The 72,089-nt window shown below is 46.4% G+C and overlaps 1 protein-coding gene across 4 annotated transcripts; it reads left to right on the top strand.

The window, feature by feature from the left end:
- The first annotated feature begins 11,974 nt into the window (after positions 1-11,974).
- LOC146822385 (uncharacterized) lies at positions 11,975-40,791 on the top strand. Of its 4 annotated transcripts, XM_085613470.1 has the most exons (4): positions 11,975-12,107; positions 21,115-21,269; positions 21,410-21,476; positions 38,284-40,791. In XM_085613470.1, the coding sequence occupies exon 4, from the start codon at positions 38,712-38,714 to the stop codon at positions 39,939-39,941; it is 1,230 nt and encodes a 409-aa protein (XP_085469596.1). In that variant the 5' UTR covers positions 11,975-12,107; positions 21,115-21,269; positions 21,410-21,476; positions 38,284-38,711; the 3' UTR covers positions 39,942-40,791. The 4 variants fall into 4 exon arrangements, with proteins under 4 accessions (XP_085469596.1, XP_085469597.1, XP_085469598.1 ...); XM_085613471.1 differs by lacking the exon at positions 21,410-21,476; XM_085613469.1 differs by lacking the exons at positions 21,115-21,269; positions 21,410-21,476 and having other exon boundaries at positions 11,994-12,107; positions 38,181-39,937; positions 40,019-40,791.
- The last annotated feature ends 31,298 nt before the right edge of the window (positions 40,792-72,089 follow it).

Here is a 72,089-nt window from a genome sequence, read left to right as displayed (position 1 = left end):
TATCTAGGCTTTCTGTAGTTACATGTATAATCACTAATGTACATCGGGGCCTACCCTTGTAAATTGACCACCATGTGTCCCCCGTTTACTTTTAAGATAACGTTGTTACTTACGCACCTCAATATTGACCAGGCTGGGGCCTCTAGTACATTGTGGGGTATGCACCATTTAAACACACAGGCATTTACATGGTCATGTTTCTGCAGTTACATCTATAATGACTGATGTCCCATTAAGTTTTAAATAACACGTTTTTCATTTTTTGCAATTATGACATTGATGTGTTCCCCTCTTTACATTTATGATCACGATGTGCCCTACGCACCTCAATATTGCCTAGCCTGGCGCCTCATGTATATTGTGGGATATGTATCTTAATAATCACAGGCATTTAATTTCTGTAGTTAGTACCATAATTACTGATTTCCGATGCCTTGTCGGCTTCATTATACTTTTTAATAACACGTTTTTCGTTTTACAATTTATGATAACGATGTTACTTGATGCTTTGGAACATTTATGTATTGACATGTGCCTGTGATATATGTAAATGTGGACGATCGAGCTAATTATTGTAATCTGCCTCGTCATACTAAAACAAATGTTCAATTTCCAAAAAGGAGCTTCATGTGAATTTTGATATGTAATTAATTGAATGCCCACGCTATCTTTACAATTATGGATATTCCTTCTAGACTTTGGGTAACGAGCTGCCAATATTCCTTCTTCTCCCGTAGACGCACACCGCGTACCTAACGTGGAACACACGCAAGCGGGACTTCTTATAGAACGTCCTCGCGGTGCACCGGTGCAGTCTCCAGCCGACACGAGGGGAGGACGGTTGCAGAGCACGCACTACATAAAGGTAAACTCTCAATCAGGGGCTCGCTTGGCCCTTTACAGATGAGTCCACTGCGTTTTAATTCCCAGCCCTAAATACTCCCCCCTATTTTAATTTCTCTTCAGCATTTACTGGCCTGGCTCTGCCCCAATGGGACTCACGGACGGAGTCACATTTTCGAGCTGAATAAATAATCAAGTTACTCCTACATGTTTTGGATGTCTTATCGCCACCAGGTAATTTTAATCTTGTAATAGCTGGTCCCTTGTCCATGTTCTTAAGTAGCTCAACCATATGTTTGGAGGACCTACCACTAATAATCTTCTCCTCCTTCACAGCACAGTGGAATTAATACCACTCCATGACCTCCAACCTTGGAAGGACATGCCCACTTGTGATTTACTCCACTTGATGACCGCGCGTCCCGCACATACACTGTTGGTAAGCGTGATTATGCATTTAATCAGACAAATCCATTCCATTAGTGCAACTTTCTGACCCCGGTCCCCTCTCCCCTACAGGTGTAGGACTCAACCATCACACCTATCTAGGTTGCTCATCTAGTCCTGAAGAAGACCCGCAAGGCTGAGGCCACAAATTTCCCTCATAGCCCCAAGTCGGGTCGAAACGTCGACGCACCCCCTTAAGTGGCCTGGATCATTAGCTCTACTTTAAGACGTGCCATTCAATTCAAACATTTTTGTGTTTATGAACTGTATTGAAAAAGTGTTGATTACTCTTTGATGTGACCAGGTCTTTCAGAAGACTGGGATTTATAACCAGTCCAGGAGTAAATGGTTTTTAATACTCTCTCCCGCATTCTTCTGTGATTCTAATTTCACTTCTTAATTACACCTGAGCACCCCTCACCTCTTTTCCTTGCACATTCCCACTGGAGCAACCTTAATTTCCCTCTCTCGCCTCTAACTAAATACAGTGAATATTTAACTGTTCACCTAGTGATATAAATTAATAAATACCGGGTGTATGATAAAGCATTATGGTTGTTGCACTTTTCTTCTCCTTCAAAGTAATTACTGTGAAGTATTGACTTCTGCGAGTTTACTCATTCAGGCTCTTCAATCGGTTTTTACTTACTACTGTGATTTTTGATTTATATCAATTTGTAAATAGAGGTCCAGGACCATTGTATTTTGTATCACACTGAACCCAGGTCCCTGACCATGATTGGGTAACCCCATTTTTGTAATGGCTATTTCCTATAGTCAGCACATTCGCCATGCTCTAGACGGCGTTCCTCTACACCGGCATGTATTTTGATAACACAGGTTTTCATCTTACAGGTACGCTACCTCTGCAAGTTGTTCCTCCTCACTTTTTTTTACTAATTCAGGTCATTCTACTATATGCTCACATCGGCACCGTTGGTTCTACATTGTTTTTCGATTCCGTCGTTATTTTCGCTTTTTCACCCATTTCCTTGGCACTGCATGTACCTTCTTGCACGCAATAGACAATGCACTTTCACTTGTTTACGATGCTCACGACGCTCAGTATATTGATTCGTCACCAGCACTGTTTCCTACTTTGTTTGTTAGTTCCGGTACGTACTCACCACATTCATTCTTTTAACCACCAGCACGTGTACAAACTAACTGGGTTTTCTCACTAATTCTAGGTCACACCTTTTTTCTGTCTGGTACTTATTTAGAACCTCCATAGCCTTTCCCTCTCGCACACCGGTCTTGTTTCTTCATTTGCTTTTTATGTATTCCGCTGCGTTCCTGGATCCCAATATACATCTCCCTTTTTCATTCTTTATTTCATAGAATAATTCCCCCTGAGGAAGAGCTCTGCTCGAAATGCATCAGGGATACTCTTACTAATGACTTGCGGGCTGACCGACAAAGTCACCGCAGGGGACCCTCCTAAGAGGGCGGCCCCTTTAGTGTCACAAGATGGCACACTGGGCAGCCTAGTGTAGAGAGACCCCTTTGGGGTCCCGCTCGTCACTTCCGGTCGGGGTGGGGTCGGGAAGAAGTATAAATTCCTCCCCCGCCCACCTGGCGGCCTCTTTGTCCCCTCGACCTGTCTCCGATTGGACATGTCCTGGGAGCTGCGGATCTTTGGTTGCACGGTGAGTGCATTCCCCCCCTTCACCCACCCGGTTCCTCACCTTGTGGGGGGTGTATCAGGGCTGGGTAGCCTGCATGGATGCGGGTAGCCTGGGGGGTGGTTCGGCAGCTCTCTTTTTGGACACGGGCATCTCCGCCAGGCTGCCCTGGCCCTGAGTGGGCTCTGTGGGTGCCGGGGAAGGAGGTAGACTGTGCGCTGTCACCTCGCTTTCTTTCGCCCGTCTCGGGTTGAGGATTTAGAGGTGCTCCCCCTGCGAGCCAGTCGTAGCCTGTCGGGCCTCAACCCACGTGGGCAGTGGACAGGGCCGCAGTGGGACGGTCGTGGGGGAGGGAGGTATTGGGTGCCTGGAGGCATCCTCCTCCGCCAGGGGTCGAGCGGCCACGCGGGGAGTCAACACTACCCCTCCTCCCACCCAGCCTCCCCATCGGGGTTAGTGTCCAGGGCAGGGCAGCCTGGGAGGGGGATGTTGGGCACTTATGGCGTGCACGGGCCAGCACTGCCGATGCTGCCAGCTCCTGTCCATGGTGGGTGCTGGGGGTGGGACTTAGAGCGTGCACCCCCGCCTCTGTTCACCCGTTCAGGGTACTGGCATTAGAGGCGCTTCCCCCCCTCGCTCCTGGGGATGGGGGGGTAGGTCAGCTGGCATGGCTGTGGGGGGCCTCGGCCAGCGTGGGTATTCAGGGTTTAGGCAGGAGTGGGCTGTTTGATGGGGCTGGGAGGGGCAGTACAAGTCATGCTCCCCCTCCTCCGGTGTGTTCTGTCCCACCTTGTGCCCTGCCCTCCTCCCAGTGGTGCAGTCAGTATTGGGCCCATGCGGGCTCGAGGCTGCGTGGGGGGTGGGGGTAGTGAAGTACAGCAAGGGCAGCAACGCTCCACCTCCGCCTTGGTCCGTTTGGGGAAGCCGGCGGTCTGGGCTCTGGTAACTGATGACTGTGGGGGCAGTAGGCATCGTGAGGTGCCCCAGGGGGGAAGGGCAACCAACTCCAGCAGCCTAGTGTCTGTCCCCATCTAACGCCGGCCTGCGGGAGTAGATATCCGGGGGGGCAGTAGCGGACACCGCGTTGCCTGCTCCCTGCTGCCTGAGGTCGCGTGGCGGAGTCCCGCTTCTGGTGTTACACAGCGCCATGGGGGAGTGTATTGTATGGCAGGCGCACCCCTGACGCCATTTGGGTGCCCCTCAGGAACGGCTGACTTCAATTGCACAGTGAGTGCATACCCTCTACCTCCCCGCGCCCGGTCCCCCTTTCCGGGGGTTGTACAGGGCAGGGCAGCCTGGCTGTGGGCCGCCTGGGAGGGGGGGTTGGTCATCTCTCATTTGGACACAGACTTCTCAAACCGGGCTGCCCCCGGCCCCACGCGGGCCCTGGGGGTGCCAGGGTTGGAGGAAGGGGGGCCAGCGCAGTAATGAGCACCCCGCTTTCCCTTCGCCCGTCCGGGTTGTGGGTTTAGAGGCGCTCCCCCCTCCATAGAGGAGGGTGGGCCAGCCAGAGCCTACGGGGGCCTCTGCCTACGTGGGCGTTAAGCCTGGGAACCTGTGATGCCGTATGGCACAGATTGTGCAGGCACCGTGAGGCTCCCACCCCGCCAGGCCACGAGGCATATTGTTTTTGTCTCGGGTCAAGCCCCAAGACTGGATTTCACTATGTCTGTGGCACGCCAAGTATGGTTACTGGGTCCAAAGGCTGGTTATCCTGCGGTTGGGGCAGTGGGTGCCGCGTGTCCCCCCTCCGGGGGTCCTAGCTGTCTGGAGCAGGTAAGGGTGCCAGTGCACCGCGTGGGGCACCAAGGTTCCCGGCATTGGTGGTTGTGCCAGGGGGAGGGCAGAGTGCAGCGCAGGCTCCCCCCGGGGCGCAGCAGCGTGTTCCACCCAGGCAGCAAGCCCCGGTGGGCAAAAGCCACCAGGCCCGGGGTGGGCAGTCTGCTGCGGACCTGGCAATGGCGCCTCAGCCCATGGGGGGCTAGTTGTTGAGTCCTCCGTTACAAGCCCCAAACCGGGGGGTGGTGCAGCGACCTTAAGGAGGACCCCACAAAACGAGGGGCAATAGGTTTCAGGGTCCCGGCCCGCGGCAGTAAGATGACCGTGTTAGTAGTGTGCGCCGCATTGCCCGCTGCTCAATATTTGGCAGTGCTGGAGCTTGGTGGCACAGGTCGTATGGGCACGGGTTCGGGATCCCGAGCCCCTTTGGCCTGGTGGTGCGTGTGTTGCGAGGGATGCAGCTCCGGCCAAGGGCCCCGGCATGGGTTGCGGAGCGAGCGTGGCTTTGGGCATCATGGGGGTACCCCCTCCACCCTACATTGTTATGGGGTTACTCTCTCGGGCAATAGCGTCTCGCGAATTCCAATATCGTGCTAATGTGACAAGTTGAGACAATGAATGGAAGAATGAGCCGATCTCACCGTACTCGGTGGCATTTAGGATAGATGGTTTAAACGGGTAACAGTTATCTCCCCAGGTAATCACTTGCAGAGGCCAAGTCGCGGGTCGCGTGCTCGCGCTTTGGCTGGCTTTTGTTCTGTTGTGTGTGGTATGGGCTTTGTCCCCTGGCAAAGCCTCGCAAGGGGTGGGATGTGACGTTCGGAGCATTTTAGGGCCGCATCGGTGTTCGGAGCTATATGGGGCTGGGGCCTAACGGCTAGGGCGCTCGACCTCGGACCTGGGGAACTGGGTTCGAGTCTCAGTAATGTGGCTGAACATCCTGTGATTCTGTCCAAATCACTTAATCTCCCCGTGCCTAACAAAGAATGAATGTGTGTCCTAATGTAACGTACCTAGTGCTATGTAAAGCGCTCTGATACCTGATTGGATTCGGGTCTAGTTCGCGCTATATAAAACTCTGTAGCCTGTTTAGCGGGCGGGGTTCGGTCTCTTTGCGGCTTTCGCGCTGTCTGCACATTGTGGAGGCAAAGGGGCCATTAGAGCTCCCCGTGTTTTTACACGTCACTGTTCGGGAATGGTTGGATGCATGTTTTGCCCCTCAGGGAGGCCTCGTGCATTTCGATTCACAGTGCATGCATGGTTGTACCAGTGCAACATATTCTATGGGGAACATAGAGTGGTAGAATTAATTGTTCGGTTCCAAAGAGCAAGCGCCTTTTCAAATCTGCCGGGGATGGATTTATTAATGAGGTCGGGCCTCGAGGCATTTGTCCCTCCTGTTATCAGCACAGAGGGGAAGGTGCTGCGTGCCGGACCTAAATTGGCTTCTCTTGTGATGGCGCCTGGGGGTGTTTTGTGACCAGGAATTGGTGGCGCCAGCCCGGTGCGTGCGGAACAGACCGGATTTGTGGAGTTGCACTTGGCAAGGGTGGGCTTTTCCGTGGGCGTTTCTCCTAGAAACCATGATATTTAATTTGGTGGAGGAATTTAAAGGTTTCTAGAAATGTGAGACAGACAGCAAGGTATTTTAACTATTGCAGAGGTCTTTGATTAAGGCTACCAGTAATTGAGGTGACAGTTCTACAAGTTGCTGTTCACTGAAGGTTGCATTGCAATGAGGATGGATGCAGTTGGGTGAATAAATTCAATACGCAGCATGCACGTTCAAGTGATCCGTCGCAGTTTCGGTGGTGGCATAGGTTTGTCCTGGTTTTGCGCCCTGGAAGGTACCCCTATGCCTGGAAGCGGTGGAGGCACTCCCCCTCCCCCATTCCATATTTTTTATCCTGAGCATCGCTAGGGGGAGGGGTCCCGTGGGGGTCGCCTTGCGGGCCAGGCATCGGTGTCATGTTTTGATCCTCACCCCGCCCTAGCTTACCCTTGTTGGAGGGCAGGACAGCAGATACCTTCTTGCCCTTTGTTTTCCTGTGTGTTCAAATCCACGCTGCTGGTTGCAGGATACATCATTATAGTCACGTAGCGTGATTGAAGGATGGTCTCTTCTCGGCGAAGGTGACGCTGGTTTTACCCTCAATTGAACAGTGGAAATATCTTGCCCTTTGGAGTCTGCCCGATGGCGTGGGGAGGTATCATCTGTCCGTTCGATGGCGAATGGAGCATTCCAGTTAACGCTCAGTTCATCGTAATTTTAAGCCTAATGGGGTAGTCCATCAGTGGAATACACGCTTTCCGGGCCCGGCACTTAAATGCGGGCACCGGCACTTTATAATCCAACACATTTCAAAACAACTAACACCTGCCAGCCAACAACCAGTCTGAATTGTCACACTTATCAGTGTGATGGTTAGTAGTTGGGAAAGGTCAGGCACTGGCAGCGGCAAAAGTGTGGCGCAATTTGCGGTGGCCTCATCACTAGGACAATGCCCCAGTCCAGTCTTCCATCGCCAGTACTGCATATTTTACATTATGCAACTAGCGACCATTGACATTGTCCATTGTTTGCCAGGTGGCCCTTTAGGGTGAAGGTCGTTATTCCGTTTAGATGACGGTAGATTGTTGGAGGGGTCTCCAGGCCCGGGGGTATCATACCACACCCGTATCACAAACGGATGGAAAGCAAGCATTCCTTTAGGATCCCTCGCTTAATTTGTACTCTGTCAAAATAGTGGACAAAGTTACACCCGAGATGCCAGGCAACAAAGCCATATGGGGGCCTTCGTGGTCTTAGGCAAGTAACCAGAAGCATCAAAGCCGGTAGTACTAGTTTACAGGTATATGTATTTTGTGGATACATCTGAACAATGGCCACCAGCTCATCTGTGCATCGTTCTCCCTCAAGAGAGCAGGCATCCTTTGAAGCCCTCATCCATCGAAGGCGTATATTTAAGTTTATGACACTTCTTGATCTGATAAAGTAGCACGGATAGGGGGCAGAGTAGTCTGACAGCGGTTGTGGCTTGACACACAAATCATAACAGGGCACACAGGGGAAGATGAACGATAGACATACAGTCACACAAACCAGAGGGACCCATTCATTTATTTGACACAATTCAACAACAGAATTGCCTGTACAAATGCCTGGTCGATGCAGCAGAGTAGGTGCACTCTGTATACAAGGGCATGCTACCAGTTGCTCAGGTGAGACAAAAACACCCACCCTATAGCCGGGGAGCCAGGCATTTGCGGAAGTTGCCATCTAACTAGTGGGTTGCGGTGCAATAAGCTGGTGAGAACATGGTGTCATAGCATAATTTGGCTTCAATGATTGAAGAATGGTTGTTTTGGCGTTCCCACTGCTCAAGAAAGGGCAGATATTCATACATGTTGTTCCCCCTCCTATACGTCAGGTACACGAGGACACCAGTGCTTAATGTCACTTATCCCATGGCAGGATAGTCACCAAGGGGGGGGGGGGGGAACAGGCCATTGGCATGCCTTGCCAGGACAGTGATAGCCACTCACACTATCTGGAGCCTCTAAGGTGGATAAAGGTTGGAAACACAGACTGGGGTGCGCTGGGCCCAAAAAACACTCACCAAAGTTGCGGGGGGCATCAGGCTGTCAGGTGTCTTTCAGGGATGGGCAAGGGCATTAAAGGGTTTTAGTTTGTGACTAGGCATTTGCAGGGATGCAGAAGGGTCCCAGCGGATCCACCAAAGGGACTGCAGCGAAACATATGACACGGAACCTGGTAGTCTGACACAATTACTGGTGAAGTATCAAGGGTCACAGGTGGATATCAGGGACTGGGCATCTGTGACTGGTTGAAGGATCAGCAAGCAGGGTGGGCTAAGTAAGTTGTCAGTCCACGAAAGGGTGCAGTGTCTAATAACGGGCACCATACACTTATTCCCTCAAACCCATTTTGACACCATTACTATGTTCGCCAGGGAGCAATCTAAACGAACGGTAATATTTTCTGGTCAATGGGGCGAAGTAATGCACCCTAGAAGGAGACCACGAAGACCACAATGTGAAAATTAGCAACCAGTGGGGACAGGTGAACTTTTGTGGTCTGAAATCACCCCCAGCTCCCGTGGCAGGGAACGCGGTTGGGGGAGGCGATGGAGCCTGCGCGCTGGAGGGTCATCTGCGCTATGCGTAAATTCACTGAGAAGAGGGGATTTGGCTTCATTAGACATGGGTTGCTTCCCGCCAAATCCACAGGGTGTCTCGAGGACGATGGGGAACATCTGTCCAGAATAAGCATGGACTTGTTCCTCCCGGACCTAGGGGAGGCCCTGGAAATAGCAGGGTGTAAGTAGGAGCGCCGGCCTTGGGGGGGGCCCTGGCTGCGACGGTCGCCACACCCAGGGCTGTGGCGGAGTTACATGGCGAGCCAGAGCCGGAAAGGTGCTCAGGGGTACCCTCTTCAGGAGCACAAAGGGTGCTGGGGCCGAATATCCCCAGGAAGTCTGTGCGGTGGACCCTGGGGTGCGACGGCACCCCGTCTGTCCTTCGGGCGGTTGGAAACCTGTACAACCGGGGGTCGCTTGAATGCTCCGCCCCTCATAGGGGGGGGGCGTGAGTTATGTGGTGGAACAATGATTCACCGGAAGTGGGAGGGGCTATCCCCTCACCACAACCGCTAAGCACCGATTGGCTAAGGCCACGATGCAAGCTGGCCCATCAGGTGGTAGGCCGCGAGGGGCGGCTTGCCTTTGGATCGCCTGTAAGATAACCCACCATGTTGGCATATTTGGTATGCTAATAAACCTGAAGCAAATTTTCTCCACCAAAAAAAAGGTTGTCTTGTCTGATTATTTATGCTACCTGTATGTTGCTGCGGGAGGGCGGGTGAGTGTGGCCGATATTGGCACTAGACCCGTTAAACCTTCCTGGCGCTTATCAAGCTGCCTTTACTAACCTTTGGATTGTTCTAACTGTGAATGAATAATCAGCAGGATCATTTCATATGACGCAATATGACTGAAATAATCCAGGAATAAATGTCAGAGCTTTGAAAGCTTTGCTGTTTCAGTTGAATTCATGAAAACGGTTTTCATGGCTTTGGAGGGCTCCAGATGAACCCTTCCCTGGAAGGACATTTCTATTACTCACCCCGGTATTGTTGCCAGCATGGAGGCTCAGACTTCCGACCAGTAACAAGTGGTCCAGATTCGAGTGAGACGTGAGTGTTGGTGTTATGGGCCCCACCAATGGATGCATGCGTGAATGAGTTAATGTGTGCAGATTAGAGTGAGACGTATGAGTGTTGGTGTTATGGCCCCCACCAATGGATGCGTGTGTGAATGAGTTAATGTGTGCAGATTCGAGTGAGACGTATGAGTGTTGGTGTTATGGGCCTCACCAATGGATGCGTGCGTGAATGAGTTAATGTGTGCAGATTCGAGTGAGACGTATGAGTGTTGGTGTTATGGGCCCCACCAATGGATGCGTGCGTGAATGAGTTAGTGTGTGCAGATTCGAGTGAGACGTATGAGTGTTGGTGTTATGGCCCCCACCAATGGATGCGTGTGTGAATGAGTTAATGTGTGCAGATTCGAGTGAGACGTATGAGTGTTGGTGTTATGGGCCTCACCAATGGATGCGTGCGTGAATGAGTTAATGTGTGCAGATTCGAGTGAGACGTATGAGTGTTGGTGTTATGGGCCCCACCAATGGATGCGTGCGTGAATGAGTTAGTGTGTGCAGATTCGAGTGAGACGTATGAGTGTTGGTGTTATGGGCCCCACCAATGGATGCGTGCGTGAATGAGTTAATGTGTGCAGATTCGAGTGAGACGTATGAGTGTTGGTGTTATGGGCCCCACCAATGGATGCGTGTGTGAATGAGTTAATGTGTGCAGATTCGAGTGAGACGTATGAATGTTGGTGTTATGGGCCTCACCAATGGATGCGTGCGTGAATGAGTTAATGTGTGCAGATTCGAGGGAGATGTATGAGTGTTGGTGTTATTGGCCCCACCAATGGATGCGTGCGTGAATGAGTTAATGTGTGCAGATTCGAGTGAGATGTATGAGTGTTGGTGTTATGGGCCCCACCAATGGATGATTGCGTGAATGAGTTAGTGTGTGCAGATTCGAGTGTGACGTATGAGTGTTGGTGTTATGGGCCCCACCAATGGATGCGTGCGTGAATGAGTTAGTGTGTGCAGATTCGAGTGAGACATATGAGTGTTGGTGTTATGGGCCCTCCAATGGATGCGTGTGTGAATGAGTTAGTGTGTGCAGATTCGAGTGAGACATATGAGTGTTGGTGTTATGGGCCCTCCAATGGATGCGTGTGTGAATGAGTTAATGTGTCCAGATTCGAGTGAGACGTATGAGTGTTGGTGTTATGGGCCCCACCAATGGATGCGTGCGTGAATGAGTTAGTGTGTGCAGATTCGAGTGAGACGTATGAGTGTTGGTGTTATGGGCCCCACCAATGGATGTGTGCGTGAATGAGTTAGTGTGATGACGGGTCTGTGACGCAGGGAGGATATGCAAATGTACCCTTTCCCGCTGGAGCAGAAGCTAAGACTTCCGACCAGTAACAAGTGGCCTGTCTGGGGTCCATGTGTCAGGTTGGTTTGCGTCCTTCCATTTCTGGAGTGCAGCAGCAGTTTTACCATCTTTTTAGAGTTTCTTGTTGCTCAGATGGGTCTAATTTCTAATATTTATATGTTTCAATCGTCTTCATTGCTCGGTTTTGCTCGCAGGAAAGTGTCACTCGTAGTCATTGAAATGTCACTCACAATTGCACTGAAATTATGAAAATGTCACACACAGCAATCTGAACCCTTGGCAGCTATGCTTTACAGTCTGTAATCACAGCGCCAATGCTTGTTTGTATCCTCTTCTCACAGCCAGGAGTATTGTACTGCCCGTGGCAGAGCTGCAGCTGTGAGAGGGAGCGCTCTCTGGGGTCTGTTTTCAGCTTTTCTTGTCTCTGTTCCCCCCGAGCAGCCGCCGAACATATCTCTGTTTCTCTTTTAGAAATGACCCGGGCTCACTCACGCCTGTCAATCAGAGAGTGCGGGGGGCTGGGGGCGTGTTAGAAGATCTGCCTTAATGTATACATTGTATCTTTAATAACATCTAAACGCTAATTCCTTAATTGTTTTTTAATAACGACAAACTTTTTTGTAGGCTCCGCCCCTTATCCCTCCGTCCTGAAACCTCTTACCACCGTTTTGGGTGGAGGTGATTGGAAGGTGTGCTGAGGCTGCCCCCGTCTGACCCCTCCCCATGCCACACTCTGACGTCACTGGTAATGGCAGGGTGGGGGTGGGCGACCACACATGCCCTGGATGCCAGCCATGGAGTTACTTACTTTCATTCTCGAAGTGCTGCGTGAAGTGAGCGCGCCGTGTGATCTGCTGCAGGTGAGTTGTCGGTGTGGGAGGACTGGAGCCGGGGAAGGTACAGAGAGAGAGGGGTTTTGTTCCCCCTTCTGTCTGCGATGTAATTGTGGCGTAAGGGCCTGAGTAGCTGACTCTGGAGCTGGGAGACCAGGTTGGAGTTTCGGCGTCTGTTCCATCTCCTGTGATTCTGGGCAAATCTCTTACCCTCCCCCTAACAAAAATAAATGTACCCTTGTGTAATGTAACTGGTGCTCGTGGCGGCTGGTATTAAGGGGCGGAGGAGGCGTTGCCTTACCTACGGGGAAAACTAATGGGTTTCAAAGGGGGCGATAATGAATTGTCCCAGGGCGCGGTGAGTGGAGCCGTTCAGGGCAATGGGCAGGGGCGGGGGCAGGGCAGGGCTGTGCGGGGGGAGGGGGGGGGGTAACACTCGCCGCACTCCTTCTAATTTCTGGCCCGGGAGTGCCTCTCCCTTTAGTGTGTTTGGCCGCAGCTCCTCTTTCCGGCAGGGGGGGGTTTGTTGCCGGAAGAAGGCGCCCGCAGTCCTGGTTTCAAAGGACACGACACAGGTGCAGGGGAGCCTTGTCCCTTATCTGAACCCCAGGACTCGGCAGACCTGCTGTTAAAGGTCGGGCCCGGAGTCCGGAGCCCCTCACTGCACACGAGAGCCCCTCACTGCACACAATCTACCCAGGAGCCCCTCACTGCACACAAGGGACCCTCACTGCACACGATCTAACCAGGAGCCCCTCACTGCAACCGAGAGCCCCTCACTGCACACGATCTGTTCAGGAGCCCCTCACTGCACACGAGAGCCCCTCACTGCACACGATCTGTTCAGGAGCCCCTCACTGCACACGAGGGACCCTCACTGCACACGATCTACCCAGGAGCCCCTCACTGCACACGAGGGACCCTCACTGCACACGATCTAACCAGGAGCCCCTCACTGCAACCGAGAGCCCCTCACTGCACACGATCTGTTCAGGAGCCCCTCACTGCACACAAGGGACCCTCACTGCACACGATCTACCCAGGAGCCCCTCACTGCACACGAGGAACCCTCACTGCACACGATCTACCCAGGAGCCCCTCACTGCACACGATCTGTTCGGGAGCCCCTCACTGCACACGAGAGCCCCTCACTGCACATGATCTACCCAGGAGCCCCTCACTGCACAAGATCTGTTCAAGAGCCCCTCGCTGCACACATGATCTGCTCCAGAGTCGGAGCCCCTCCCTGTGCTATGACATGCTCTCTCACTGCACGGAGTGCACGCACTGCCTGCTTCTAAGCCACACACTGTTCTCCTGCGGCTCTCACTGCACACATCCTCAGCGTGTAATCCCAAGAACCTCACTGCACACACAGTCTACTGCGGATCCTCTCACAGTACACCTAATCCGGAGCCTCTCGCAGAACACGTGCACTGGCTGATCTCAAGCCTTTCACTGCACACACAGTCTACCGAGCCTCCTACTGTATCCACCTACTCCCGGTCCGCTCACTGCACATACCTACCATCTGGACTTCTAACTACCAAAGCGCACCTCTGCCCCTCTCCCTGCCCATACAAACTGTGGCACCACCCTGCCAGTGCCACAGCCACCTCAGCATGAACTGGCACCCCTCCCTGCACACCCCGTCATAACTCCCTGCGCATGCGGTGCCTCTCCCTTCAAACGCCAGCATCAGCCATCGCGCAAGAACCACACTCCACGCTGTTACTTGAAGTGTAAAAGGCCATTTTATTAGGACATGGTTGCAATCATTTAGACTTTATTCGACAGTACATAAATGCAATAAATATACTTTCCCCAACCCATACCGACTCATTCTCCTTTCATCCATTCTCAAAACCATCTCACCTGTTAGACTCTTCCCCCATTCACTCGGTGACCTCCTTCCTCTCCCCATCACTTGCCCTCCAAGCATCCTCAGTGTAATTTCCTTCATTGGTCATTGCTTCCCGCGCCCGCTATCAGTCACCTGTGTACCGTTCTCCCCTCCCGAGGGGTGGATCCGCCCGTATGTGACTACCCACCCCTCCAAAGTACCGTGACGCCTCTACTCTGCAACCCTGCCCTAAACTGGCACGCTCAGCCCAAAATCTATCCCAACCCTTCGCTTAATGTCTGTAGGGTGGGTGGGCGGACAAACTTTTCTCTCTCCCTCCCGGTGGTGCTCAGGTGTCAGGAAGAGGCCGGATCCTCCTCTCCTGACACCTATATACCCTCCCAACTCCCGCCCCTCTCCTTCCTATGATCCCACCCCCACCATGTCCTTCCGGTCGTTGCGCGAATTCCCCGGGGGAAGACTGGTCTGCGACCTTCACTTCCCCCGGGGCCCGCAGTGGCGTGTAAAGGAAGGGAGAGGCACCGACCTGTACGGAGGGGTCAGCCCCACAGGGCCTGCACTGGTGATGGTGTCACTGGGGGTGCCCCTGTTGGCAAAGCTCCGGGACCGTTCCTGCAGCTCCTTTGACTGGTTGGGCCGTGCACTTCCTGCAGACACATATCGGCTAGAACCAAGCTGCTTCCCGAAAAGCATTTGAGATTCAGGCAATAGTCAGGGGTGGATATGAATGCGATCTGTGATTGTGTCTAGCTTGGAGTGTCCTCTCCAGGAAAGCATGACTTTTTTAGCGGTCCTGGGAAGGGTAGGAGACAATTCCTTTTTTACTAAGGGGCGGGTCTTCAGATTTCAGTCCCACTGGATCAAAGCATCATCTCTGAAAGTGTGTAAGGTTTTCATTTGGATGACTCCATCTGTGACATTGTGATACATAACGGCAAGATTGGGGTGGGTGGGGGCGGGGGAGGGTCACACTTGGGCCTATCCTGTAGAAGTCTTGCCAACATTACTCAGGCAGTCCTAGAAGCATTATTAGGGAATGAAGTGCCCTTCGGAGCATGTGGAAAACTCAATAATCCTGAATCCTTCCTGCACCAGAGACTTCTATCTAAACATCCTACAGAAATAGTCTGCGGCAGCTTGAAAGGAACACCCTGTAGTTGGCATTTTGTGATTTCTGATATAAAGCACACAGCATAAGAACAATTTCACTTGTTCTGCTGCATCTCCAGAGAGGTTTGTAACATTAGCTCTTTCTGAGTTTCTTAGCTTCTATAGGACTTTCTACATTTAGTGTATTCACTTGCTTTACATGTGATTACTTTCCAACGGCAAAAAAACCCAATCCTCCCTCAATGCCTCGGGGCACAGACCATATCTCTGTGGTGCCATTTCAAGCACCGCTCTCTTGCAAGATGACGCTGTAATATAGAATCCAGGGCATAGGGTAGAGAAGACCAGCACAACACAAAGGACAGACTTCAAGGCCCAGAGAGGAGTTTACAGCCTGACAGCCACAAGTCATGCTGCTGTGAAGCAACAGAGGGCCTCGCCAACCTATCTACTCTAAGCAGGATTTATTTGGACACCTTTACATTACTATGTTCGCTTTACTCTGTGCACTTTTAAAAAGCCCATTACAATGCACCGCATAAACACACTCTCCAGCCATACCTGCACCTTTATTTATTTACCCCTTCCGGTACATTTGAGGTAACCATTCCACAAACCTGCCTTATCTTAGTGTGCAGTGCACCAGGCTCTTGTAGGAATGTGGCTTATCAGCTTCAAATGAGGGCACTGAGCCTCTAACCCAGACTCACCACCACTTGGCCACATTGTGTGATCCTGGAAGTGTTTTATTTTTCTGGTCCTCCATTTCCTAATCTTGCAAGATTAGAAGTGCTCACCTAAAGGTTAACTCATTTTAATAAGAGCTACCTAGAACAACAGTAAGTTTCTAAACAGCACAGGAGCACTGTTAGTAACCCTAACTTTAATAGTGTGTACAGGGGGTAGTAGGGACAAGAAAAGCTTTCAGAGACTTCCCTGTTATTGTTGTAAATTAGGTAAAATGTGGGATATTGAAATGGCTGCAGGCACGCCTGTTGTCAGTCACACCAGAGCTATAGCCAGGGCCACTGGAATTATGTGGCAAGAGCGGACACAGTTATGTGGCAAGGTTGAGTAAATTATGCAGCAAGAAAAAGCAAATTTATGTAACATAATGCAGCACATTTTGTAATTGTATTCATTATTTCATCATTTTTAAGCTTGGTGACACCCTGTGGGCATTGGTTGCAACTCATTAGTATAGGTTGAACATCCAAATACAGCAATAAGCAACAGAAAGGTGACCAGTCCGGCTTTGCAAAGAGGCTTCCGCTGCGCAGCAAAACGCATCGTCGCATTTTTAGTAACTTTTTTAACCGTTTGAGCTAGAAACAAATGTTGTTTTTGTTAAAATCTGGGTATTATGAAGCAGATGATGGATTATGCGGCAGATGCGGCAAATATATATTAAGTGAAAAACGCCGCAGACGTTCAATCCCATAATTCCAGTGGCCCTGGCTATAGTCTCTGTGACGGCGTGAGGTCGCATCACGTAGCAGATGTTAATGGATGGCTTTTGTCCTGACTTAAAGAAACCCTCTCAGTCTAGTGCCCCAGTGCTGCTTTTAATTCATGCTTGGCGCTGCACAGAACAGTATATAAAGCCTCTCCTAGTTTCAAGTGCAAGAGTTTGGTGATATCGTATCGCAGACAGTAAGGCTTAGGATTTTAGTTTGTGGTAAATATATCACTGCAATCCTGCCTTCTAGCAAACTCTGCCTTGCCCCTTCTGTTTTCTTTTTCTGGCCTGCGATTCCGGGGTGCTTGTGAAGGAATAAATGCAGAGCCATGGGGGATGGGGGGGGGGAGAAAAGAGCGTAGTGCAGGCACTGGTTTACAAATTAGAGGCTCGTGAAAATGAAAGCTCGTGAAAATGAAAGCAATAGGGGGGGGGGGGCCTGTGGGATGCACGACAGCCCCACAGGGAAAGTAAGGGCTTTGATGTAGACTTGGTTGAGACAGTAGAGACGGAGCCATCAAGCACAAACGACAAGCAACGTGTGAAGGGAGGGGCCAAGAACTGCATGACAAGAAATCCGAGTACTTTACTGCAAGCGTGGGGGGGGGGGAGCGACCTGGGTTCAGCACGAGAGGCCCAAGGGTGGAGGGCAGGATCAGAAGGGTGAATAAAGTTAAAGTCTGGTAGAAGCAAGAAGGAGAGAAGCCAGTCTCCTACCTGCCATTGCTGGGAGTGTTCAAAGCTCCATGTCCGCCCCGTGATCTAAGGAAATACTACAGACCATTCGCTCTTGAATGTGCTGGTTTTGAAAACTCCGAGCTGCTCAAACTTCAAGCTGTGCTTTCACATTGTGAACACGCTGCACTTAATTGAAAAAGGTCTCAGATCTTTTGTGTAGTTATGTGGTTCACCCCGCACGCACAAGAGACGGAGCTCGAATTTTTAAACTCCCTGTGCACTCTCGTCACTGATTTCCTGTGTTTTAGATCCAAAAGCCGTGTCCAATGCACTATAAGCGGTAAAGAGTCACTGCCTGCATCACACCTCACCATTTACTACAGTCGGTACCGGTGGTGAGCAGAGACATTTATCACTCATTTCACCTGGCTTCGCTCGATGGCCCAGGCGGGCTCCATAATCGAAAACAGGCTCCTTGCATCCCGCTGTAAATTGTGTCGTGTGCGTGGGTTACATGATTACACTGTGGACGACACACACTGACAATTTGAAGAGGTCTCAGTTGAGCATAATTTACTGCCTACTTGCATACATGCCAACATTTCAGAAGAGCAAAGTGGGAGATTTAAATAAAAAATTAAAAAAAATCGTGAGAATGGGGCCTTCAAGCGGGTTTCTGTCATGTTTGGACTTTGAAAGTGTGCTGCTGCAGGATCGGACATTTAAAAGCAAATTCACGTGTTTTTTTTTATCACCTTTCAGAAGCATGGAGCGCAATGGCAGGCAGAGAAAGAGGGGGATGCAAGAGTCGTGCACTGGCCTGGCAGGTTGCGGTCAGTGCATACACCCCCCTCCCTCCCCCGTCAGTCCCGGCTGAAACAGCTTCCGGGCACACACACAGCCGCCCCCCCCAGTACTTCACAGGTGTTTAAAAGACCATTCGGTTGTTAATGGGGCTTTGTTGGTTTTCACCCCTTCTAGAGCCCCTGCATCGCCGTTCTGACTATTGCTGGAAGAATTAGCACGTTACACATTACCAAGCCCTGTCAGCTGAAACCCCGAGCGCTTTTAAAAAAAAAAAAATTTTTATATTGTGTAATGCTTTTTATTATTTATTTATTTATTTACTTTCTTTTCACTTTGGCCATGTTAAGCTAAAGCGCGAGTGCCACGATTGTTGAAAAAGTGAACAAATAGATGTTTTTCTATTTGTTTACTTTTGCTACAATTGCGGCACCCGCGCTTTACTTTAACATGGTTAAAGCTAAAGCGCGGGTGCCGCGATTGTAGCAAAAGTAATTAAATAGAAAAAAAAGAGTGGCCTGCCATTTTTTTCTATTTGTTTACTCTTGTTTACAATGCCATAGGTTGCAAACTCCCAATTGCGACACCTATAGCATTGTAAATGCTTGTTTCTTTTGCCTACATCTCACCACAGAGCAACGTGCACCTAACCAATGTACAGTGGTAAAATTTGATTTTGCTAAAAACTTTCTACTACTCCTCCTCACCCCACACCCCACTTTGTTAAAGACTTCTGCTTTTCCCAAGCTTGACTTCCCACTCTGACTCTCTACCTGAAGCAGTGACGCCCCAGTTTGCCTAGTACCTCTATGCCCCCCGCATACATTAGCCCTCCTTACCCCTTTTCCCCATGTTATAGAAAACCACCCACCAGACCTCCAAACCAAAATTATTTTTCCTAACTGGCCCTTCACTTTTCATCACAATGTTCTACCCATGGCCTGACAACTGCCTCCATTTCCCCTCCAAACCCCCTGGTTACCCCGCTGTCATCCCAAATTTTGCAGCCTTTTGGTGGCTTAATCCCGTGCCATTCTCTGGCATCCTACAGACGGCGTTAAGCAGGCTCTAAAATATTCATAGGCCAGAAGCAGGCCTCCTATGTGATCTCCAGAGCTGATGTCATCTGGCATCACTCTGAATACGGAGGCTGTAGCCTTAGCTCTGTGCTGCTTCTAATGGTCCAATAAAAGATTCCCAGGACGGCGGATCTTATTTTGCCACGCTCCTTGTAAAACGCCTGACTGTGTTCATGGTGGCAGCGGCGGGGCCCAGGGGCCACGGTCTGTCCAGATGCTTCAATTGCTGTCTCATGCGTCGCTATTGATACTTGCCAGTGCTTGTCTCCACTGGATGGTTTAATATTCTAACCTTCAGGGCTTACATGCGAGACGAGATAGCTTCTACTCGCAAACGTTTTTTTTAATTTTTGGGGATGTGTGAGGTTTTCCCTCATGTGACTGAAGAAATGAAGTCCGATCGTTCCATAGAATGATGTACCATTTTCTTTATTGAAAGTCAAGATGTTAGGTTTGGACAATTGTCCTTGTCATTTGATGTATATTGGTCAGACTTTGCAACCAATTAAGGTGCGGGTCAGTCAACATCGCAGCAGAATAAGATGCAGAGTACTGAACTCACCCTTGGCAACACACATTCCGACAATGGGCCCCACTGCTGATGAGATCAAATGGCAGGTGATCGACGTGGCCACCATACTGGAACGAGGTGGTAATATTGGAGATTCTCCGAAGACTAGAATGCCGCTGGATAGACGGGTGGATTCTTATATCCATGGACTCAATACCGTTGAAGAATTGTGTGGTTTTGTGACCACTCTGAGCAATTAGATACATTTACCAGATGGACAATTCCAAATCATCATGTACCTCCCCTTCTCTCTCACTCCCTCTTTTTCCCCCTTTTTCTTCCCCTCTTCCCTGATATGGATCCAACGATGTGGCAGAAGATTTACGATCTGATAAGTATGGCTCATACTTGGTTTTCACAACCTGCCTAAAAATAGCTGTACTCTCTGGTCACATGCTGTGAACACAATATTGTAGCGGAAGATTCACCGTCTGAGAAGCATAACAAATGCTAATTGCATACAACCTGCTTATAAACAAAGTACCCAAGTATTTGAAATATGCAAAATTTTGATTAAGCAAGCACACTGGCTGTCATCATCATATGAAAACTCTATGACGATGTTTTAAACATGTATATGTTTTGTAATCTACAACTACACATAGTGTTTCTTTTGATTTTATAAGACATATGGGCCCCACGCCTCCCCCAACTATTTTACCACAGCTCCGTCTATCCAGACAAAACTCTTTTATACAAATATTGTCTTATGGGTCAAGACTTTTTACTATAAACTCTACTCATTTTTCTATGCTTTCTTAATTCTGGGTTCCATATAGAATTTATCCCATTCCCACACTGCAATGGACAGTGACGCACCACTCCACAGGGGCCTTTTGGCGCTGCTTCCTAATTAGTGAGAAGTGCGCATGCTCTGGCAATCGACTCATTGCAGCATCTTCTGCGGGGGAGAAAGACTCATTGCGCCCTCCTCTCTCACGACCGGCGAGGCTGACATCTACACGCTAGTCGCCTGGTTACATGTAGGGAGCGTTTTTAACATGGATGTAACAACGGGTTGGGAGCAATGCTCCGAGTTGTGATTGTTTTTTTTTTTTTTTAGCTTAAAGGCACACACATAGAGGTTTGCGATCTCGGACCTCCATTCCCCCTTTGAATAATTGTCTCACCACCGATGGTTTTACCAGCCACATAGCGTCCACAAGTGGACAACGGGCAGGCTACTCATAATAAATACAATTAATGGGCCTATATGGATCCCTTGATCTGTACTCTTCAACGGCTGCGCTGCTCATGGATACTGTACACTTTTAGAGCCCTTTTCACCGTATACCTCTATACATCATTAGTATGACTTTTTGCAGTGACGGTGTTTGTGTTTATTAAGCTGCTAACGACCCCCCTACCCATGAGAGATGGTTGTGGTTGTTTCTCCCCACCTCTATCACACAGCTTATCAACCCCAATTGTGGTAGAGATGGTCACTCCCTATATCTCCTTTCACATAGGTCTGAATCAGGTGACTACTGCCCGTGCAGTGCTGACCCTTCGTATCTATGACCACGGTGGGACTTTCCCTGGTTGGGAGGTAACCAACCCCATCCCACGATTGGAGGGACCTTACGCAAATACCGAACATGACTGCTACTCCCCCTCACCATGGGTGAGTACCTCCGATAATATATATCTGCATGCGTCATCCAATGTAATTCCTATACTCAACTGTTGATTTTCTCTATCTTACTAACGGTGCCCGCTGTGCCCCACTGTGAGTATTCATTTTTCTTCTCTTTCTCACTCCAGTCTTGAGCCACTTCAATCCTCTGGTGTTTTCCACTGAGCACATTGGCAGTCCGATGGCACGACTCAGGTATTTTTCAGATAAGCTCTAACTGAGCTATTCACCCCCCCCCCCCCCCCGATTCTGTTTTGGCAGTTCAAGTCATTTTCCCTTATCACTTTATTCCAGGTGTTCCATATCATAAGGTCCTGATGAGACCCCTCAATGCTCATGGGGTCGAAACGTCATCAACACGCTCTATAAACGACCCACTTTCACAGACCCGTAGCATTGTTCTAGAGGACTGATTGATGATCTGAACATTTTGTATTGTGCTCGTTTGTTATACATAGAAACCTTCTTACCACTCAGTCACACCCCTTTCCCTTTATAAGGTTCTATTTCACTTGGGAAACCGCGCACTTATATGTGTACATTTTTTGTGAGAAATATGATCACTCAGTAAAATTGTCTGTTTTGATAACAGCATCTGGTGTGTGACCCAGATTCTCCTGACATTCACCGCCCACACAAATATTTGCCATTGGTCGTCCTACCTATGAAGTATCCAGACACATAGGCCACAGGATCTGTTGTTCTGTGTTACAATACTGATACCCTGGATTCTTGTGAGAAGGGTAACCCTTGTTTCAGATACAATGGACCCATCTAAAGCATCAATTGCTTGTATTACTTCTTCCAAAGTTAGCGGTTCACACATGAATTGCCTCTGGCTGTCTGGATGCCATCCCACTGCGATGTCTGCGAGATGTGAAGATTTAGCATCGGGGTCATAGGAGGTACGAGAAGGGTAAAATTCCTGGTAATATGACCAGAATCTAGCCATAATGCGCTCCCCACCCGTGACAGTCTCCCAGTCCTTAGTTCGGAGCTCCGCCGCATAGTTAAGTGACCAATTGGGGTGCAGTATACGTGCCACGGTGCAACCTGATCTCTCTCCTTCTCCATATCGATGCACTTGATAGTGTTTGCCCATGTATTCGATTTCTCTTTCTGCTAAGTCCCAGTATTTGGCCAGGAGCACCACCCATTTATGCAACTGGTGATCCCCGTCGGCTATTGCCTTAAGCTCCAGGTCCCTTATTTTCCCCTGAACTCAGCTGAGTTGTGTGCGGATATCCCTTAGGATACCCACGTGCTTGGAAATACACAAGTCTCCCTCCCCCCCGGACATATGCCCTGAAGGCCTCCCACAGGGTGGCCTGTGCGGATACAGTTCCAGTGTTAATCTCAAAGTATTCAAAAATGGAGCTTTGCTGTTCACTATGGAACACCTGGTCCCAGAGCGCATCGCCATGGAATCGCCAGCTGTATTAAAGGCAACAGCCATGTGGGATCCGGAGTTTCAAAAGGACAGGGTTGTGGTCCGAAAGTGTCCGTGGGAGCACGGTGATCTCAGACACCCACATGTGGGCAGTGACCGACAGGAACCACTAATCTAACAGTAACCAAACCGAGCGGGGCACCCAGTAAAATGTGAAGCTGGGAGTAGTGGGGTGATTGGTCCACCATATGTCATATAGTGCATAAGTATCAAAGACATGCCTAAATACCTTCCTAGCCCGAGGTTTATCTGTTGGTTGTGTGCTAATGGAGTCAGTTCGCAGGTGGTGTGGCATATTAAGGTCCGGTCTATTATTAGATGGTTCACTTCAAAACCATCCAGTCTGGTATAGAGGTCTCTGAAAAAAACCGGGGTCATCAGCGTTTGGAGCATAAATGTTTACGAACAAAATGCTTTAGTCTCAGAGTGTTCCCTGCAATAACAAATATCGGCCTCCTGGTTCTGAGTAGAGGAAATGACAGAGGAACGGTATTGTTCTGTGGATTGGAATACAGGTGCCTCAGGAGTATGTGCTATAACATGAAAAATAGCGGTGTGTGCCCCAATCCGTGGTGAAGGTGTGCTCAGAGAGCTGGAGAAGATGTGTCTCCTGGAGAAAGGCACTTTTAATGGAGTGTCTATTAAGATAAGACAGAACTTGCTTCCCTTTCACTGGTTATTGATGCCACGTGTGTTCCATGAGATGACTGATAAGTCCATTGTTTTAGCCATACTATAAAGCAGATTTATAGAGATGTATCTCAGGCCTTAAGCCCGAGCCGTATGTGGCGATGAGGGCATTGTGTATAAAAACGTGATGTGCATCGTCAGTTAACCTTTCAACCCCAATGAAGTTACCCTCTAACAGTCCCCCCCCCCTCCCCCCCCCCCCACCCCACAGCAGATTTAAGAACATCCAATGAATCCCATTTAACCGGTTAAAAAAGAAAACATAACCCCTGAGTAATAAGAGTTGGTAAACACCATGAAGGCGTGGTGACAACACGGACATCGACAGTCCCAAAAAGAAAAGTTATGTACACTAGTATAGTGTAGTCGCCGTTGTAGGGTACGTTAACTTTGGCTGGGTGCAATATCGTGAGCAACAGTGTCTGTCAACGGTGTCTGTATCTTCAACATTCCCAGTTTCTCAATATAAAGTCAGGCCATTTCACGGAGCTTCATCTCAAGAGGTCGATGGAGGGCTCTCACATCTCCCGGGTTCGTCACAGCCACTGGTCGCGGGGTATCTAGCACGGATAGATTTACAGAAAGACTCTGCAGCAGCTGGGGCATCAAGGATCTTAACACGCCCCTCGTGTTCAACCCTTTAAGCGAGCCGGTTAGAGCATGGAATAACGAACCCCTTGCTTGTGAAGTGCATTTTTCACATTGTTGTATTTCCTCCTAGCTTCTTGTACAGTTGGGGTGAAATCAGGTGACATAGAGATGTTTGAGCCCTGCTACTGCAAGGGCCCCTTTTCCCGGGCCATCCGGAGTGCGATACCTCTGTGTCTATAATTAAGGAGGTGGGCTATAAGATATCTAGGAGGTGCTCCTTTAGGGGGCGCTGCCCCAAGGAGCAACGCATCCGCTCTACCGCAAAGGTTGCCGAGAAGCTAGAGCGCTTGAAGAGGGTAGTTCGGAGTCACTCCACAAAGTCCTCTGGTCGTCCATGTTAGTAGTTTCTGCTATACCAGAGATGTGGATATTGTGTCATCTCGAGCGGCCCTCCAAATCCTTCATTTTCTGACTGCTACCTGTTTCAGGATTCGCTCCATTTTATCTAGGCGTTTCTGTAGCATTGTGGTGTTATCTTCCAGGCTGGAGATTCTTTCCTCTGTGCCATCGTTATGGGCCCCCTATCTGTCCATCCGCTCACCCATCTTGTCCATGCGGCCCGCCAGTGTGCAAACCATGCTTCAATGGCACCAAAGCCAGCCCTTAGTTCAGTCATTACTCCGGATATGTCACACGGGGGCCTCTGCAGTGTCACGGCTATGAGCCTCTTCAGAATCTGACTGGCAACACAGGGTTCCGGCAGTGCCCGCATGGTCAAAAGTGATCCTCGTCTGTGTAGGGTCTGAGCAGCCAATTCTGGGGTCCCAACGAAGCAACGCCCTCACAGTACAGGCAATGGCACATGAGCAGTGTCAGGTTTTTACTCTCCTCTCCTGCCCCACCTACGCAAAGAAAAGGATTGGGGGACCAGGCTGCGAGCCTACCCCCCAACGTTCAAAGGAGTGCACCTCTGAGCAGCTATCCTGCCCGGGGGTTCAACTGTCTTGTACCCCCAGTTGGGGCGGTGTTAATGGAGAGTGGGCAGTAGGTAGATGCAGCGTGTATTGCACTTGGTCGTATGTTTGAGACAGCAGGGGGCAGCAGAAAGTTCACTCTCATCCAGTGCTGCAGCACGGTAGCCGAGGCCATGAGGGCCTTATAGCACCGGGCCGGCCTCAGCGGGTAGTGGCGGTCCGCCACAATCTCATCCCTGCCACACTCACACCAATTTTGTAGGTGTTGCTCTGTCCACACAGCTCTCTCTCTGTGGCCTGGTGCGTCTGCAGAGAGTGGGTCTTGGATTCAAATTCTGGCCGGTATTGGGCAGCCCACCACTCCCACATAGGGCCCGGTCGCATCTGGCTCCATCTCCCCGGTAGGCTGCAGCTGTCTCCCACTTCGCGGGCCTCGAGAGGGCACTTCTTGTGCCCCGAGGGAGGGACTGCCTGTTCACGCAGCTCAATGTAGAGACTAAGGAGGGAGGGTTCCAGCGACTTACGAGGTTGGGTGACGTCTGCCTCAGACCTGCCGCCGCGGAGCCTCCGACACTGTGTCGGCTGTGCGTGGCCTGTCTTTCCCCTATCCTTCAAATGCAGGCATTAGTCCTTCGACCGGGCACAATTTCCATGGTCCTCTGGTCCCTGGCTTCCTAGCTAGTTGTTCATGCTGATATGTAACGGCTTCTGCAGCAGCAAACAGCTAGTAGGTAAATGCCGAGCCGGAGCCTCACAAGTTGTGGCCATCTTGGTAGCGGTCGTGGCCACGCCCCCAAGTAAACAAAATTCTTAATTCAGAAAGGGGTCATTGTGTAGATTCCTCAAAACTTTCCCAAAGAAACTAGTTGAATTAAAAACATATTGAAAATAAGTTAAAAAAATATAAACAATTAATGACCATGTTTTCATCTGTTATTTTTTCAGCACAATGGCCGATTTACAAAAGCAATATAATATCAAATCTGTCAGACCCTACTTTTTGCAGGGATATATAGGGGTTCTAGGTTTTCCAAAAACACAAGATACCCAGCGCCAACAACACAGCTGCAGCTTATAATGATTTTTCATTGTGTACCAACAATGCAGCAATTCATATGGCAACATCGAATCAAAGAAAAATGGGTTTGAAGGAAAGCTTGTTTTTTCTGAAATGTGCTCAAGTTGTTGAGTTTACGAATAGTGGTTATTAACAGACCATTGATTTTGGGGTAGCAAAATTATCATGTGGTTCATGAGCAAAATGTGTTCTCCAATTGGTGATAACAAAACTTCCACTAGTCTATGTTCGCACACAACTCCTGAATCAAACACTTGTGTGACTGCGCGGAGCACCCTCGAGATGCAACAAACCAAAACGAGAAGTAACGATATTCCATTTCACCAATCACAACTGAGCTTTTTTTTTTGCTAAGTGTGTACCTGCCGAATTTGGGCTCTTGCTCACCTGGCACCCACCCACTAACTTACCAAACCCAGACATTTTTTAATGTAGACACCCTGGGGAGTTCAGGGAGTTGTGATTTGCATTGATTCCATGATGCTTTTGTACCCAGAAGGCCTTGCAAACCTCAAACATTGGCTGCAAACACCCATTTTCCTCAGATTTCTGTGAGAGAAATTATCGGGAGCTGCAGAGACCCACAAACTTCCTACCACTTATTGTTCCCACACATCTCCCGATAAAAACAGTACCCCACTTGCTTTGATGGAGCTAGCACCCGCAACTAAAAATGCCCCTAAAAGCAATCTGAAGAAATCACTTTTCGCCTTTTAAAATCCACCCTTTATTGTGGTGTGTGTAGCTGCGGAATTTGGGCCCTAGCTCAGATGCCACATGAAACGTAGATACCCTGGGGAGTTCAGGTTGGTGTGACGCGTGGATCCCACAGTTTGTTTTACCCCGAAAAGCCTTACAAACCTCACACCGGGCTGAACTGCTTGGAACTCAAGCTTTAGTAAATTCTACCACTGACCGTCCACAAAAACTGATATTTTTTATTTATTTCTATATTTCCAAATTGGAGATCTACATCAAAAGAATTTATAAGGAACTACTATTCCTTGAAAATAGCTTTTTCTAAACATGCCCCAATGACTATCATATTTAGTGCAGAGTCTAAGAGTAAAGTGTGTTTCAAAGTGCAGGAAACGCGCATCTGAATAATCTTGTGGCCATGGATAAAAAAAACAAGTAAACACAATAATAATATTAATGGGTGCCATCTGCACAGATGAATTTGCTCCCAAACTAAATGGATGCCTTTTGATTTATTGCAGCGAGACTTAGTGTGAAAAGTCAACCTGTAAAGCTCGCAGCATACAATCACCAAACACAGGATGCAGTGCACTTACCTAAAGGAGTTTATCTGGAGCATTAACAAGCGGCGTACTTTGTTGAACAAAAATTTCCAGAAGTGGTTCAGAAATTCTATCCTGTGCTGGTGTCTTCGGACAAGACACGTTATCTGTGAGTGGCTGGTTGCTAGACAGAAGAAAGAAAGAGAGGTGGATAGGGAGAGAGAGAGAGAGAGAGAGAGAAAAAGAGTCAGAAAGAGAGAAAACAAGAACATGGTATTTGTTATACATGAAGAGAGTGTTTTAAATTGTCTGCTTTGCCTTTGGGCTGGAAACATATGTAGGGTTATTTATCTAAGTGAAGAGCATAAACCAGCGCGGGCAGACAAGAAAAACTATTTTAAAGGTTGAAAACTGCTAAAACACTACTTGAAAGCTCTTTGCATGTTTGTGTGTTGAAAGGCAGCTGCTCCATTTGGCGCCAACTAAATGAGGGTGATGTTGCTAAGGACTGTGGGTAGTCGGATTAATCTGACATACAAGGAGGCCTAAACCTGCACCTAAAGACCCTACAATTCAAGCCCTATTCACCCTCCTGGAAGCGAACAATCTCATCCAACACTACAACAAACAAACGCACAATAAGGGCTCGAAACTTGACGCTGTCATCTCTAAACACAACACTCTAGCCCTCCACTCTATCCAACCATCCTACTGGACTGATCGTCATCTAATTCTATTCAATCTCAATACCAACCAACCAAAGGTCCCCCCCAATCTAGCTGTCCCAAGCACTGGGTGAGGAACATTCGTCGAATTCCTCATACTGAATTAGAAAAATTGGTCCATTCCCAAATCACACCTTCACCCATCTTCTCTTCTGCCGAAGACCTTACCGACGACTACAATATGGAAAAACTTGTCGAGGCATTCGCCCCCCTAAAAGTCAAGAAACCAAGAAGCATCCCCTCCAGATCTTGGTTCAACACAGACCTTAACAAGGAGAAGCGACAGCTCCAATTAGTCAAAAGAAATTGGAGACTGCAGCCCTCGCTAAACAATCACTTTGATCCTCCGGGCAGAATGCCTAAATAATAAAAAAAAATACATCTTCAGTAGGGGTGGCGGAGATACACTATGTGGAATTCTGCGGAGTTGAATAAAAACTCCATGGAATTCTGCTCCACGTAGGTCTCACAGAGGCCCTGCTACATGAATTAAAGAAGGCTTTCATGCCTCTGTTTTCCTGCCTTTACTCTGTCCCTCTTGCTGCTCCAGGTGTGTGATCTGCTCTCGCTGTGGCAGCCAGTGAACGGCGCTTGCTGTTCTTTCCCTACCATAGCCTGTTCCTCGGAGGTCACCTGTCCCTCGCCGTGCAACAATGAGTGAGGGAGGGACTGGCATTGTGTAGCTGGTCCTCCGACCACCAGCTCCGTCCGGTCTCCCTGCAACAGCAGCTCGTCTCGATGCCTCCCTCAGCAGGCCAGGGTGAAACAAGTGCAATGCCCCATCAAAACAAACACAAACCACAAGCACAATCTGTTAAAAAAAAAAAAAAAAAACAGGCCCAGCCCTGCACAAAATGAATGTAGATTACAAAATTAAACATGGACATATGCAAATGATTCAGTGTGACAAGCCTTGTTTGTAACTTCTAACAAATTTAATGCCTGGGAAACGGCCGTAGTGTGATGTTTTGGGCTGGCGCCAGTAAACTCCATTCCGCTATGCAGGAGGCAGAGTTTTTCCTTGAACTCTACATTTCAAGTAGAGCGCAAAGTAAAAAAAACTTTGCGCGCTCTGTCAGTGGAGTGGAGTTCACCACCTATCCCTAACCTTCAGAGAAGAACCCTTGTTTTTCTGAGACCAACTTGACTGGTCTAGAAATAGACCCAAAGACCTCTTCAGCATCAAAGAACAAATCTCCTCTCTGTCCCAACACTCAACTAATGACTTCTACGCGCTGCAAAGAATTTCTAAAATATTTCTCTAATAAAATCTCTAACATTGAACACTCCCTTGAGCCTCCCAACCCTTTACCCAAGGATGCCCCTTTCACACAAAGGGCCTAACCAAAGCCCTACATTCAAAGCGCAGCTGTCCCCCTCTCAGCAGCACAGTCCACCAACGCCAATCCCTTGCAATTGGAAAATGACGCAACCTGGACCGAATTCAACCTTATCCCGGAAGAACAAACCCCCAAATTACTCGCTAGTATTAAGCCGACCGCGCACATCTCTGACCGCTACCCTGCGGCGCTGGTTTAAAAACTCCACTACATCATCTCTGAGCAGTGGGTACATAAAGACAGTTATAATTGTAGTTAAACAGACAGTCTGTACTACAGCAAGACTTGCTTTGTTTTTAACCTGGCTAGTCAGGACCTTGTCTCTAATCCGGTGCTAGTAGCGCGCCTAGCCCTATGAGTACGGTTCAAGAGTATTATGAAACCGTAACATTACCAATCTCTCTCATATGTCTATAAACAATTTAAGTTGAAAAATATCAACGCTCAGACTGTCACTCCTGTTGGGTACTCGGGTTGAAATGGAAAAGTGGCCCCCAGAGCCCCCAAAAATGGTGGCCCTTAGTATACCACGTGATGAAGTTAGGGGCAGTGTCCCTGGATTATAACACATTGGTGTGTTTACATAGACCTTAGCTTAGAAATGCACAGCACCTATAGAAATACTGTGCACTCGGAGCACATATTTTGATGTCAGACTTTTTTAATGTAGTTCCCTCCACCCAAGCTATTTATTGCTGGAGTAGTGTACATTAATCACAGCAGTAGGCTGGCTGTGAGGACCAGGGGTGTGTTCTTGTAGGGGCTTGCAAGCATTCTCTGCTGTTTGTCGTTGGGCAGTTGTCCATCACCTGGCTGGTTGTGTACACACTCCATTGTCCACCACCTGTCTCTATGCTTAGGTGTGAGATGGTCTGATTGCCATGTTCTGTCAACTGTCCTTGGCATGGTGATGAGGCCCCTGTTTTAATATTGGAGGCATTAATCAATCCGGTGTTTCTTAAGCACAACTACTCACCCGTAAGGGTCTCAAGGCGCTGGGTGTGTGCAGGTTCCGGTCCATCAAGGAGGGGGTCTGTCGAAAAGCCAGGTTTTGAGGATTCTTGCGAAGATTTGGAGCGATGTTTTCTGTCTGAGGTGCAGCGGAAGGGCGTCCAGGCTCTGGCCACGAGGAAGGAGAAGGAGCGGCCTCCTGATCTGGTCTTTCTGGTGTGGGGGACCACGGTGTAGGAGAGCTGGGCTGATCGTAGGGTCCTTTGGGGTGCGTGGAATTTGAGTCGGCTGTTCAGGTATGCTGGTCTGGTGTCATGGAGGACCTTGTGTGCGTGGGTGAGCATCTTGAAGGTGACCCTATCCTCGATGGGGAGCCAATGTTGTGTGCGCAGGTGCTGGGAGATGTGGCAGTGTCTTGGCAGGTTGAGGACCTTGCGGCGGTTTTTCTGGATGTTTTGTAGCTTGCGAGTGAGGTTTTTGTTTATTCCGGCGTAGAGTGCGTTGCCGTAGTCGAGTCTGCTGGTGAGGCATCACTTTGTGACATTTTTTAGTTAATTCAAGTTTATTTTGAGGTTGTTTACTTTAAGTAGGCCCCCCCTCCTCACCCCCGTGACAACTTGTTTATTGAAAATTTTAAGTGAAATCATACTGTCTTGTTTATCTATAATGAAGAATCAATACTAAATGTTGTTGCTACAACAAATAATTTTAGACCAAGTTTCCTTCATTAATTACCCACCCCTTATTTAGAAGGGCGAAATTCTTCGATCTGTTTCCCGCAAGTTGTGCTGATTGAGACTAGAGTTTTAAGGTTTTGATTAACGGAATGTTGATTGAACAGGAAATCTCACCAGAACTATGAGGAATGGTCATGGCGATGAAAGCCGTATTTCATGAGTTCCAGGGAAATGTTTAATGTTTTTAGGTCGAGCCTGGGCAGCGCATGCGCTGCTCTAGGAGACATGCTGTATTGGAGTATGTAATTGAAGACCTGCCCATATTTGTCGTTGGCTTTTCATTGTCCTTCGTAAATATGGCTTCTGATTGGTTAATAGGCTTGTTAGTCCCTCCTTTGTCCTGCCTTGTCTTCATTTGTAACCTCCCATGGCAACTGGCCCTTTTACTTTGGTTGTTACATGTATGCTTTAATTAGAGCCTGGGAGCACTATTTTCTTAATTGGTTTTCTTCTGCCTGATGTTGCAGGCAGGACACGCTCTCTTAATTATTTTTTTAGGTCTAGTTAGAAAGCTTAGCTGTCTCTTCGAGACCTGCTGCAATCGGTCTATGGATATAAAGTCCCCTTTCTTGACATTGCTTTTCATTTGTCTGTCAGCGTCCTTCAAAAATCCCTGCTTGCTAGTGGTCAGTCCTGCCTCTTTGTCCCTCCTTTCTCTCTTCTGTTCCTCTCACAGAGCAGGGACATAGTACGGTCTCATTCCACTATGGTTCTTTATCTTTTCTTGAGGGACTATTTTTTTTTTTGCTTGAATTCCTGCTCTGTTATTGTTGGTCTGGGTTGAACTTCAGCTCCCTACCTGCTTATATTTAAGTAGAAGTGTTAGTCCTTTCCCATCTCAATGCCACAGTTACATTACTGCTGCCTCCCCTGCCGTGCTTCCCGCTCTGTTGCTTGAATTTTATTTAGCTTTATTTAAATTGTGGCACTTTTAGAAGTTCGCCGTCAGTTGGTTTTATTTTGGTAGGATAGCTTGGTTTGGACTATCTTCTAAGGTGGGATTGGTTAAAAAAAAAAAAAAATCCTGCCTGCCTCTGCTCACTTCTCATTTGTCTGTGCACTGAATATTCCTGTGCTCTCCACCCCAACCCCTCCCACGATAGTGCTTGTGTGGGCCCCCACCACCCCCTCCGATATCGATCAATGCTTTTAAGTTGTTTTTTTAGTGCACTCTATGGCGAAGAACATTTCCACGATCATTCACAGGATGTTGAACCGACTGCGGAGGCTCAAACTCGAATCCCCAGCTCCGAAGTCTGCAGTTCTGACTGCTGAGCCACGTCCTCTTGCTCTGGGGATCCCTGCTGGAGTCGCTCTTTGTTCGCATCAAGCCACGCATTGGCAGCAGCTCGCTCTTGGGCTTGTTGTTTCATTCCATAGTGCTTTGCAAAAGCACCAGCTACGTTACACATTTCAGGTTCATATTTTTGGTACACACGAGAGATTACTTGGCAGCTCAGGACATTCCTTGTCTTTAACAGAGCTGTCGATTAATCGCCTCATGGCTTCAAAAAATATGAATGTCATTGGGTAATGTTACTGGTGCTCGCTGCTTAGAGGAAACGCTCTTATTCCTTGCCAGGCTCTGTTTTTATCAGTGTGATGTCAGCAGCACAATCAACGACCGAGATCAGATGGCTGTTAAAATGTGCTCAAGATCAAACTGGAGCCATAGTTTAACGATCTTCAAAGGGACAGGGGTGCTTGTTTCAACATGTAGGGGGTTGATGGGGGAGGAGGCAAGGGAAAGTAGAGAACCTATTGGTAATAACCCATCAGGGTTATTGGCTACGCTTATCCGTATTCTATTTTTTGTTACATTTACTAATGCAAATCTGTTAAGGAGTGCCCATCAACAAGGCCCAGCACTATATAAATTAGAATACAAATACAGTGATTGTGTTTTATTTAAATTTTATCAAAAGATTTACTGTCCCACTTTCACATAAAATAAATGTTGTCTGCTATAGCTATAGCTTCTTTTTAATCTGTCCCTCCGAGAATAAAAAACAAACATGACCTCTTTAATTCTCAGTCATATGATGAACATACATTTTCCCACAAGCATAAACATTCTCATGAATTCTTTATTTTACGGCACAGACTTCTGTGGATTTGGCTAATGTGAATTATGGTTAGCTAAAGCAAAACAGATGCTGAGTTTACTCCCATATCTATATTGTATAATGTGCATAGAATGTAATTATCTTTTGTAAAATAAGTGTTATTCTCAAACAGTACAATTCCTATTTTAGACTTTGAATTGACACGTTGCCCACGCTCCGAGTCTGAGGAATTCAGAATAGTGGTAAACGTATGTTATTTATAAGTTATCCCGTTCATACATCCAAATATCACTCTAGTGTTGTAATATTACATCCAATAAATACTGCACCCTGCGGTATCACATTTCTTTCGTACGAAGGAAGCATTTCTCCTCTGCTTTTAAGATTTTTGGGAGTTCCCATAGGGTTGTTGGAGAGAGTCGTTGGCTGCACTCTTGTGACGCAGACGCTAGCTTCCCGTGCGGTCTCCCCATTACTGAATGCTGATACCGGATTGAATATACCCAGGGGATAGTACTCCACCTGACGTGAGTAAGACATTTAAAGGGGGATTTGTTTTTCTCCCCAATAAGATCCTGACGAAAGCCATCGAACCGGCAAGGGCGCATGCCGGTTGAAACATGTTGACAAAGTGATGTGAAGGACATATTGCATGTCCCATATTTCACATCCACAGTTTTTAATCTTACCCTATAATTTTTTAGAATAAATTGCACCACATGATAAAAAGGTAATTTTAAATTTTCTATTCTGCACAAACTAGATCCTAACCGGTTTTTGAGGATCTCCTCCCGGTGGAGGCCAACAAAAGACCCAGTGATGATGATGCCATCAGCCAAGATTGCGCCAATGGCAACAGGCATACCAATGACGGATAATGGCTGTTGAGGGTCTTCTACATATTTGTGCCAGATCCTTCGAGGCCTCTTGGCTCCCCAGAATGCTTCTACTCCCCACCCCCCTTTTGATATATAAGCAGTATTATCACAGCCAAATTTGCATGACCTTTGAAACGAGGGTCTTAGTTGGCCCCACTGGTGTTCGAACCATTTGACCTCTGAAGTATGCTCCATTCCCTGAAGTGGGCTCTTATACCTCACTGGTTTGTTAAAAACTCAACTTTGTAAAATGAACCTTCTGTAGAGTTGTCATACGCTAAATCCCTTCCAGTTCCAGGAGTCGGATACTTTTCTATAAGTGGCGAGCCGTGTGTGACACTTGAGGAGGAAGGAATAACCAGCACTCTTGGCAGGCAGCTTGCCTTCTCAAAATACTTGCATTTTTAATAAGACAATAATCTAGTCATTCAATACATATCAATAACACATGCCTTCCTAGCTAGAGCATTTTTTTTAAATATATATATTTTTTTATATTAAAGTGAGTTTAATTTTGGATAGGATTATTAGCATCAACAAGATGCCTGCTCTTCTTGTGGAAGCATAGTGATGATGCTTTCTAATTTATAAATTAGGCTCATCCAACAAAGGTTGATGAGGGCCAGACTACACACCCATTCCGGTTCCCATTTTCATTAGCGCATGTAAATAAGATTCAGGTGGATCTTGTGAAAACCTGACATGGCTCCACCCTCAAAGGCTTTACTGACCAGGTAGGTTTACATGATGACTCCATGTCATTGAGAATGTGATTCACCAGCGCTGGGTTTTTCTTTTACAATGTCCTCCCTTTGAAGCAATCCCCACTGCCCCTTCTCCCCAGAGCATTTTCTTTGTCTCCTTCACCTAAAGCACTCTGCTTGCCTACCCTTTCCCTCCTCTCAGGCACAAGCCTTTGCCCCCTCTCCTAGGCGCACCAAGGCATTCTATGCATCTCTATGACCAAGGGTGACCAACTGGCATTGGTGTAAATTTAGGACGATGAGAGCAAAAATTCAGGACACTTCTTTGCTTCCTCCTAATGGGTTCACGCAGAGATACATTGCTTTGTTTTTTCCGCAGCTGTATGTGCTCACTATCCCTGCCTCCCTGCAATATGCTAGCTCTCACCAGTCTTCTTCTCTTCCACTGTGTCCGTTGCATACACCCCTAGTCTCTGTGCCTTGATGGGTGTTCATCCAGTGTGTGTCCAACCCCAAATGTACGCCCTTTGGTTTATGTATCGCTGCCTTCATAGCCTGTAATTCCTGTGTCTGCTTCAGCTCGCATTGTCTCACTGTAGCCCTGCTCATCGCGTCTCTGCTCCCCATGCCAATGCATTCAGTGCTTCCCCAGTCTGTCTCCATGCTCATCCTATGATTACAACCTCCAGCTATGTTTTATTAGTCTGTGCACAAACCTACTAGTTACAACCTGGAATTTTCTCTTTATTCTGCTTGTTGTGGGCCCCTAGGGATAATTGCACCATATTCATAGCAGCCACCCAACGGGGTGTTAAAAACCAGGTAAAATTAGCACCCGCATACTGCTTAATGTTATTAAATACCCACAAATAAAATAATCAGTTGACTCTTATTCTCCTGGGTCCAATATGTCCATACCCGGTATTTCCATTTATGTAATAAAGCATTCTTGTTGTGTCCTTAATAACTGCATAGTATTCATTTGCTAAAACAAATCCAGGATTGCTTGATACTGTATCCCAGTAAGCCCTATACACCAGAAACACAATCGATACTGTTGGAAGGCGGACCCCGAGGAGTCGGTGCGACCACCAAGGGGGGGGCCCTCACACTGCACGAAGTAGCCGAGCGCTGCCGAGAAGTCTCCTGAGAGATCCTTCTCCTATCACGCCCTAGCACAGTAACACCACCACACAGGACTCAAGGAGGTTGTCTTGTGACAAGCAATTCTTTATCAGCAATAAAAAGGTTACGAGGTCAATATTTACACGAAGGGATCGAGGGATCCACCAAAAGTCTCAGTGTCTCTTTGGAAGGGTCGGGGTAGCGGGACAGTCTTTGGCAGGAATGCGGTACGAGGGTACCTGGGGCCCAGTTCTTATCCTCAAGCTGGAGGACCTCCGGATCTCGGAGGGGTTGAGCCGCGACGGCGTCAGCAGGGCTCTGGCGTACAGTTCGTGGAGAGCCGCGATCCAATCAGCAGGGCTCTCAAGATGGTTTCTGCTCAGCTCGAGCCGCGACGTCGTCAGCAGGGCTCCGAGGGAGGTTTCAGCGAGGTTGGGCCGCGACGGCGTCAGCAGGGCTCCGATGTTCCAGGTGGTTCAGAAAGGGTTCACAGGAAGGAGCCGCGACGCAGTCAGCAGGGCTCGTGATGGTTCCGACAAGAGTTCTTCTCCGTAGGGTCAGCCGCGATTCAATCCGCAGGGCTCTCGACTCCGGGATACAACTGCCGAGCTGTGGTGGGGTCGCCCCAGATATAGGTCTGGAGCCCTTTGATGTCCGGACCTATGCGCCCGAGGGGGCGGAGTGGCCGGGTGGAGGTGGCCAGACGCCCAGCAGGAGAGGCGCCAGGCCCATGGGAGTTGCAGGGCGATCACACCTCGAGAGGGGAGGACAGTTGGGGGTCCCATCGATACTGTCCTCCGCCGGGGGCGATGAATGGTTCCTGCGGCACCCCCTGGCTAGTTCGTGGTGCCTCGATGTCGGGGCTTCGCTGGGGTCGAGGCCGGGTTGAGCGGGGTCGCGCCGGCTGGTGCACGGTGTGACGTGGATGCCAACAAGATGGCGGAGCCACGAGGAGTATGCGTCCACGTGCAGCTCCGGGTGAAGGGCCTTGGTGCAGTTCAGACGGGTGGCCCGTGACGGCCGGGGCGGGGAACGGGCACAATCCAGGGGGTTAAGGACCACGCCACGAGGCCGGGTCCAACAGATACGCTTGCTTATAAATTAATTGTATAACACACAATTGCCATCAGTTCCATCCACTACTAAACGCATAAGTAAAAAAATTTATATTTACATTAATAGCTCCAACTCTAACAAATGCAAGACCTATTGCATTGCAAATGCTTGTTCTTTCTTGATGTTGTGCAGCATTGGGAAAGCCTATATGTCTAAAAGGTGAGACTTCTTGACTTTGCCAATGTGTGTTTATTGTGGTTGTAAACATCCTTTTTCTTGTGTAGCTCTGGTCTGAGCCTCTGATCTCTGGAGTTACACTATGTGAAAGATGCTCAGATTATTGTCTGGGTGAAGTTTACTGCCACATCGAGTTGGCATTTAAAGCTATTTGCCATGCCTAAAACTTCCCTTTTATTACATATAAGTCACCTCTAAGGAAGGCCCTTGGTAACCCAAAGGGCTGGACACAATGTGAGTAAAAGGCAGAACATATACTTCTATGTTTTACATGTCCTGGTAGTGACAAACAGCTAAATTACTTTTTCACTGCTGTAAGGCCTACTCCTCTCGTTGGCTAGAACTGGGAAATCCGTAGAATACCTTTAAGCTGTAATTCCTGATTGGAAAGGAGTAGCCTTTTCATGTTTCATATCTTTGCAATGGTAATGATAAATCATATTTACTGGTAAGGTCTGATTTAACATTACTACTTTAGAAAAGCTACTTTTAGGAAGTGGACATTTCTCTGCTTATACTGCTCTTTGTGCCTTACAGCCTGTCTCTAATACACGTCTGGGCTAGGTGACCAACCGCTTTGTGTATTCCTTCTAGAGAGCTACAGACACTGCATGGGTTGGGTATGATTTAGCACTTATCTGGATCCCGATTGGTCTTTCAGGGCAGATGGGAGGAAGGGGCCCACTCTTACCCCTCACAGGGTAGTAGATTAGCCCCATTCAAAGGAATGATGACTCCCTTTGGTAGTCTGGAGTGAGTGCTGGGATTAGAAGAGATACTAGTGCACTTCAAAACCACTCTTAGAAGTTTCCCTCACATCAAAGGCACATTTGGACCTAAATGCTGAGTATCTGGCCCCATCAAATCCGACACTTGTAGATCTTCACAGAACTGCTGTCTGAAGAACTGTGGTACTGCTGCACAAAAGACTCAACTGAAGTCTTGGTTACTCCTTGAGTCCACACTCCGCGATAGGAAGGCGTCAAGGAAGGATCGTATGCCCTTGCTCTGCCTATTGCATTTTTACATTGAAAGTATAATCTAGAATTTCTTCAGCGCACTTGTCTATGTGGTCAATTAAATGTCTCATTAAATGCCAATAGATTTTCGTGATGGACCCACCATTTAAGCTTATCCAGTGTTTTTTTTTCTCCAACAGGTGCAATAAATGCAGTAATGAACAAAAAAGATGACTGCATTAAACATTACTTGTGTAGGAAGTGATGTAAAAACAATGCACCTCAATTTCTTCCCTTGAAGGCTAATGCCTCGCCAAAGTCTTTTTCTACAGCAGAAAACCCAAACTGCCCAATGTGGTCTGTACTTGGCTCTTAGGGATCTCCTGATATACATTGATGAAATAACACACTGACTTACTGAAGCAAGTCTGATAAGGTTCTCATTACAAAGGAAGAGATAACCTGGATCCGAAAGAACCCACAGAAGAGAAACCGTATGAATATCTAGAAAGTGACAACACATTTATTAGGGAGAGAAAGAGCAAGTGCAACATCAGAAGATCATACTGGAGAAGAACCATATTGATTGACTGACTGTGGAAAAGTTTTCTTTGCATTGAAAGACCTAATGCAGCATCAGAGTGTCTACGTAGAGGAGAAACCATATAAATGTACAGAATGTAATAAAGTGTTCCATAGTAAAAAGACTCTAAGGCAGCATCAACAAACCCATACCAGGGAGGAGCCGTATCAATGTACAGAATGTGACAAAGCATTTATAACAATTGGGCAGCTAAAACGACATCTGGAACTCCACAATAGGGAGAAATTATATAAATGTACAGGATGTGACCAAGCATTTGTAGCAAATGGACAGCTAAAACGACATCACAAAATTCACACTGGGGAGAAACCATATAAATGTACAGAATGTGACAAAGCATTTGTAGCAAATGGACAGCTAAAACGACATCACAAAATTCACACTGGGGAGAAACCATATAAATGTACAGAATGTGATAAGGCATTTATAACACTTGGAGAGCTAAAGCAACACCAGGTAACCCACACTGGAGAGAGATCATATCAATGTACAGAATGTGACAAAGCATTTATAAGAAATGGAGAGCTAACGCGACATCATAAAATCCACTCTGGGGAGAAACCATATAAATGTACAGAATGTGACAAGGCATTCATTAGAAAGTCCCATCTAATTAAACATCAGAAAATACACACTGGGGAGAAACCATATAAATGTACAGAATGTGACCAAGCATTTGTAACAAATGGACAGCTAAAACGACATCACAAAATCCACACTGGGGAGAAAACATATAAATGTACAGAATGTGATACGGCATTTATAACACTTGGAGAGCTAAAGCAACACCAGAAAACCCACACTGGAGAGAGATCATATCAATGTACAGAATGTGACAAAGCATTTATAAGAAATGGAGAGCTAACGCGACATCATAAAATCCACACTGGGGAGAAACCATATAAATGCACAGAATGTGATAAAGCATTTATAAGAAATGGAGCACTAAAGCAACATCAGAAAGTCCACACTGGGGAAAAACCATATCAATGTACAGAATGTGTGAAAGCATTTATAACAAATGGACAGCTGAAGCGACATCAAAATATCCACTCTGGGGAGAAACCATATAAATGTACAGAATGTGACAAAGCATTTATAACAAATACAGAGCTAAAGCACCATCAGAAAATCCACACTGGGGAGAAACTATACCAATGTACAGAATGTGACCAGGCATTCATTAGAAAGTCACAGCTAATGGAACATCAGAAAGTCCACACGGGAGAAACCATATCAATGTACAGATTGTGAAAAAGCATTTATAACAAATGGACAGCTGAAGCTACATCACAAAATCCACACTGGGGAGAAACCATATAAATGTACAGAATGTGAAAAAGCATTTATAAGAAATGGAGAGCTAACGCGACATCAGAAAATCCACACTGGGGAGTAATAATATCAGTGTACAGAATGTGGCAAAGCATTTATCAAATATAGACCGCTAAAGGAACAGAGAGTTCACACTGCGGAGAAACTGTATGAATGCACTGAATGTGAAAAAACATTTATAACCAATGGAGAGCGGAAGCAACATTTAGAAAATCCCCATCGGAGAGAGACCATTCAACTGCACTGAATGTGAGAAGTCATTTATTAGAAAGTCGCATCTTATGCAACATCAGATAATCCACGTAGGAGAGAAACCTTATGAAAGTACATAATGCAACAAGACATTTATTACTAGGCAAAGATAAATACTACATCAGAAATTCCACACTGGTGAGAAACTATATGGCTGTACTGAATGTGTCTTAGCAATTATTACAAAGCAAAGTTTAAAAATACATCAGAATGTTTCACACATGAAAGAAACCATATAATTGTACAAAATGTGACAACACTTTTATTCCAAATGGAGGGTGACCATTCAACTGCACGGCATGTGACACAGTATTTATTATAAAGGGAGAGGTAAAGCAATATCAGCGTCTACACTGGAGAGAAACCACATGAATGTATAGAATGTGACAAGGGATTTATTACAAAGCAAAATGTAATACAAGATCAGGAAGTTCACGCAGGGGAGAAAACCTATGTATGTATTGAATACCACAAAGCATTCATAATAAATGGAAAACTGAAGTGACATCCGAAAGTCTACATGGCAAGAAATCCAATGTATGTACAGAGTTTAATAGTCTTCCACAGGAAGAATAAGCTAATGCAGTATAAACAAATCTACACTAGGGAGAAACCCTTTTTAATGAATAAAATGTGAGAACGGATCTATTATAAAACAAAATATATATCAGAATGTTCACACAGGAGAGAAACTCTATAAATGTATCGAATGTTACCATGCATTCATAAATGGAGAGCTAACCCGACATCAAAAGTCGACCGCACAGAATATAGCAAGGCATTTATTGGCAAGGGACAGTTAAAACCGCATCATCAGAAAGTCCCCACTGAGAAAAATCTATATGTATGTACAAACTCAATCAATCAATGGGTATTAAGCGCAGCAAATCATCAGTGAGGTTCTCAAGGCGCTGGGGAGGAGTTGTTGTCCCGAGGGGCCTATCAGTTGAACAACCAGGTCTTCAGTCCTTTCCAGATTCAGTGATGAGGAAGATCTCCGGTGCAGGGGGAGTTCATTCCAGGTCTTTGCAGCCAGGTGGGAGTAAGAGTGACCTCTGTGTCAGGTGCTTTAGACTCTAGGAGTTTAAGCGTGGAAGAGGGAAGTGGAATGCAGGTGTCTGGTGGGGAGCCATGGCAAGATCTTGCGGCGCATGCACATTGTGAGGAAGCAGATGGTGGAGATCATGTTGATTTGCTTCTTCATGGAGAGCTTGTTGTCCAGGACAATGCTGGAGTCACGGGCATGGTCGGTAAGGGAAGAATCCAGATTCTGCTGACCACCATGCGTTGCTTCAAGATGAGGACTTCTGTCTTGCCTGTGTTCAGTTTTAGGCAGTTGTGCTTCATCCAGTCAGTGATGTTGGCCGTGCACCTATGTAAGTTGTCTTTGGAGATAGTGAGGTGGGTCTAGTCAGTGTAGAAGATGACCTTCAGCATGTGCGATCTGACAATGTTGGCTAGGGGTGTCATGTAATGTAGAAGAAGGGGGGGGCTAGCTGAGGATCCTTGTGGGGTGCCGCAGATGATGTCCTTGGGTTCAGGAGTAGGGCAGTGTCTGATTGTCTGAGTTTTTCTGGTGAGCTAGGAGGCGATCAATTTGAGGGCATTTCCTTGGATTCCGATGTGGTGGAGCTTGTCAATCAGGATCTGGTGGGAGGCCATGTTGAAGGCAGCTGAGAGGTCAAGGAAGAAGAGGGCTGCAGTCTGATTGAGGTCCAGGAGGGCTCTGATGTCATATGTGGCTGCTATCAGAGCAGTCTCTGTGCTTTGATTGGCTCGGAAGCCGAACTGGGAGGACTCCAGGAGGTGTCTGGTCAGCTTCCTCTTGATCGACCTCTCGAAGACTTTGGCCGAGAACGAGAGCAGGGGTATCGGAGTTCTTCAGCTGCTCTAGGTCTGCTGAAGGTTTTTTTTAGGAGGGTTTTGTTTTTTAGGAGGGGTTTCACTTCTGCGTGTTACCACTCATCCGGAAAGGAGGCCATGGCGATGGATCTTTTCAGTGGTTTTGTGAGCTCTAAGCTGATCGCCTTGCTCCTCATGTTAAAGATAAGGTGGGGGCATGGATCAGTGGATACTCCAGAGTGGATCGACTTCATTATAGTGGTGGTGTCTTGTGCGATGAGGAGGTCCCAGGAAGCGGCTGAGGTCCGAGTTAGTGTCAGTGGGTGTGAGGAGGTCGAGGCGTCACTGGCAGAGAGCTGAGTTTCAAAATCGCTATAGATGAAGGCGATCTTCTAATGAAAGTAGTCAGCAACCATTTCGCACTGATCCTAGAAGGGAGTTATGTTATTCTCGGTGGACACAGGGTTGCTGAATTCCCTAACAATGGTGAAGAGCTCATTGCTGTGGTTTGAGCTGATCTCTATGCAGCATGTGAGGGCACTCTTCTTCGCTTTATTGAGGAGGTGGTAGTGGTTGATCGATGTCCTGAAGGTGGTTTAGTGCACTGGATCATTACTGGTACTCCATCTTCTTTCTAGCCAACAACAGTCCAATTGAGAGGTCTGAAGTTCCGGGGTAAACAAGTTGACACACTTTGCGGATTCTCTGATCTTGTTCGGCTCGGCGGGGGTCACATAGTCGGTGATCCAGTCTGTGAAGTTCTTGATGACCTGTTTAAGGTCTGGAGCTGTGTCCGGTCAGTTGGCATGGAGAATGTTGTTCCAGTTCTCGTCTGAGACAGTTTCCAAGTTGCGCTGAGGTGTGCTGGGTGGTTTGGGTTCTGTAGCGCTGTGCCCTGTGATGGTGAAGTGGACAATGGAGTGGTCGGTCCAGGGGAGTTCTGTGACATAGTGGTTCTTGATTGTTTTGCTGATGGAGTCCAGTATGTGCCCGATGATGTGTGTTGGGTCGATGATGAGTTAGATGAGGCTGATATTGCTCATGCTTTCTATTAGGTCGTCAGTGCTGGCATCGCTAAGGTCTTCCATGTGGAAGTTGAGATCTGCTAAGAATATATAGTGTTCGGAGGCAATGGCGAGTTGGGTGATGAATCAAGGGATGGCTTTGCAAAACTCGGGGTGAGTTCTGGAAAATGTGACAGTGTTCTTAAAAAAGTAACCGTATGAGTGTAAAGAAAGTGAGAAGGCATTTATTAGAAGGGCACCGCACAGCCAATGTACCATAGGAAAACCCACCCTGGGGAGGAACCATATAAAGGGCCAAGGGTATGCCCAGACGTGTGTCCTGGGCTCACTGTGCACTGGATTCAAGCTGACTGATGAGGGGTAATACCCCGAAACTGGTCCCAGGATGCTTGTTTCTGGTCCATGGAGGACCTGGCTTTGCAGGTCGAGCTGGACTGTTCCCATGAGGAGCAGGGCCAATGATTTGCATATTGCTAGGTCTTAACTGGCGTGGCATGGAGAGACAAAGAACAATGGATTTAAACCAGATCTCTTGACTGGGGGGTGAATGTTTCATTTATTCAGAATTCCGTCTATCATTTGTGTTTCTTTTGGTTACGTATATAAGCACAGTACCAATTTTAAACCCGCAACAAAATGCAACAGACATTGTATCAATTTTATCAACTCTATGCCCGCATACTTAGATTGAGGTGGTCTGTAATGTCCCTGCTGGTTGTGGTGATGGGATAACACATCCAGTGATGTGTCCTGTTTACAAAGCTGACTCATGGTCACTAAGCAACATGACAAAGCCCTTTCCTGTTGCAGAGTCTACCATGATAAATTGTCATGACAAAGGCAATAGCTCTATACCTCATTCCTCTCCGACTGGGCTCCCACCAAGTAACAATGGTAAAAAACATAATACTACTGAACTGTATGGGCCCATTTAGTGACTGAGGAGCTGCAGCGGGAATAATACGAAGATAAATCCACAGTCCTTGAATGGACAGAAGGAGCAATTGATTGGTCAGTGTATCACCATCCTGAAGACATTGATACTTGGATAGAGGCTATAAAAGGACTGGAAGCTTCGCTTCAGTTGTTTATGAAAAGCTAACTGTTAATTCCACGTTGATCAAGGCTTCAATCAAGCAGGATTTATAAAGGGTGGCTCATCACCCAATAGGGTATCCAGGCGCTTGCAGGTCCAGTAGGCTTATTCAAACGGCCAGGTCTTGAGGGCCATTCAGAATTCCAGAAGTGAGGTGATGGTCCGGAGGTACGTGGGGAGGCTGTTCCAGGTCTTTGCTGCAATGTGTGAGAAGGAGGGTCCTCCACTTCTGCTTGGGTAGATGCGGGGAGTATGGGTAAGTGAAAGGGAGGCGGAGTGTTGTCTTGTCAACAGTTGGTGAAAGTTCAGGCAGTGGTTAATGTATATGGGTCCTTGGTTGTGTAGAGCCTTGTGTGCATGGGTCAGTAGCTGAATTGTCCTCTCTTCTGTACAGGGAGCCTGTGGAGTTGCCTGAGGAGGGGTGTGATGTGGGTTTGTCGGGGAAGGCAGAGGATGAGTCTGGCTGTGGCATTAGGTATGGTTTAAAGTCTCTGTAGGAGGTGTGCGTCAGTTCCTACATAGAGGGTGTTGCCATAGTCCAGTCAGCTGGTGATAAGGGCCTGTGTCACGGTGCACCTCATGTGGAGGGGTAGCCACTTGAACATTTTCTGTATATGCGCAGAGTGTGGAAGCAGGCAGAGGAGATGGCGTTGATCTTTAATTAGATGGTGAGCATGTTGTGGATGATGATTCCTAGGTTTCTAGCATGGTCAGGAGTGGGTGCGGGTCCTAGGTCTGATGGCCACCAGGAGTCATTTCATGTGTTGCTGCTGTTGCCAAAGATCAGTACTTTCGTCTTGTCTGTGTTTAGCTGCAGGCAATTTTTCTTCATCCAGTCGGCAATTTTTGCCATACATATGTGGAAGTTGGTCCTGGTGGTGGTAGGGACATCGGTGAGTGAGAGGATGAGTTGGGTGTCGTCTGCGTAGGAAATTCTGTTGAGACTATGGGATCTGACGATGTTGACCAACGGGGTCATATATGTGTTGAAGAGTTTGGGGCTAAAGAATTTGCCCTGGGGGACACCGCAGGTGATCTCCTTGGGTCCAGAGGTGAAAGGTGGATCCTCTGGATTCTTCCGGTGAGGAAGGAGGCGTTCCAACTGAGCGGGTCTCCATGGATGCCGATGTGGTGGAATCTTTTGATCAGTGTGTGGTGGGATATGGTGTCAAGGGCTGCTGAGCAGTCAAGGAGGATTAAAGCTGCTGTTTCTCCTTGGTCAAGGAGGGTTTGGATGTCATCTGTGGCTGTGATACGCATGGTTTTGTAGCTGTGGAAGCCGGATTTGGAGGCGTCAAGTAGCTAGTTCTGCTCCGGGTGAGTCATGAGTTGATTGTTGATGATATTTTCCAGTACCTTCGCTCCCGATGGGAGCAGGGAGATTGGCCTGTAGTTTTTGAGTTCACTGGGGTATGCGTAGGGTTTTCTGAGGCTTGCTCTTTAAAAGTTGTAGAAAAGGTCTCCCCGCCCACAATTCACCAGCTACTAATCCTTGAATACCCACCCACAGTGTCAAGACAAGTTATATCTCTCATTGATATGCAAGAAGGACAGTATTCTAACACTACTGTTATATCTAACACAACGGAGCATCAATTGAGTCTGGGCATCAATGTGATTGATGCCAGTTTAGCCCCCTGAGGCTAGACTGTAAAGCTCTGCTAAGGTTACTATTACAATGTGGGTAAGGGTTAGTTGGGAGGGCCGTTTGGGCTACTATTACGAGAAGACAGGTGACACAGGGTTTTGATGGTACAAACACTCCTGATCAAATAGTTCTGATTTGACCGAAAAGCTTAGAAGAAAGGTGGGGTCAAAATTGCAGACACAACACACGACTGGGGCAAGCTCTGGATGTAAGGCTAGGCTGCTCTTCTGTAATGTGAGAGGGGTGAATGACCACCGCAAGGTCCGACTGGTGACTGCATACCTCATTAGGCCTAAGGTGTGTTTTTCATTATTTCCGGGGATGCATGCTGGTTTTGTGGGAGATGATAATTTCTCCAAAATCTGGAGCTCGTACCTCCCATTTCTTTTCCTCAGTTGCTACGGAAGTGGCTATATTGATTAAACAAGGCTAATGTTTCCGGCCTGTGGACATGTTCTGTGAGGAAGAGTACAGGTTTGTGGTTGTACAGGGGTTGTTTGGTTCGGTACACATTACATTGATCAGTACATATGGCCAAACTTCGACCCTGCTTTTTTTATTTTTCCCACTAAAGTTAGAAACAGGCTCGTGGAAGCCCCCCCCCTCGCTTTGTAATATATGTAAAATACTTTAATGCTGCACGCTGATTTGGCTACCACCGACAACAGGTCCTGCTGACACACTAAAGCGCAGGAAGATCTATGGGATATTATGCGCCAGTACAAACTGCTAGACTTGTACCATGTTGAATGCCCCAAATCCAGACTGTATACATTCCATTCTGTAGTACATGGAATATCTTCCAGGATCGATTACTGGTTAGGATCTAGAGATGCGATGGGCTGGGGTGCATAATGCAGTATATACTAACTTCCTCACACAGATATATGGAGCACTCTGGAATTATTGTTGGATGTACCCTGGCCTTACACTATACTTAGTGGGACTTGGAGGTTAACATCATTGGTATGTAAACACTGTGCGGATATAATAAAAAGATCTAGACATACTTAAATAGGGAACTGGTATGGACAAATATGAAATGCAATTATCTTGATTTAGTTTTTTTGTTTTAAACTCTATCAGGATATCAACAGACAAACAGATAAACAAAGAGAAAAGGAAGAAATATACTGTGATTACGTTTTACAGCACAAACAGCAGGCTTTGTAGTTCGATATTGTTCCCCTGAACAGTAAGTATCCTTCCTTACATTATTGAGAGAACTACAATAAAAAACATTATCTCTTTGTTTGGATCTATACCCTTCTGGTTAGAGTAGAGTAGAGTACTATAGGGATTATTTCCACTCACATTTTGTTCCAACAATTTCAGCCAAAGGTAACTTGCTTTAATTAGAAATAACACTTCAAATTGCACCACTATGCGTGTTGGCTTTCTTAAGCTATCTCTGTTTTCTTTAGAATTTTTCCTTTTTTACTTTGATGCTCAGTTGTATAAATTGGCCCAATCGGTGTCTTTTGTTTTAGCACACAGTATTGCTAATAATAATGTTTAGAGGCTAGTGACTAATTTTTTATATGTATGAACTTTTTTTAGGATATCCCAGGTTTTGAGAACTTGCGCTAAGAGAAGTAGCTGGTCCTGAAGAAGGTGGTTTACACGTTTTCTCTTGCCACCGAAACGCGTTGACCAAGTCTTCTTGTAGATCCTACAACTTTTTGTAGCAGCTCCCTCTTGGGGGCCATTAGGACTACCTTATCACTAATAATGTGTTAATTGGGACAACTACTGAGATATATGTGCAAGGAGTGTCTGGTATGTGTCTGTATGAATGAAGAGTTTGTATGCGCAATGTTCTTTTCCCTGGGTTTTGCTCTGTTTTTTTTGTCATGAATTGGAATAATATCTTTGTATCAATGAACTGACATGAATAATGTGTAAAGTATAGTGATGATGTTATTTATGAAAAATTGATTTATGTCAAAAATTCTATCATGTTTATATAAAGAAAAAAATGAAAATATAAAAATACAATAAATAAAAGTTTAAAGAATACAATTTGGTGTTTGTTGTGTGCTAGCTCATGTTTAGTAGAACTTTGTTTAGAAAAAACCTACTGTTGAATCATATATAGGAAAATGAAACATAGGTCAAGAGGGAGCATTATTTGTTAGGTTGCTTTCACTTTCCCCTTTTCTCCCTGACCTTTTGGAAAATTAATTCGTAGAAAGGGGGTCCCAACATTTTCTGCATTGCAATCACGGTTCTTTAACTGTGGGATTAGATTACCTATTTTGGGGTTTTTCTATTTTTTTAATTGTATGACACCTTGATTGGACCAAGATATACAGTAGTTGGCTAGGTAAGTGTATATAAATCTCTTTGTATTACTCACACCTTATTCTTGCACATTGGTTTGGTGGAGGTTTATCTTTTTGAAATTTTATTTGAATGGAGGGCCTTAAAACCTTTGGATTTTGATGATGACTTCACTGCATTGATTGGTAGGGCAATTACAGGGGATAATGTGACCTCTATACAATCTAGTGATAGTGGAGAATGGAACAACCTACTAAATCTAAGAAAGAAACTTAAGCGTATGGAGTCTCATGCTCACTATATGCTCGAGTACTTACGATCAGGAGTGATCCCTTCTGGTTGAAGGGTACGTAATGTCCCTGCACTGTTTGTAGAAGTCCGTAAGTTCCTGGAGCGGTGGTCCCTCATTGCGAACCGCTGCTCCAGGGACTGGATGATTCTTATAATAGAAACCACCAGAGAAATGATGGAGGTCCTGAGCAAGGAAATTACATCATTAGAAGAAAAACTGAATACCTCCACAGCACTAGAGGAAGCAAAAGCTAGATTGGGAAAAATCAACACCGATATGAAGGACTTTGAGATATATCTGAACAACAAAAAAACTGATAAACTAAGAAAAGATATCAGATGGTACACACAGGAAAAAGCATACCCATATCTTCGCCCCACTTATTATCAGGACTCAAATTACAATCAAGACTATCCAGGCAGGAATAACAATTATCAAAGAAAAACGCAGAATTTTTCTGAAACGTTTTCATCGGACTCAGATAATGAGGCTAGACAAGACTTAGATGAGGCACAATATGATTTTCACCCCCGTAGAGGTAGACAGATGGGAACACAGTCATACCGGGGCCAGACACCTTTTTTATCACGGGGTCAATATCGAGGAAGAAACAGGAGATGGGCATCGGACAGAGGGGACCAACAACCAATGGCCCCTCAACATCAGCAGCCATATTTGAAAACCCGGAACCAACAATATTGGCGCCAATAGTCAGTATGGGGGAATGCAGAAAAAAAGACGATGTGCTACCCATTTTTAATCTATCATCGGCCAATTTAAATACAGAAGAATGTTCTGTTTTAAGTCGAGGCTTGTCCTTTGTCCCGGCCACACGACCAAATCTGTTCAAACTACATGAGGATTTATACACCTTCTTCAGGAAGGTTAGATTGAAAAAATACTTTCTGGACCGTCCGTCAGAAATTAATGATGAGAACCAGTCGAAGTGTAAACCTCCATCTCAATTCACTCCGACTTTGGAGATGGTTGGCCCAGAAGTACAGATTTTTGAACAGAATGTCATAAAGGAGATTACTAAACTAACCAAACATCTACCATATGTAAGAAACAATCTGTCCCTTATTGAAAATAATGCCTTGCAGAAGATCAAATCCAATAATAACCTTATTGTGAAACCATGTGACAAAGGTGGTGGAATAGTCGTTATGGATAAGAATGACTATGATGATAAAATCCTTAATATGTTAGCTGTTCCCCAACACTATAAAAAATTGCATCCCAGAGAGCTTCTCCATCTGAAAAAGACAATTCAAGAATTAACAACTAGAGCACTGGAGGTTGGTGACATCTGTCAGCAGGAATACCTATTTCTAAATAAAACTTGTCCAAAGACTGCTGCTCTTTATGGGCTCCCTAAAACCCATAAGGATATTCATAATCCACCTATGCGGCCTATTATATCAACTATAGGCTCTAGCACAGAACAACTCTCCAAGTATGTGGACTCATTCCTATGTCCTCTTACCCAGACATATGTGTCCTTTGTTCGCGACACTGGAGATGTCATCAGCAAACTTGAGGGTAGACCATTCAACCCCATGACTGAAATCTTAGTAACGCTTGACATTGAGGCTTTGTACACCAACATACCTCAATGTCAGGCATTACGATCGGTCACCTCTTTGCTCCAGAGGTTCCCTGGGGATAGACCAGACGACTTCATCTTAAATTGTTTGGAGATTGTTCTTCTGAATAATTTTTTTGAATCTAATGGTTCCCTATACCAACAAGTTAAGGGCACCAGCATGGGAGCTTCGGTTGCTCCAAGTGTTGCCAACACCTACATGGGTGAATGGGAAATTAAGCATGTGTTCAATGAGGCGGCCCCTTTCTCTGACAATGTAGAGAGTTGGAGGCGCTTCATTGACGACATTTTCTTTATTTGGAAGGTTGACAACGACTCCTTGAGTGAATACATTTTATGGTTGAATGCAAGTGACGATAATTTGAACTTCACAGTGAAGAGTAGTGTCCACTCTGTGGAATTCCTGGATATTCTGATTTCAGGATTCAACAATATCCTAGAGGTCAGTCTATTCAGGAAACCCACTGCAAAAAATACCATCCTACAGTACCATAGCTAACACCCTAACATCCAAAAGGACTCTATTCCATTTGGAGAGTTCCTAAAGGTAAGAAGAAATTGCACAAATATGTTGGACTTTCACACTCATGGTGATGCCCTTAGATTAAGACTCTTAGCAAGAGGTTATCCAAAGAGATTAGTGCGCCACGCATACAAGAGGGCTAAGTATTATAATCGTGATGCCTTATTGGAGGGAACGAAACGCACTTCTAAAGAACAAGTGGTGTGTGTGATTAATCACTCCCCCTTGAATTTCAAGATTAAAAACATCATCCAGAAAAACTGGAAAATCTTGAATACTGTCACTGATGAAACCCAGCTAGAGCAACCTTTGGTAGCCTATCGCAGAAATCGCAATCTTCGCGACATATTAGTACACACACGATCAAGTCCTAACAATACTGTGCGTCAAACTACCTTAACGGGTTTACCAGCTATAATGGGAAATCATATCTGTGGCTCCTGTCATGCTTGCAACACTGCTTTAGTTACAGATGTATTTGTATATCAGGGATATACTGCCAAACTGAAAGATCTCACAAACTGTAGAAGTCGAAACGTCATCTATATCCTCCTATGTCCCTGTAATCTAGCTTATATAGGGGAGACAGCACGTGAATTTAGGGTACGCTTTAGCGAACATAAATCTGCGATCCGTACCTGTAAGGCCTCTGCTCCTCTTGTCCAACACTTTTGTACTCAACATCACACTGAACAAGACATTAAATGGTGTATCCTGGAGAAAATGAAGGGTCAAGTACGGATCCCCATGGAAACCCTGCGCAAAAGGAGAGAGACCTTTTGGATCTTTACTTTTAACAGTGTGAAACATGGCCTTAACCCCTTCCATGCCCATGACGGAACGGTTCCGTCATGAGCATCGGTTGCGCTGTGCTCATGACGGAACCGTTCCGTCATGGCCCCGCCCGCGCTCGAACCCTTCAGCACCGCGGGGGAATTCCCGCAGCGCTGAAGGGGTTAATGAGGAAATTCAATGGAATATTACCCGACCTTGGTGAGTGTTTATGTAGATATCTTCCTCTCCAACTTTAGACACTAGGCCATTTTTGTCTATCGGTCTCTGAATTATACTGTTAAGAGTCTGACTGAGTGACTTACCGCTAGTATCTATGTAACCTGGATAACACACGGTTACCTGTTCATGAGATATGGGGCTAACTGTAATTACTACTTTAAATCCTCCATATATGTCCAATTATGAATAGCTCTAATGAGTCCTTTGTAAGAGCAAAAATTTCCCTACGTTTGGCTTCTCTAGGCGGGATTTTGAAATCCATGTTTCTGGATAAATGTCGACTCATTTATGGATCTGATTGTTCTTATTAATAGTTGTTCACTGGGCTACAGTGTTTGCCTTTAAGAAAGTCTAACTTATTTTGTATTCCTTTTCTTTGTTCTTTTGGAGCTAAAATATGGATCACCTATTCAAATGGAGACACATATATATAATTGTGTGTATAATGTAGTGTTGAGTTTGGCTGAAATTAAGTGGCTTGATGTTCATAGTTCCTGTCGCATGTAATTGAATCAAGGAAAATCATGCGCTTACTCAAATGATTCTCTATATTTTGCTCTCGGACTCCATACACAGATGACCTCCCATAGTCCACTTTTAGATGGCATTGATGGAAAACGTTAGCCTTGAGTTGTTCCCTTTCGTGACAGATCGTACAAGCCTTAATTAGTATAGTATAGCTGGTCGAGTTATACATATCTCTTTGGGTTATGTATTTTGGATAAAGTCTCTTTGGGAACTTAGAAATGAGGCTCTATGGCATGTATCATACTTTTCCAAGATGGCGCCCTGCAATAGCGGTACTTTGTTTGTCCCTTTTCCCTATCTTGGATGATCTGATAAATACCACTATAAGATGGCGCTGACGAAAAAATAATGCTCTGTAATTGAGAAGCGTTCTGCCATGAGGTCATGGTTTTTATGTAGACCTTTTCGTGTAATAGAGGTGTTCTTATTACATATACTTAAGAAATCCTCTGTTTTGGACGGTTTGCAATTTAGATTAGGCTGCTGTGGTAATCTGTTGATATGGAATTAGAGCATATAATATACCTTTCTAAGATGGCGCTCCGATTAGCGTCAGTCTGTTAGTCCCTTCTTAGTGACTGCTTTACTCACAGGTGATACAGCTTAGGCAATCTTGGTAGATTGATTACAGAAGGGAGGAGTATAAGTAGAGACACGCATTTGGGTCAAGGCTCACTTGCTGACGGCAGGACGATCTGAGGACGCCTACGTGCTATTGAAGGACTTTGATGTTTCGAGCTTTGGTGAGTTAGGAGGGAAAGGCCTGAACCGTTGTTTAAACTGGGGTAATCTGGATCTTTTTGTTCCTTTCTTCCTTGTCAGTATTCTAATTTAGCCCTTGTTTCACCCTTAACCTATAGCTAGTCGGGCATCTAGTGGCATTAAAAGATTAGGCATTGCAACTTCCCACGAAGCAAAGGTGGGCTTAGATCTATATAGAATAGTGGTAAAATTCCGGCTTCGATCTAATGTGTATTCGCTTTTAAAGAAAAGGTTTTTTGATACACCTCCTTATATTCGTCCTTACTATTTTGGGTTAGGACTTAGGGAAATTAATTTCTGATCAAGTAATGCATAGGTATGACCTTCGGTGTCCGGTGATTTTACTTTGGTCCCTTGTTGTGGGACATAGACTCTACATATGGGTTATTAAGATTAACTGACTTTTATTTTTCCGGTGTCTTTTTGTATCTTTTTTGTCATAGGGACACCACAAAGAATTACAACAGCGTGTTTCTGTATTTTTGGGATTCTTCCTATATCTGGGTTTGGATGAAAAAGAAATACCCTGGTGATCTTTCAGCAATTTACTTCTTAAAGGTATTTACGATCATTTGAATCTGGTGATAGTATGCAATAATTAATCTCCTTGTAAATAGAAGATAGATCATAATGCAGTATATACTAACTTCCTCACACAGATATATGGAGCACTCTGGAATTATTGTTGGATGTACCCTGGCCTTACACTATACTTAGTGGGACTTGGAGGTTAACATCATTGGTATGTAAACACTGTGCGGATATAATAAAAAGATCTAGACATACTTAAATAGGGAACTGGTATGGATAAATATGAAATGCAATTATCTTGATTTAGTTTTTTTGTTTTAAACTCTATCAGGATATCAACAGACAAACAGATAAACAAAGAGAAAAGGAAGAAATATACTGTGATTACGTTTTACAGCACAAACAGCAGGCATTGTAGTTCGATATTGTTCCCCTGAACAGTAAGTATCCTTCCTTACATTATTGAGAGAACTACAATAAAAAACATTATCTCTTTGTTTGGATCTATACCCTTCTGGTTAGAGTAGAGTAGAGTAGAGTACTATAGGGATTATTTCCACTCACATTTTGTTCCAACAATTTCAGCCAAAGGTAACTTGCTTTAATTAGAAATAACACTTCAAATTGCACCACTATGCGTGTTGGCTTTCTCAAGCTATCTCTGTTTTCTTTAGAATTTTTCTTTTTTTACTTTGATGCTCAGTTGTATAAATTGGCCCAATCGGTGTCTTTTGTTTTAGCACACAGTATTGCTAATAATAATGTTTAGAGGCTAGTGACTAATTTTTTATATGTATGAACTTTATTTTAGGATATCCCAGGTTTTGAGAACTTGCGCTAAGAGAAGTAGCTGGTCCTGAAGAAGGTGGTTTTCACGTTTTCTCTTGCCACCGAAACGCGTTGACCAAGTCTTCTTGTAGATCCTACAACTTTTTGTAGCAGCTCCCTCTTGGGGCCATTAGGACTACCTTATCACTAATAATGTGTTAATTGGGACAACTACTGAGATATATGTGCAAGGAGTGTCTGGTATGTGTCTGTATGAATGAAGAGTTTGTATGTGCAATGTTCTTTTCCCTGGGTTTGCTCTGTTTTTTTGTCATGAATTGGAATAATATCTTTGTATCAATGAACTGACATGAATAATGTGTAAAGCATAGTGATGATGTTATTTATGAAAAATTGATTTATATGTCAAAAATTCTATCATGTTTATATAAAGAAAAAAAAGAAAATATAAAAATACAATAAATAAAAGTATAAAGAATACAATTTGGTGTTTGTTGTGTGCTAGCTCATGTTTAACAGAACTTTATGTTTAGAAAAAACCTACTGTTGAATCATATATAGGAAAATGAAACATAGGTCAAGAGGGAGCATTATTTGTTAGGTTGCTTTCACTTTCCCCTTTTCTCCCTGACCTTTTGGGAAATTAATTCGTACAAAGGGGGTCCCAACATTTTCTGCACTGGGGTGAAACTATAACACATTTACCTAGGACTCTGTCCGATTATTCTCCAGTTCTGATGGCTTTGACCATTGCCAGCTATCTGGGGATACATAGAATGTAGTGGCTGCGGCCATCTGAGCTGTCAGACCCAGTCTTTAAACAGAAGCCCACAAAGTGATTTTATCCTACTACATGTTGAACCAGGGCTCTGTTACCTCTGTGGCTACGCTGTGGGAAGCATTTAAAGAGTGATTAGGGGTTAATACATATCTAAAAGTCACAGGATATTAATATTACTGAGAGATACAATGTCACATCCAGAGCAAGAGACCTCATTGCTAGAGTGAGAATGTGGGAGCTCTGAACCCACTGTGTTGCTTTTAATCCCCCGTGCCCTTAACTGTTGCACATGAAGTCTTGTCATTGAGTCCGCTTTCTGCTCTCCTGGAGTGATGTGTTAACGACTCCCAGGAAAGGATACAATAGGGGCCTTCACTGGAAGGAGGTGTTCTCCCTCCTGTAGGAAGTCGCACGTGTGTTGACCCAAAAGGCGAGCTTCAAAGCAGAAACCACCTTTGAAGGCCAAATGGGAACCACTTGGGAGAGAGGCTACTGTATTGTCTGGATAGACAGGAAAGGGGGAACCAGTTGCCAAACCAGTTTTTCAGGGGAATTTAGCTCCCTTGGTAGCCTCGCCTGAGTTGGACTAAGGAGTTCTGGGCGCCAGGAAAAGCGTTCTGCCTTACTGGGAGTGGATAGAATGGTGCACCCTAAGGTATCCTGATGTGTCCTGCTAGTGGAGAAGTTGTTTTCGGGGCCCAGCCGAGGCAAGAGACTCGAAGGAGCAGCTGGCAGACCTGTTCGCAGCATGGTGACACAACAGTTACAGAAGTCTGCTAAGGGTGAGTAATAGCCCTGATCGCTGCTTCTCATCGCTGTGCGTGACCAAGGACCAGGACCTGGCTGTCAGAAGTTGCATCTGGGTCTGCTTGACCTGGGAAGGTTGCTGGAGAAGCTAAAGCCCAGGGAAGGATTTGGCTGTGCCAGTGACACAGGACAGCTGGCATTTCAGTGGAAACTGGGCTTCTGCCAGGCCCGAGAAGACCTCCAGGGACATCAACCCCTGTAGCCAGGATCACCTCGCCAAACCTGCAGACCAGGGATCAGCTTCAATAAGACCTCCTTCAACCACATCGTATCCACACCACCCTTGAACTTTTTTAGCATGCTGTATCCTTTGCATCTGAACCGCTGCCTTAGGAATCCATCGCAACGAGGTTAAAGTGCCTGGGACTGTCGGAAGACCGCTTCGTCTGTAGAGGGAACTATTTCTGAGGGCCTTGCAGATCAACCTGGCAGCGTTCATGTGCTACACTGGCACATAAACAGCACATTTAATACACTCGCAATGTTTGCATGAAGGACTGGGTAACCACAAAGAAGAGGAACTTTACATGGGTGAGCTAATAGGCCTTGGAAGGCAATCTGCCTTTTCTTCATGATCACCCCAGATTTTATTTTACCTTTTGCCAGACTCTATATCTTTGTTGGATTTAGACCTCTGTGCACAATACCCTCATAACCAGTATGTTCTCCCCCTTTAACCCTGGTTAAATTGGCTTATTCCCAATTGGCACATTTAACTTGCATGTAAGTCACTAGTGTCAGATGTAGAAAATTCCATTCGGGCCTGGAAGGTAAGTGGCATATGTGGACTGGAGCACACATTGTGCCATCTACTAACATGGCGGTGAACATCGCTACAGGCCTACGCCATGGAACCTGACTGCTGAAGTGTAAACCTGCAGTGCCACCTGGAACTATTGATTTGACAGCTTACTGTCTAATCCTGCTTGGCAGGTCTGTTGTACTATGTGGAACACTTGGAGTGCACTTCAAAGTGAGATAAGTGAATGCCAAGACAATTTTTGTGGAGCACTTGCTTGGTTGCTGAAGACCCCTGCTTTTTGTACTACCAGACGTCTGTCTCTAGGTTTGTTGTGGGTACAGTACCTGCTTTAAACTGGATTTTAGTGTTTACATGTGGGAGGACACTAGAATTACCACAGTAAATTCCCCAGTCACAGCCTCACGGCCCTGGTTTAGGTTGAAGACTTTTGTCATCTTGAAAATACTTTGACACATGGCATTTTGGGCCGGTCTTCAGTGCGCAAACATGAAAACCTGAAAAAGTAGGTAGGGGTGGCCCGGGAATGATTTCAAAGGAAATACAAATAACAGATTTTAGTTTTGTTGTTCTTCGTTTGTTCTGAATCTTAATTACACCCCAACAGATTGTGGACACTGCAATTATCTTTAAAGTTGTGTCCCCTGTAGAAAGTGGACTATTGTTTTACTACAACACAGCAAAATCCAGATTCCGCAGCAACCACGGCACTGAGACCGCCCTCCTAACTGCCACAGACGACATCCGCACCCTCCTCGACCAGGGCCACATGGCTGCCCTCATCCTATTAGATTTTGCAGCAGTCTCTGATACCGTCTCCCACTGGACACTGACCGCCAGACTTTACGGTGTCGGTTTCCGGGGCTGGATCCGCTCCTTCCTCATCGGCCAAACCCAACGAATCAGACTCCTGCCCTTCCTCTCAGAACCCACAGGGATCAGCTGCGGAGTACCCCAAGGATCTTCACTCAGCCCCACCCTCTTCAACATCTACATGGCCCCTCTTGCCTCCATCGTCAGAAAACACAGACTCTGCATAGTATCTTACGCCAACCACACCCAGCTCATCCTCTCCCTCACCAACGAACACGAAAGCACCAGACACAGCTTCCAGGAAGGTATAAAAGACATCGCTTCCTGGATGAGCAACAGCTGCCTAAAGCTCAACTCGGAGAAAACAGAAGTCCTCGTCCTCAGATCCACCCCCTCCGCATGGGACAACACCTGCTGGCCCACCACCCTTGGCAACTCTCCCACAGACCATGCTCGCAACCTCAACATTATACTCGACTCCACCCTCCCCATGAACCAACAGATCAACGCCATATCTTCCGCCTGCTTCAACACCCTCTGCATCCTCTGCAAGACCTTCAAATGGACCCCCCCGAATCCAGAAAGATCATCACCCATGCACTCGTAACCAGCAGACTGGACTATGGGAACGCCCTCTACGCCAGAATAAACAAATCTCCACTCCTAAAACTCTAGACAATCCAGAATGCCGCAGCTAGACTGGTCCACTGCATCCCACAACAACACCACATCACCCAGCACCTACCAGCAGTCTGCTGGCTCCCCGCCGAAAAGAGAGTAACCTTCAAGCTCCTCACTCATGCCTACAAATCCCCCCACAGCATCAGAACCCCCAATACCTCAACAAAAGAATCTCCTTCTACGCACCCAAGAGGAGCCTCTGCTTCGCATAGCTTGCACTGGCTGAAATCCCATGCATCCACAGAGCCAGAGCGGGAGGGGGATCCTTATCCTACATCGTAGCCAAGACCTGGAGCGAATTCCCACTCAGCATCAGACTAACCCCCATTCTGCAAGCCTTCAGAAAAGACCTCAAGACCTGGTTCTTTGGATGCGATGAAACTGCTCGACCCACCCCCTACCTCCCCCCCACCTCGCCCCCCTGGGCCTTGAGACCCTCACGGGCATTTAATGTGCTTCAGTAAACCCTGATTTATTGATTGACTGACTTCCTGGCCACCTGACTTCCTGGCCACCTCTCGTCGCCATTGTGAAGTATTTCATCTCACTGACAGTCGTCTCCAACTCGATCACTCTCTTGCAATACCGCAACAACTATCCCTCTCATTTCTTCAAGTACAAAATTACTGCCATTTAAAGCAACTTCAACACACAACTGGGCCCAAAAGAACTCACTAGATACCTCCTGATCTTAATCCAAGAACCAATGCTAAGCACATTTCCCATCATCACCCAAGAAGAAACCGCTGCAACCATGAATTCATTCAGATCAGGGATCCCATAGGCCCCCGGCCCCACAACTCCTACTCTATAGGACTGCAACCCATCAGCACCATGCTCACTCCCATTCTTTATGCCTCCGTCTCTTCCGTGACCTTCCTGGATACTTGGAAACATGCAACTGTCCTACCATTGAGCAAGAAGCCCTCTGCAGAGCCTTGAACTTTCGCCATCTACAGAATGATCAACCTACTACCATTCCTGGTCAAGGTCTTAGAGAAAATCATCAACAGAGTCTCAGCAAATACCTCAACAACCAGTAACTCCTTGATACCACTCAGTCTCGTTCCAACGCTCCCAGTAAACCATTTCATGCATTTACTCCAGTTTCTTTGTGGTAGATAAAATTAAAAGGAGGTAGATGTGATCATTAGACCTGCTCCTCAACACCACTCAGTCTGGTTCCAACGTCTACACAACTTTGGAGTCCAAAGACACCGACTCCGAAGGATGTTCTCCTTCCTGACTGGAATGAGCCAGAGTGTCAGCCTGGCACTATACATCTTGGACGCCCGCGATCTCATCTGCAGGGTTCCGCACGGATCCTCCATGAGCCAGACTCTCTTCAACGCATACATGATCCCTCTAGCCAGCATCATCTCACGACGTCAACATCCTCTCCTACTCCCGACTCATTCTCTCCCTTATGGACAAGACGCCCAGTCCCGATCAAGTTCAAAGCCTGCATGATTGAAATTGTCCACTGGATGAAGACCATCTGTCTAAAGCCAAACACTGACAAGACCGGAATTGTGATCTTCAGGGAGAGCACTTCACTGTGGAATTCCACCCAGTAGCCAACAGAGCTAGGACCGACAACGCCAAGCACTTCAGGATCATCATCATCAACACCAGACTCAACATGACTCACCAAGTCAATTCCGTCAACGCCTCATGCTTCCATAAAATGTCCAGTATTTGTAAAGCGCGTACAAGTACCCAAGGGTGTCTAGGCGCTAGGGGCTGTCGGGAAGATTAAGCGAGCTATTGCCCAGAGTCACATGGTGCTGGGCTGATCTGCTGTCGGCGCCGGGGATCGAACCGTGAGCCCCCGGGTTCCAGCGTCAGCCACCCTGGCTGCTGCGCCACACTTCTTCCTCTTCCATACACCGAAGACGCTGGGGAAGATTTTCAAATGGCTCCCAATCAGCACCTGGAAAACTATCATGCACGCCCTCGTCAAGAGCAAGCTGGACTACAGAAATACCTTCTATGCCGGGGTCAACAAAAACCTCAGTAGAAGACTCCAGACCATTCAAAACTTAGTGGCCAAAATCATTCTCAACCTCCCACGTTGAACTCTCATCACACAACACCTGAAGGAGTTTTACTGGGTCTCCATACACAAAAAAGCACACTTTAACCTCCTCACCCACACTTTCTAGGCACTGCATAACACTGGTTCAGCATACCTCACAAACTTTCTAGCAACCTTCGCTTGTATGGACTCCTACTCGTCCACATCCCATGCATACAGAAAACCAGATCCGGTGGTAGAGCCTTCTCCTACATCCGTCCTGAAGAGTGGAACGACCTCCCACTGCACGTATGAGCCTCCTCGCCACATGTATTCTGCAAGAAGCTGAGGACTCTGCCTTTTGAGTAGTCCCACCAGCCTTAGATTAAGCTACACTCACACCTGCTCAGCACCAGGATATCCTCCCGGGTGATAGTGCGCTCCACAATTCTGCATAACATAACAGGATAAGTTACCAGGTGACACCGTCACCAAGTATGCAATCCTTCAGTTCTTGGCTTTTCATTTACAAATCATTTTATTTAGGGGAGTGTTTAAAATAAACAGGACTAGAACTCGCAGAATGCATGCCGTTGTTAAAATAAACCCCAGAATACAGCACCATGTAATTGGGAAATGAAGTCCCTTGAAATCAATGCTAAATTAGAAAACATTCTTCGGGATTGGCCCACATTTTGTTATCAGATGTAAGAGCTGCAGTGTGGTTATTATTGTACTTGTGAGCTGCGGCACGCATGAGCTGGGGCACTTGTGACCATTAACATAAGTGAGCTGTTGTGCCTGTTAATGCAGTCTGCAGTTGTTTTACACTTTGCGAGTTGAATGTTCTATTGTTTTGCAACATTTATATAGCGGTTATTATCCAGATGTGGGGTGCTGAAGCGCTTTCCTAACTGGGAACCACACTACACGAGGTACAGTGTGTTCTCTCAAGTGTTTTGTGTTTGTTTTGATCTATGTGGGAAGAGTTTCCAGGTCATGCATCATGACCACTGAGGTGCGGTTATCGTTTTATAGGACGCAGCATTTAGCAGTGTGATGGAAGAAGAAGTGTGAGAGAAAGGCGCACAGTTTATGGTTTTTATTAAGCATGAAGCGTTGAGCAGCTCTGCAAGTCCCTTTATAGTGATTCTTCTAATCGTTGTTTACTTAGCTCGTAACTTCCAGGTTGTACATTGTGAACTATTGTGTTTAAAGTTTCTGGTCCTGAGCAGGCTTAAGTAGGGGGGAGAAATGGTGAGAGAACTGCTGGGATAATCTTTGTTAATATCATCCCATATCTGATTGTCATTGTGAGATGTCGTGAAGTGGTCACATTATGTAGCTGGTCGGGACCTGCAGAGTTCAACTAAATTAAAGTCCTCCCTTGGCCTGCGGCAGGTGGCAGATCCCTATCTGTTGTTCCATGCCTGTTCAGATGATACTAAATGGTGAAGAAGGGAAGAGATGGACAAGGCCCTTTAGAATCTAATATACAATAGTTCAGGATATCAAACTCTCTGTGCTCAGTTTGGAGGTACAAGGATGACTTGGGCCCGGTCGTAACTGAACTTCTTGAGAACTCTGAGCAGGAGTGTTATGGGCGAAAAGGTGTCCAGGAGGCCACCTTGCAAACTCTATTGTGCAAAACTACTGACATTGCACATTCTCCGTGGAGGCAAACAGATCTAACTAAGGCTTTCCTCATTGCTGAAAGAGATCTTGTGCCTCCTATGGGTGAAGACGCCATTCGCGATCCGTTAGGCATAAGCGGCTGAGTTTGTCTGTCCTGGCGTTCTTACTAGGTGTTGAATCACCAGGGTAATGTCCTGCTGTTCCAGCCATGTCCAGGATCAACAACCCTCACCACCCTGTTTGTTGTAGTTCCACATGGTGGTGGAGTTGCCTGTGAACATCTACACTAGTAGTCCCTTGATGGAGGATAGATAGAGGTATTTCATTGCTAGTCGGATTGCACAGAGCTCCAGCATATTGATGTGGAGTCTGGATTCCGACGGAAACCAGAGTCTTCTGAGCTCCACCTCTCCGAGATTCCTTCTCCATCCCAGAAGTGACGTATCTGTCACTATCACCAGATCTGGTTGGGTAAGGGAGAGTGGTCTCCTTCTAACCCAATCACGGTTCATCATTAGCCACTCCTGCATATCTTTTGCAGTTCCGTCCAAGATCTGGACCATGTCGGAGAGATTCCGTTGATGCTGCGCCAACTGCAACTTCTGGTCCCACTGCAAAGGCTCCATATGCCAACGGGCATGTCACAAGAAGGATGCAGGAGGCCATGAGAACCAGCAGCCTCCGAGTCAGTCTCCCCAAAACCCAGGAGAGAGGCTATAACATTCGTATCATAGTCTGAATATCCTAGCCAGTATCAACTCCACTCAGACAATACACTATGATGTTTCTGTAATCCATCTTCTGTCGGTTTGTATACCTGATGGAGTTTCTCCTCATGATCTGGCACAATTCACAGTAATATCATAGACTCTGTCGCTGCTCTTAGTTAAAACCTTATCAGAGAAGGGGCCGTCCATCTTGCTCACCTCCTTCTCATCTCTAACTATCGATCAAGCTTTAGGGATGTTAAAGTCTATCAAATCTGGTGCTCCCAATGATCCTTGTCCTCCCACAATCGTGCAGTTCGTGCCTGAAACTGCTGCCATAGCTCTCACTGACATCTTTAGTAAGATGTTCAGTGCTGGTCACTTTCCAATAGAGTGGAAGAAAGCATCCATTCCATCTTTGATTAAAAAACCCATTCTGGATCCAACAGATTCAAACTATCTTTTCAGGGAATGAGAGCCGTGATATCGGCTGATAGTTGAAAAAGTTATCAATCTAGAACTTACCTCTTATATCAATAAAAATAACCTTTTGGAAGCTACCTAGTTTGGCTTTAGAAGCCACCATAGTACAGCACTAGCCCTCATTTCGGCCTCTGAGAAAATCAGGCAGATCCTTGATGTGGGAGGAAATGCAGCCCTGATTTTATTAGACCTCTCGGCAGCCTTTGACATGGTCAACCATACTCTTCTGCTTCTGGACCGTCCGGCTTTGTTAGATACTAGGGACAAAGCACTCTCCCTTCTTAAAACTTTTTAACCTGCATAAGTGCAGTTTGTGGCATTAGATTGGTTTAGCTCACCCCCTTTTCTCTCTGCAATGTGGCGTCCCAGAGGGCTCAGCTCTAAGGTCTACCATATTTAATCTTTATGTGACTCCACTGATTGAATTGTTTGGTTTTGAGCTGGTGACCTATACAGATGACACCAAAATTGCGGTGTCGGTCACCGGCCACCCAGAGGGGGCTGCTGCCAGATTCCATGACTGTATTCTACATACAGGGACATGGATGAGCGAGAACTGTCCAGTTTTTTTTTTAAAACAAACTTTATTGATTACCATAAAGCATTGTCCAATAGTTACAAAGCATTTCACTGAGGCATAGTTTGTCATTATACAGCTAGCTTATGCTAGTAGGAGTATTACAATATGTGCACACAAGTACACCAGGATTATATAATTAATACCAAAGCAGTTTGTATGATGAAAGTATAATATAGATGCATTTGTTTGAGTTAGCTATCAACATACCTACTAACGGTTACCCAAGGGCCCGTCAGGTCTATACATCTGGCATGGTAATTGCGCATGTGAGTACGGATTTACATTCCATTTTGCATTGTGCGGGTATAGGTATCTTCTTATCGCCCACTAGTCATGCTGACCAGTGTAGTACAGTGTCAACTCTCCAAAGTTAAACTCATCCCAAACTGAGGTCTTGCTGTTTGGAAGGAACTCGTCCTTCTGGTCTCCGTGTTGGTGGCCTCAGGAGCTCGGCACCCTCCCTATTCCAGGCACTAAATAAAATAAAAAAACCTTGGAACACTTTTTGATCGCAAAGTTTGCTTTAAGGGCCGTATCAATCATGTTACCTCGGCCTCTTTCTTTCCCCTGAAATAACTCTAGAAGGTTCTTCCCTTCATTCCATCAGATGTGCAGAAAACCGTTGTGTCCGCCCTCTTTGCATCAAACCTAGATTACTGCACTCCCCTGTTTATGAACATCCAGAAATGATTTCTTAAAAAGCTGCAGACCTTAGAGAATGCGGCAGCCCGGATACTGCTGTACATTCCTAAAAAGACATCTGTGTCCCAGTCCTCAGCTCAGCTGCACTGGCTTCCTATTGGGAAGGTCATTGACTACAAGGCTTTGTGTATCGCCTTCAAGTCTCTGCACAACATAGGCCTGGAATATCTTCAAAACAAATGATTGCGCTAAATTCCAGCTAGACCTCTCCGATCTGCAGCAGATAATCTAGTGAATCCTATATTTAAGAGATCTTCGTAGGGAGGCAGCAGCTCTGTGGTCTGTACTACTCAATTGTGGAACTCCCTGCCCCTCAGCAATAAAAGAAACACTGATTTGCTGACCTTCAGAAAGTCACTAAAAACATGTCTCTTTGATCAGTAATCTGCACCCATTTCCACGCTGAGAGGCTTCCATGTTCTGGTTACTGGCTCAGCACCTAGACACCTCTGGTTATTAGAGCACTTTATAAATCTTCATTTCATATGTGTGCAGGGAGTTGATGTAGGCCCTGCACTGCAGTACAGTGCATCTTGGAAGTGGGAGCGTGTTCAGACAGATGGCACAGATCCTGCACTAAAGAACCTCTTGGAAGGGGGGTGAACAGCGGCATAGCACTTCATGAAAGGGGGCGTGTGTGCCTGCACTGCTATCCAGTACCTCTTGGAAGAGGGGGTGCACAGCGCTATAGTACTTCATGAATGGGGTGTGAGTGCCTGCACTGCTATCCAGTACCTCTTGGAAGAGGATGGTGCACAGCGCTATAGCACTTCATGAATGGGGTGTGAGTGCCTGCATTGCTATCCAGTACCTCTTGGAAGGGGATGGTGCACAGCGCTATAGCACTTCATGAATGGGGTGTGAGTGCCTGCACGGCTATCCAGCACCTCTTGGAAAGGGGTACATACACTCCATGCAGTGCCAGTTTCAGGGGGTCTCATGCATAGACTGCGCTACAGCACCTAATGGAAGGCAGTGCTACAATACGATCCTACTGAGAGTTGGGTTAAGTTATGCGCAACAAGCACAGAACATGTATTTTACCACGTTCCGTGCATTTCAGATGCAGCGTTAGCGGATGTCGCTCACTGTGCACCGATCCCCGTCCATAGGAAGTGACAAAAAATGTTTTAAAGGCCACCAAAACCCTTCCATCGGAAGTAGATGCTCTCTGACCTTGGTGTAATTTCCTCCAATTTCTTGTTGATGAATTCGGTTTATTCTCCGTCCATCCTCGTCTTGCCCCCTCTGTGCACTTCAGTTTCCCTCCCCTTCACCACAGCATGCCAAGTAAACATTGACATTTTTAAAGCGGCGGCTCCTCTGCTAAGGCAAGGAGGGCCGTCCCACTGCTCTTTGAGCTGTGGAAAAAGGAAGTCATAATAATGCAACATTATTATCATTTTATTTTTCCTTACTGAGGGAGGTTTTTCTGGGCGGGGTAGGACTGTAGTCCTAATATGCAGCAGGTGAGAAGTGGTTGGGACATTCAAGAGCGCATGATGATGTGGCCGGCTGTCTTTGGTGACAGACGCGTTGTGATTGGCTTAGGGGAGTCTTTGTGTTCTTCCTGCTTCCGGGAGGAACAGAAGAGGACGGAGATCGACTGAGGTGGCGGCCGGCAGCCAGATAGTTTTGGTATTGATTCCTCTACCCCTGCCCCACCCGTACTTTTCGGTGGCAGCTGCCACTGCATTTTTGCATTAAAAAATCTTTCCCTCTCAAATACCTTATGAATGAAACTAGATGTGCATGGAGCATGTATAGAAGGAGGGGAAGCGTGCATGGGTCGTTCCAGGATGTAAAAGAAGACACAGAACTACTACCTTATACCCGGCATCAACTTTTGGAGACACCTTGCAAATTTGCATATGGTTGGTTTATCTGAAAGGTCTGCAGGTCTTGGGTAGTGAGCTGCAACCTGCCCCCCATCTCTGGCAAACTGTATCTTTACAAACACAGGGCTGTTTAGGATCGAGAGAGAAATATCTGTAAATATATACATCAATATTGCGCCACCCACGTTTTTAGGTCTCGCCTGGCGAAGCAGCGCATGCGTTGCACTAGCCAGGAGAGCACCTTTTGGAATCAATTCTGCGCGGGCTCTCATGTACACGTCTGCAATGAACAAAGATGGCTGCTCTCGCCATTTGTCCATTGCAAACAGCATGTGCGTGTCCGTGGGACTGTGGACAGTCCCACGCCATTTTGTTGCCATAGCAATAAAATGCCACTTCGCGTGTTTTTTTTTAAAAAAAAGGTCTATCCCCCCGGGGCACAAGCAAGCATCCACTCATACTCAGCAGACCCCCCGTCCCCACTGTTGAAAGGGAACACAGTACGAAACTGGATCCAAGCAAGAGTGCAATGAAAATAAACTACACAGTTGTGCTGAACAACGTGCACATAGGTTAATGCCTGAAATCTGCATTCACTGAATATATTTATTACTCTACACAATGCTCACAACATTGGGTATAGGGCTGTACCATAGACTTGCCCTTTAGCTTATTACATTAACCCCACAAGCTTCAGATCTGGTGGCTCATACGTCAGATTCTCTTCATATAACAATACTTATTACAAGGCTTAACAATCTTGTCTCCAAGCTTCAGTCATGATCCCGCCACCAAACATATGCTTTGGGCTCCTCAGGAGAAACCATCTATTATCGCCCCACCTATATCATCGGGTCATGCACAAAGTATTTTTGGTCATCAGAACTGAGAGTAAATGCAGCAAAACTCTTCAGAGCACCAAGTATCCCCACAAAATTCACTTTAACTCTAAATTCATGAGTGTCAATCTCACCTTTCCTTACTGTCCAGACTGCTTAAAATATGAAAGAGACAGACAGCATAGGAAGTAATCTCCTGCCATTTCTATTCACAATTAGTCGTTCAGGGTTGAGGTGAAAAGAGACTGTAAAGTGAATTTTATCTAGCATATTCAGGTCTTGAAAATGGTTGTCAGGTGCAGGAGGAAGCAGCACTAATTGATGTTGGCAACGTTAAGTAAAAGATGCAAACAATTCCATAGGTAAATGAGCATTAAGAACTACTTCAGAGAGCACTCATCCAATACACGTCTGAGACATTAAAAGAATATTCAGAAGGCCATATTCATAATTCCGCACTTTATAGACGATACATGAATGCAATTAAATTATAGAGATAAAAGGTAATCTGCATCCTTTGATAAACTGTCAAAACAAACCATGCTGTTTAAGAAATGGATATATGAATTTTACATTAAGTTCCACTATAATGGTTGAATACAGAAAGTATGTGAAAATCCAACTCCAGGCAGGTTTCTAATCAGACAGTAGAGAGCCACACTACTGCAGCATAAAAAGTATGTCATTAGGTGATTGAAGAGAAATGGCACATTATGCACTGACCATAGAATTTAGTTTATTTGTTTATAGTCGAATGGAGTTAGCATTACAAATGGTTATTACTATGCAAAAATTATTTAGTACGCGGAGGTATGGCAAAATATTGTTTACAGCAAATCAGGGCAACTCATTTGGCAACGCGTTTCTGGTTATATGAGATGGGCACATACATTACTTCCACAGAGAGAAGTTCCACAGGTGAATGCTTCCAGTCAGTGTTGTCTCCATCTTGCATCAGACACAATGGGTATCCATGCCAACTTCCTTAATGCGAGGCTCCCCTTAATCGCCCACTGCTCCTCCTTGCACCCCATCGCCCCAGAGATTAGGGTATTGCTCCTACATTCAACTTCAATCCCACAAAGAATGGTGCCAGGCTGGACACATGAAAAGGACTCCATGTAGGGTGGGTCCTTTACTTGATCAGGAGCAAGATTGCTTTGCCTATGTCCAGCTTCTGTCCAGCGTGGCACAGTGGTAACAAATAGTGGACAGGGATGTGGCTCCAATGATTGCCAGGGGCTGAGATTCATTTAAGAATGCATTCGTCACTTTGCTGTTGTTGCAGCTGACTCAGGGAGGTGACGACCTCTCCTAGCCCTTACATCATCTCTATTGATCTCTTGAGTCTGCTGAGTTTTTGCCTCCATAGATCAATGGAAGCAAGGAGACCGACTAAGAACCAGTTTTCTCCCCATTTAATTTTACTTTCGGGGACAAGTGTAAAACAACAGATCACAAAAATACATTACAGGAGAAGGGAGCGTGTATTATAAAAATGTTAACTATTGATCCTTCAGAGTAACCCTCGAACTGGAGTCCTAATCCTCTTGAGAGGAGCCCTCTCTCAAGAGTATACATTGATTTAGGTACAAGGGCAGGCTGAGGGTGCCAGAGTAATGCAAGGTACACCCAGAGAAGCAGTTGATGAGACACAGCTATCTTTCAAAAGGAGCTAACCTAGTAAATATCAACGTAATATTAAGCTGCTATTTATTACTAAAAACGCCAAACTTTAGAGACAGATTTTTTTTCCCCCCCAAAGCAAATCTTCGTGGATAGAGAGAAAACATGAAAAAACTGAAGTCACCCCCTTGGTCGGGGAAAGGTAAGGAAGTAACTGTTTGGGGACAAGAACCTTGGCAGTGCCATCTATATATACCTCTATCACCCCTACATACCCCTCTGAAGTAGCCACGGGGAGAAGTCCACCAAGATTGTTGCCACTAAAGGAGGTGGAGGCCTCAGGAGAGGTAGTTTTGGAGCATTCGCGGTCTTGGGACCTGCGTGAAACATCCGGGCAGATGGTGTTTGCAAAGCTCCCATGGCTTTGGCGGTGTCGACGTCCTTTTCAGGTCTTGTGGACCTGCGTTGCAGGGCGCATGCGCTGCTCGCTCTGCGAGGCCTCTTGTAATCGAGTACATTTCAGAAGTGGACTTGAAGCCCAGCCCATCATTCCTATTGGCTGGCGTCATCGTTTATGCTAAACCTGGCTTTGATTCAAAATGAGGCTTCTTTGTTACCGCCCTGTCTACTTCTCGGACGGCACATCCAGACTGCATCTTTCACTTGCGGCGTTACACAGTATCCTTCATTAGTCGGGACGCACTATATTTTTCTCACAATGCCGACAGCTTGTTTAAAATGCACCTCGAGCAGGCTCTCTTACCTCGTCCTCGGACCCCAGGCGGTGCAGCGCCCTCTACTCACACCGCTCTCCTTCCTTCGCACAGCTCGCCAATGATCTCTTGATAAGCGAGGCCCCCCCGGCCGTCTGTAGTTCTCAGGCCCTCTTCCTTGGTGGATGTGCCGTCCTGGGCCCTATTGTTGAGACACCCGCCCTTCCTGGCAGCCCCTGCTTGGCTTGCGGTCTGGGCTGGCATAGCTCCCGGTGCCGGCTTTGCTGCATTCCAGGAGCAAGAAGGCTGCAGCCGGGAGCCCGGGGCGACCAGTACCCGCCATGCACGTTCCAGGTGGAAGAGTGCCGGACTTACACCCGTCCCATGTGGCTGAACCGTACAGCACCTGCAGAGTCAGCGGCTTTCGGGTACACCCTTAGGGTGTTTTGTCACGGTTACTGCATCCTGAGCGACCTCGGGCACCCTGCTACGCCCGAGGGTTCCTGTTGCATTGTGGGATCTCATTGGAACCCCTACTGTGTGCTGGGATCTCCTCAGATCCCGTGAGGCACGCTGAGGGCTCTTTAATGGATTTCCTTGTCCCTGAGGCACCTCAGGGTATCTATTCTGCCGAGGCATCGTGATAATATCATGATGCCTTATGTTGCAATTGCCTTCTGAAGGCATATTTGTCAGCAGGGCACATTGGCGCTTTTCCTGGGCCTTGAAGGCGTCTCTTCTTAGTGCCACGTGCACTTTGGATTTTCATCTGTGATCTGAGGGTACCTTGATTACTCCACAGGTGCATTTGTTATCCCCTCATTGACCAGTGGTTACCTTGATGTCCCTTCTGTATCTTCGGAGTGCCTTGCGTTTTAAACCCTTTTACGAACCCAAGACACCTTGGTGAAACCTGGCACCATGCAGACGCCCGTAGAACCAAGTAATACGCATTCTCTAAACTTAAAGCAGTGTGACAGTGATGTAAAAGAGGCTCACTGGTCCATGAAGAAATGTCCCTACTGGCCTTACTTACAAATGCCTATACATCGCCATTGGGGCTGGGGCGGAATCAGTCACTCATCAAGGCACCTTAGCATCGAGCCTAGAAAATTAGTACCTTTGACTAACAGCACTTGTAAATCGCTCACATTCCGTTTGTCCTGCTTGGCACAGGTGTCACAAGTTCTACCTAGCCAAACACCATAGACTGGTTTTGAAATGCTAGCGCCAAGAGGCCCAGTGCAGTACTGCACGATATACGGCGAACATCCACTACAACGATGAGAGAACATCGCGGGTGCATTATTTACAATGCACATTTTACATCGCAACAAACTTGACAATGGGGGCTTGGGGGTGGCATTCGAAGAATGTCCACCCCCGGGCGGCTTCGGGCATGGTAGTGCCCAGACCGAGCACGAGCCTGCTTTAGAACGCGGCGGTTTCAAACGCCGCGTTCTAATTAGTGCCAGTTGGGGGTCCTAGGTTAAGGTAGGAGGCAGCGCAGCCGTTTTTGTGCCTCAGAGACAGTTTATTTAAATGAATTGTGTTATAAATGGCGTTTTGGAGCTTGTTTTATTTTAGTTTTCAATTTGGTGGTAAACTGTTGAGAAGTGTAACAGTGCCATCTAGTGGTTAAAAGCTTTTTGTGCTAAAATGGTGAAAGTATTTTTGAAGTAATATGAAATGCTTTTCAAAGGTCTTTAGATGACTTAATCTTTATTTCTGGGGTTTTGTTACCGATGAGCCTTTTCAATTTTTCTAGCGGGAAGGTAAAATTGTTATGTCATGTGTTAATTTGGGGATTTCTAAGTGCTTGCGAATGTATTACGACATAGGGATTATACAATTGGCTTTATACCAGTCAATTAATTATTTTGTAGTTTACATATGTGGTGTAGGGATCATGGCTGAGTTTTTACTGTCGTTGGGAGTTTGTTTTGAGCTGCTTTGTTACGCAGAGTAGAAGGGTTTATTGGTCCAAGGCTTGCTGGGTCAGTTTTTGACACGATATATTTTTGGTAGAAAATGGGGTAATGGCGCTACCTTTGGGGGGTTTGACTTATAGCAAATTTGTTGTTGTTCTGGTCACTGCTTTCTTAAGTTCTACTATTAATTAGGGTATTCCTATTATTCCCCCTCCCCCCCCTCCTTTTTTACTGCTTTGAGGTTGGCAGCGTAAGTGAATTTTTCAGGGTTAATGGCGAGCATAAAGGGTAGGAAAAAATTGATGTGGGTTAGCGGTGAGGGACAAGAAAATTGCTATTTCATCCGAGTCTGCGAGTTCTAGCGTCTTGCAGGCCAACCATAATACAAAGGCTGCAAAAGGGCATCAGGTGCAGTGATGTGCCTTGAACAGGTATCAAGCGTCCTGTTCATTTCAGGTATCAAGCGTCCTGTTTCTTTTCAGGTATCAAGCGTCCTGTTTCTTTTCAGGTATCAAGCGTCCTGTTTGTTTTCCTACCGCATGTCTGCGAGTTCTAGTGTCTTGCAGGCCAACCCAAAAAATCTGCAAAAGGGCATCGGGTGCAGAAATACTCTTTTGAATAGGTATCAAGCGTCCTGTTCATCTACTCATCAGCAAAAGGGAAATCTCGGAGCGGGTTTTTTCTGATGCCTTCATCCACTCACAAAAATGCAGTTAAAAAAGCGGTGATCTGCCGACAATTTGATGGTGGTGTGGGCGATGGGGCTCAACCAGCCTGCAGTGGGGCTCGTCAAGGGGTTTCATGCTATTGGTGATGATGAATTAGCTGATTCGGGAGAGGGTGAGATTGCTAGTGTTGATGATTTTGTCTAATAGTCTTTTTTCTCTCTCAAAACAGGGGAGGGTTTTTTTGGGGGGCGGATTTACTAACAAGATTTTCCGAGTAATATTTTGCAGATACAAG

The sequence above is a fragment of the Triturus cristatus genome, chromosome 6 (genome assembly GCF_964204655.1).
Source record: "Triturus cristatus chromosome 6, aTriCri1.1, whole genome shotgun sequence".
NCBI lineage: Eukaryota > Metazoa > Chordata > Amphibia > Caudata > Salamandridae > Triturus > Triturus cristatus.
Note: the sequence above shows the minus strand (reverse complement) of the source record. Positions and strands in the feature narration are given on the sequence as shown.

Excerpts from the sequence above, each read along its gene's own strand:
- LOC146822385 (XM_085613469.1), top strand. The coding sequence starts at position 38,712 with ATGCAGCATCAGAGTGTCTACGTAGAGGAGAAACCATATAAATGTACA.